This window comes from Callorhinchus milii, unplaced genomic scaffold, assembly GCF_018977255.1.
Source record: "Callorhinchus milii isolate IMCB2004 unplaced genomic scaffold, IMCB_Cmil_1.0 Scaffold2, whole genome shotgun sequence".
NCBI classification, from domain to species: Eukaryota; Metazoa; Chordata; class Chondrichthyes; order Chimaeriformes; family Callorhinchidae; genus Callorhinchus; species Callorhinchus milii.
The window spans coordinates 105,592,960-105,665,048 of record NW_024704743.1 but is presented as its reverse complement, the minus strand read 5'-3'; the positions used below and the strand labels follow the sequence as shown (position 1 = coordinate 105,665,048).

Here is a 72,089-nt window from a genome sequence, read left to right as displayed (position 1 = left end):
CAGGAAATTCCCACAATAGGATGAATGATCCATTTTTTATCAAGGCTATTGTCAGCTAGGGCACCAAATAGGCATTTCAAATAGTGCCATGAGATCTTTAACATTCAACTCAAAAAACAGCAACCAACATGGGTCCTGGGTTTAATGTCTTATCTGAATAATGGCATCTCTAACAATGAACCTGGCCCCCATCCCCTCCCCCCGTATGGGAGTGTCAACCTAGACTGAAATTTAAATTAAAATTAAGTTGAAAGTAAAAGTTTACCATTGCCACTAGTGACAATTATAATCAGTAATAATTGTCATTGTCGCAATTTTCTCCCTGTGTTTAGAAATGATCATTGCACAACAAACTGAAAAATAATTTAGCAGCATTCAGAGGAAATGGGGAGGGCAAGTTTGCAGGGCTATGGGGAAAGAGCGGGTGAATGGGATTGATTTGCAAGCTCTTTTCAAAGAGTCGGCACAGACACAATGGGCCAAATGGGCTTCTTCTGTGCTGTATAATTCTATGATTTTATGAAATGTTTACCTCCTGACTTTGCTGCTCAATGTAGATCTAAAAATAAATGCAAAGCTGGAATAATCAAGCTCTCAAGTAGTTGACTTTCACTGGATTCTTATCATCAAATGAAAACTTGCAATTGCCAGTCAATCAGGGTGAAAGTGGGGTTCATAACAGAGATAGATTTTTTAAAATAATTGTCAGAATGAATCTGCAGTAACCACAGAAGTCCTGTAGCTCAGTGGTTAGAGCACTCGCCTTGCAAGCGAGACACCTGAGTTCAATTCCAGGCAGGGCGAAACCTTGGGCAAGTTTCCTTACTCCACACGCCTAATAATAATCCCTCTNAAAAAAACAATAATAAATTGGTCATTTTCAATCCACGACTGTTAGTGGGACACTGCTGTGCACAATTGGCTGTCGCGTTTCGCCCACAAATATACAATCAATTCACTTTACAATCTATTCTGTGAAATGCTTTGAGACGTCTAGAAGACGTGAAAAGCGCTATATCAACCACAACAACAACAACTTGGATTTATATAGCGCTTTCCACACCAGACGGTGTCTCAGAGCGCTTTACAGTAACGGATCCCGGGACCGAGCCAGGGGGAGGGGGAGGAAGGTAACCAAAGACGCGGTCGAAAAGAAAGGTCTTCAGCAGAGACCTGAAAATGGGAAGGGAGGGAGCGAGACGAAGGGAGTGAGGAAGGCAGTTCCAGAGCCTCTGGGCATAGTGGCTGAAGGCACAGCCATCGAGGGTGGAGTGGAGGACTCGGGGGACAAGGAGGAGGCCAGACCTGGAGGAATGAAGGCAACGGGTACTGTTTTGAGGAGAGAGGAGATCAGAGAGGTAGGGGGGTGCTAAGGAGTGCAGGGACTTGAATACGAGGGTGAGGATCTTGAAAACGATCCTTTCTGGGATAGGGAGCCAGTGCAGTCTAGCAAGGACTGGGGTAATCGGGGAGCGGAGTTTCATGTGGGTGAGAATGCGGGCAGCAGAGTTCTGAATGAGTTGGATTTTATGGATGGTAGTGGATGGGAGACCGACGAGGAGGGCGTTTGAATAGTCCAGCCGAGATGTCACAAAAGCATGGACCAGAGTTTCAGCTGCTTTTGGAGAGAGGTATTGGCGGAGACGGGTGATGCGTCGGAGATGGATTAAAGCGATGCTGGTGAGGGACCGGATGTGGGGGAGGAAGGATAATTGAGGGTTGTACCTGACGCCTAGGTTGTGTATGGCTTTGGAGACTTTTAGGGGGAGGTTGGGTAGGTGGAGGAGGTGAGAACCATGAGATTGTAGACGTTGACCAGAGCTGAAGAGTATGAAATCAAATGCAGAGTATCAAATGCAAGGATTATTATTATATTATTATTATAGAAGAATGAGAAACATGCGGGAAGAAATTCTATCTAGGTTTATTTTACTCTATTTTATGTAGCATAAGAATTCTGAGATGTTACCCTACATTAATAAAAAATCCTTAAATAATAAATAATCCTTATACTTGAGTCCTGTAGCTCAGTAGTTAGAGCACTCGCTTTGCAAGCGAGAGATCTGAGTTCAATTCCAGGCAGGGCGAAACCTTGGGCAAGTTTCCTTACTCCACACGCCTAATAATAATCCCTCCAAAATCAAAAACAATAGTAAATTGGTCATTTTCAATCTACGACTGTTTGTGGGACATTGCTGTGCACAATTGGCTGCCGCATTCGCCCACAAATATACAGTCAATTCACTTTACAGTGTGTTCTGTGCAGCGCTTTGGGACGTCCTCCTGATGTGAAAAGCGCTATATCAAATGCAAGGATTATTATTATTATATATTGCTTTCATGTGGGGAGGATGTCTCAAAGTGTTTCAGAGGATATACAGTACTGCAAAATGGACTGTGTGTTTTGTGAATGAATGTGTACAGCCTATTCGCTCACAGCATTGTCCCACAAATAGCTGTGAAGTGAATGACTAATTTTATTTGGGGGATTGCTGGCCAGGACACCGGAGGAAGAAACTCCCTTCTCTTTTTGTATAGTGCCATAGCATCTTTAATGTCCACTTGAACTTGGTTTGACATCTATTCTGAGGAATAGCACAGCCAACAGTGCAGCACACCCCAGCACTGCAATGTCAGTTTAGCCTTTATGAGTTCCAAGACCCCACGTGAGTCTTCCCCCTCCTCGCTCCCTCCCTTCCCTCCCCTCACCCTGACCATTTCCTCCCTCCTTGCTCCCTCCCTTCCCTCCCCTCACCCCGACCATTTCCCCCCTCCTCGCTCCCTCCCTTCCCTCACCCTGACCATTTCCCCCCTGCTCGGGTCATGACCCAACTGTGCAGCGCCTTGGGACGTCCTCCTGACGTGAAAGGCGCTTTATAAATGGAATCTTGTTGTTGTTGTTGTGGAAGGGTGCTATACAAATGCAAGTTTGTATTGTAGCGCTTTAGACCATTACATTCAATACATTTGAGACATTGGGAGAGAGCTTCTCAAAGCACTTCACAGGATAAAATATGAGTAATTTCTATTTGTAACCAAACTCAGCAGCCATTTTCCGCACAGCAATATCCCACATACAGCCATGAAGTGAATGATCCATTTTATTTGGAGGATTGTTGGCCAGGTCACTGGTAGAAATTCTCTTTTCTTTTCAAAGAAAACATAGGATGGTAGGTTAGGTATTCTAGAAAGATGAGATTAAATGGGTCGAAGGGTCTTCTTCATCCAAACCAATCTTGTGATCTTGCGGTGTGAAGAAATTGCTTGATCCCATTTGTTCTCATCCTTATGGACAACCACCTTAAATTCTTTCCATTCAGCCTTAAACAGTTTCTTAAATGAATCCAGCCTCATCCTGGCCTCAAACCATTCCATTGGATTTCATTTACACCATCAAACAATGTGAAAGTTTTGTTGATTGGTTTATCTTTTCCTTTCTTTCAGTGTCAGTTTGACTCATTTGGTAGCACTGTCACATCTGGGTTCAAGCCCCATGTCAGAACTTGAGTTTATAGCTTGGCTGAAATTGCAGTGCAGTACAGCCAGAGTACTGCATTGTGAGAGGTGCTGAGCCTCATATGAGATATTAAACCAAATTTCTGTCCACCTGCTCTTCGGGCTGATGTTAAAAATCACATCATATTCTTCAAATAGAAAAGAGAATTTCTTCCGGTGTCCAGACCAACAATTCTCCAGATCAATTACTCAATCACCTCATGATTGTTTGTGGGACTCACTTAGCCCAAATTGATTATCCGCAAACCAATTAGATTTGTTTTTTTGGGGGGAGTTTGCCATTTATTTGTAACACCAATTCCCTGTCAAGTGCTTTAAAACCTGCTAAGGTGCTATAGAAATCCCAAATCTAAAATGTTATCTGACATTCCATATCTGTGTGCAGAGGAGCCTGGTTTCCACACAGAACATTTGTGTAGCAATGCAGCACATCTCTGATAATCAGAGGAGCCTACATCCTCTCACTACACAGCATAGAAAATTGACTTTGCAAAAACACTGACTGTTCATAAAATCTCCTCACTTGAAAATGTGTGCAATTCCCTTTAACCTAAATTTGAGTGCTTCATTGCACTTTTGATATTATCTCTACCATCGGTTGGAGCTGTTACCTATTTTTCTTGGCTTTCCTTCACTAACTTTGGCACTCTGCAGGAGCAGGAACAGTCAACTCATTTATTCTGTTTGTATTTCCTGCTTCTTCTCTCACATTTCTATTCATTGATTGCACTGCCAAAAGTGAGAACTTTGTTGCCATCTATAAGCTCTGTTCCCCACAAAACCTTGCCTCCACGCAATGAATCATTTTAAGCAACATTGTGCTAAGAGATTAACCTTTTGTGAACAACAATTGCACTGTGTATTTTTGGATTGAAGACGATTACATAATATGTGAGATGTTGAAGTACTTCGTGAATAATTTGTATATTACCAGAATAACCTTGCAAAAAATAAATATCCAAGGGCAATTATTTTCATGATCATTAACACGGAACGGTTATTGCGTTTACTACCAGCTGCTGCAAGATGGCAAATGGAAAAGAAATTGATTTTTTACAAAAAGTTATGTGAACTCACAGTGAATAAATGTACCACTCTTAATATTGTGCCATGCAGGCCTGAAGGCCCAAAACACTAGTTTCAACAACTCCAGGCTAGGGAGGGGAAAGCAATCAGTCAGGGATTTGGCATTTGAGACCTTTGCTGATATCAAGTGCTTCTGCATTCAGATACTAGTTGTCTTTCACTTTCTGAAATGGCTACTGTTTGTTACATTTATTTTTATTGTACAATAATATGCTGTTTGCGAGGTTAGTGACAATAGTAGCTATTGGCGACAGTAACAGTGGTAATTCTTTTCTGCTGAAGAGTATACCACACCCAAATAATAGCTGATCAAATGACTTTAATAACTTTTGTATTTGTTACAATAAAACTCTATTGCATTGCATCAATCCTTGTCCACTTTCTTATCTGCGGTAATATCCTGCACATGTTACCAGCATCAGATACATAGCTACTGCTAGGCATGCATTAAACAATGAAGGAAACAGCAGAAGTTAGTGAATAAGCTATCTTCTCCTTACTGGATTCAAACTGAATCAAAGTCAATATTGCTGATGAAGGCCAGCAAGCACAGTGAGGTGGGGATGCACTAAGATAACAGGCCGGCAGGAGTTAAAATGCGTACGGACATGTGGAAATTTAGTAAAATGTCTCTGTTTCGGACCCGATCCAGCTAAGTATGAATTCTGGATACCCAAAGTCTGGTAAACCAAGGGTTTACTTCACAGGGTTAGCTGATCTCATCTAGGCATTGCCACTAGGCAAGCATAGCTCAATATCGACTTATTGAAGCTCAATTTAGAGACACTTAAATTATCCATGGTCACATGTGGCTTTCCGTAGGGTTCTATCCTTGGTCGTTTCTTTTTCCTCATCTGCATGCTCTAACCTAGCTGACTAGTGGCGATGGTAACAGTAGCAATTCTTTTCTATTGATAACGATCTCGGTCTGTTTCATAAACCTTGTAGAAATTATACTGCGCAGAGACAAGTTAACATTTAATTTGTGAAATGTTTATTGGTTTATTCATTAACAAACAAGTGCAATGTGATTGATTCCCACACTGCCACAACCATTAAGATACAAAATAAGTGAACTTTGCAATCAATAGTAATCAAATTACACGTTTGGGGCATGCAGTCAGGGATCTATATTTATAAATATAGATTTGTAAAGCTTTCACCTGATTTTCCTTCACATCTTAAAGCGATTGAATATATGGTGGGATTCCTTAATAAGGAATTCTAGCGGGAACTCCTTTCAATAACTGGAAGTACATTATGCATGACATTCTGACCTGAAGGAATTTTGTTTTGAAAGCATATCCATCGGAGCAGCATTTCTATGAATTGTCTTCCTTAAGGAATCCTGTTAAAAATCCCTGCTAATATCCATTCCTATTATTTCAGCAATGCAATTGTTTCAACATTGAAAAAGTTAATTAATTTATAATACTGTATATTGATTGATAGATATCAAAAGATTAGCATTGTGGAGTCTTGTAGCTCAGTGGTTAGAGCACTTGCTTTGCAAGTGAGAGACCTGAGTTCAATTCCAGGCAGGACGAAACCTTGGGCAAGTTTCCTTACTCCACACGCCTAATAATAATCCCTCCAAAACCAAAAACAATAATAAATTGGTCATTTTCAATCTACGACTGTTTGTGGGACATTGCTGTGCGCAATTGGCTGCCGCGTTCGCCCACAAATATACAGTCAATTCACTTTACAGTGTGTTCTGTGAAGCGCTTTGGGATGTTCTCCCGACGTGAAAAGCGCTATATCAAATGCATGGATTATTATTATTATTCCTCAATATATTTTATGGGTTGCAGAATTGCCAACAGCATGCTTCCGCTGTTAACCTGCCAAATAAAAAATATGTTGTTTATAATGAAAATACGCTCTGAGAGCAATAAAGACTACTTCAAAGTAGCATTTAAGAGCTACTGAACCTCAATAGTATGATAAATTCAAAAACTTACTTCACACAAAGATTTACAAAACAGTTTGGTAAGCAGGGTCTTTTTAGAGCTGTACTGGCTTCAAGGTAACAGAATGTCGGAATCGATCTAGCCCTGTGGCAGTTTCAGTAGTCCAGATCCTGAGTCAGGTGGGTCCATGCTATTCCAGTGCACTGCTGATAACAGCCAAGCCAGCCTGGCTCATTAGCAGGACCTGGAGGGCAGACCAGTCACTGGAGGCAGGGAGTCATCCCGCTCAGCTCCTGTTAACCCTGTAAGCCCAAACCCTTATGGATAGGGTGGTCCTAGCTGGACAAGCAGCGGGAAAACTTGCGAGACAGCAATATCAATGGCAAACTATGTGGTTTTAGCTGGTTAGGCTTCAGCAGTACCCCAATGCACAATCTGTGGTCCCCAGGCTTGGCTCTTTCCAACTTGCGCCTAATACTTTCTGGAAATAGGTAAGTAAAATGCGTCCCTCCTGGGAGAGAGTGAGCATTCCATTCCAACCATCTAACTCTGGAATTTCCATGTGTGGGTGGGATGCATGGAATTCTCAGTTTGATTTGGGTGATCTTAATCATGGCGATTGGTTTCCGCATAGGTGTCAGTCAACCGATCATTCACTTCATGGCTGTTTGCTGTGTGCAAATTGGCTGTTGCATTCACCTTCAAACTACAGTCACTACAGTAAATGGTGTGAAGCACTTTGAGAAATTTTAATGACATAAAATGGGATATGAAATGCAAGAATTATTATTGCATATTGTAGTTATCACCACATCTGGGGCAATATGCTGACTGTAAACAATAAGACATGAACCTCCCAGATTGCAGTCAGAAAGACTGTGAGCAGGTTTTTGACTGGCTTCAGGAGCAAACAAATCTATCTACTTGAGCAAAGCACTAAAATGTTGGTGGCAGACAAAGGATCTGTTTTTCTACTGGTGGAAATAATCCCAACTCACCTGCAGCAATAAGTGGATTTGACAGGCTTAACTACCTAATTCAAGTCACTTGACCTGTTCAAACAGTTTTTTCCTCACTGTACAGGCAGCAAGCAATGAACACATTCAGATGCATCGTGAAACTTTTTCGATTAATTATTGGAAATATCAACCTGTCGGTTTTTAGTGTGAGCCACCCAAATCATTTGGACATTAGCAATGTTCAGTCAAGCATTTAATCTGAGTCCTGAGCTCCACAAGTCACACTGACAGCAGAAACGATTCAGAAATGACCTTCCTCTGAAAATTGCACGAAAGCCAGTGATTAAAGAGGATACGTTGAACTCCCTGCTGAATAAAGTGATGGTGCCATACCATTGAACGAGTGTCTGACTGGCTGCCATACCAACAGGCATATACTGCACTAATATGGAGTATCATTCATTAACACACAGGGCTGGGACGCACAGCTGCATGTAAAAAACAGGTACAACATTATCTGGCAGGAATTTAAAAAAAGTTCAATGAAATAGAAAAATGTTGCTAGTATGGTATTACATTCAAGTGCAACCATATTACCGATTATTCTGCCTTCAGAACCCTCTTATAAATGTCTCTTTTTGGCAGTGCCTTTATTCAACACCCTTAAATTCGCCTTCTTTACTCCCTACTCTGAATCCCCATTGTCTTTTTGATGTGCTTTGACACGTTCAACCTGCATGTATAAGTGCAAACTAATGTTCGCAAAATTCAAATCTTTCTGGATATTTTACGTGCTGAGCTGGGAAACTAATAAAACACAAATCTAAACAAATCTTTTATCTGTCTCCTTGGAAGTAGTAAAACACACATGTCTATTGCTCCTTCGACATTGATGGGATCATTTTTAGAGTTTATTTTGATTTATTTATGTGGATGGGGAAGGAGGTGAAAGATAATTGTCTAAACCAAACAGCAATTTATCAGATAAAATTCAGCCCCATTTCCTGCTTTTCTTGACATTACAGAACGGATAGTTTGCTAAATTTTGGTAACAAACTGAGAATCAATGAGTCAGAAGATATGACTCTTAAGAATCTGCAGGATATGTGAAATCTGATCGGATATTAAATTGATCTACAGTTGTGAAAAGAGGAGCATTATCAATAGCACTTTCTCAAGTGCCCTCTGGTTATCTGTATTTACAAAGTAAAATTTCTCTTTTCTGGAACACTTTCAGTTCTGTTCAGATCGAAAAGGAATTAAGTGCATCTTTTAGGGTTTTTTTCTTTTGGGTCTTGATTATAATACAGAATAGGTTTTGAGTTATAAATTATACAGAACTTGCAAAGCATTACCACAGTTAAGCACTTCTAAATATTCATACAGTGTGAAAGGCACAGATTAGTGGAGCACACATTTAATTCCCTATTCTGTTGAGCTGCTCTCATCTGTATCAGTGCAGAGAGGTGTTGAGCAGAGGCCAAGCATTGTCTGTAAGGAGAAAGGGACCGTCATTCAATGTGCAAAAGCACCGTAGCAGAGAGCTGAGAGCTGGTCACCCTGCTTCCTTGGTTGCAGGAGATACTTGATCTGCGTAAACCAAAGGGGAGAAACAAATAGAGCATAACCTGCCTTCAAAAACAACTGAGAAGCTGATGACTGTGAAATCTTATTTCTCTGCCGCTGACCTAGGATGCTTAGGATTTTCTCATTACATTTTGCTTTAGAAATCTCTGAAATTCTCTTTCAAAATTCCTTCACCTTGTGCCTTCTCTACTTGACCATTCAGATACTCTTAGAAAGACAAAGAGACTGTTGTGCTGCACACTATCAAGCTATCAAACACCTGCATGTCAATCACAATCAATTAAAAAATGGAGTGATGAAATGATTAAGTCACTTGGATTTAATGTGGACATTTTTTATAGATATGTGGCAAGTAGGGATTTTAAGGGATATGAACTAAAGTTGCCATAGACGTTATGAGAGAAGCTTGATGGGCCAAATGACCTGCTCCTTCTCCTATGTTTGTACAAACATTAACAGCACTTAATAGAACTCTGCCTTGTTTCATCACTTCCAATGTATTGTGCTTGTTTCTTATTTTTGTTACTTCTCCTTAAAATGCTTCTTGAGGCGAAGGAAACCACAAAAGATTTTCTACCCGAATTCAACTCATGTTCAAAGCACAAAAATTATAGAAATTGTAACTACAAGGTGCTCTGAGGTGCACATGCAAATGTTGTTTATTTAGAATAAAAATTATGATGCATGTGGGTAGAACCAAAGGAAGCATCGAAGGTGAATGTAGCCAGCCGTAAAAAAGCATAACAACATGGGGAGCGTGAAATAAGCAGAATAGCAGGCATTGTTTTGTTATTTATTCTGTTCTTCATGTTTCTCTGTCCCACAAGGCAATTGCAGGTCAAGAGATTAGGTAGGCAAGTTGCTCAAGGCATCTATCAAACCCGTAGCATCAATGAACTGAATGACATTATGGAGGACCTGCATGACTTGCTCACTAATCTTCTGTCTTTAAAATACCTATTGTTCTTTTCATATCTCTTCCAATGTCATGACTGAGGCAGGAGTACAGGCGTAGTGGAATCACGAACATAGATCAATGCCTTACCATCAGGCACCGCCACTGATAATAATCTGAGACATTGCCCTGTGTGAAGGGCACTTTATAAATGCAAGTTGATGTAGGATGTAGCTGCTGTGTGCACAGGATTTAAATTGTAAATTGTTGTGACTGTATTTTGTACGCGAATGTGGCAGTTAATTTGCATAAAGCAACATCCTACAAATTGCCACAAGGTACAAACTAATTTTCTAAGAAGGGTTGTCGGCAAGGCCACCAAGACAAATTCCATTCTCATCTTGAATCGTAGAATCTTTAGCATCCACCTGAACAGGAAGACAGAAGCTCAGCTTGACATCTGAAGAACTTACAACTTCCAGTTATATAGGACCCTTCATGAGGGGTAGCATTTCAGTGCTTTACGAATGAGATTTATCGTGGCTACACAGTTTTGTCAACTTTCTCTATTTCTCCACGGCAGATTGTAACAGAGGAATCTTTGGTAAGATATTAGTGAAAATCAGTCAGATTGGGTGATAGAAGCACACAATTATTCATGCCTACAAATGAATCCAGACAGCAGGCCCCCAAGGTGGAGAAGAAAATGAAGGAATAAGAGAAGGCTAATGGCTAGGAGGCATGAATCAGCAGAATACAAAGAAGTGTGGTGTGCAAGACAGATTGGCTACGCAGTTACGGAACTACATCCCTCTTCAATTGTGAAATTAGACTGGGAGTTTCATGTATTTCAACATATCTGAAATATATCACTCTTATAACCTAGGAAGGCCAGCTCTGGCATAAACATTCATGTATGCTTTATATCACTGGTTCTTTGTGCATGGAAAACACATATTAAAGCTCTCAAGCAAACCTAGTTTTCTCAAGAAAGGCAATTCAGAAAGCTTCCACTTCATCACATCAAAGCATACACTGTAAATACATATTTATTCAAATAAATATTTATAAGGTACACTGTAAAATGATGTGACTATGCAATTTGTGGGCAAATGCTGCAGCCAATTTGCACACAGCTTGTCACTGAGAGTACTAGAATTCTTATACTATCATTATCAGGCAGGACGAATCCTTGGGCAAATTTCATCACTCCACACGCCTAATATTAATCCCTCCAACACAAAGCAATAACAAATTGGTCATTTTCAATCCACGAATGTTTGTGGGACACTGCTGTGCGAAATTGGCTGCCGTGTTTCGCCCACAAATATACGGTCAATTCACTTTACAGTATATTCTGTGAAGCACTTTGAAACGTCTAGAAGACATGAAAAGCTCTATATCAAATGCAAGGATTATTGTCATTATTATCAATGCGCAATTGTCTGCCGCTGTTCGCACACAAAGCACACAGTCACTACACTTCACAGTATATCCTGTGAAGCACTTTTCGATGTCTCGATGGTATGATAAGGTCCTATATCAAATGCAAGCATTATTATTATTTATTATTGCTGCCGGGTTGAGCTGGGACCAGCCTACCCATAGCCTTAGCCTGTGGGTGGGTTTGAAAATTTACTGGCCAGCTTGAAGCAGATGAGCAACAGACTGCAAAAAATGTTTCCATGAAAGGTGGCGGAGATCAGGGACGCTGGGACATTTCAAAAGCTGCTTGATGCAGTAGTGACTGTGTACAATTTGTGGGCAAATGTTGCAGCCAAACCTCCTAACGCCCTACCATCGTGCTTGCTCCTTCCGCTCAGCGTGCTCCAGTCTGCTTAATGTCCCCCGCCTCGCTCACCCCACTATTGGGGCAGACCTTTTGTCACTCTGCCCCCGCCCTCTGGAACTCCATCCCACAGTCCCTGAGCCTCAGCCCCTCCCTCGCCTCCTTCAAGACTCATCTCAAGACCCTGCTCTTAGACCGTGCTTTTGATCACCCTCCTTCACCCCCTGCCTTCCACCCTCCCGACCCGACCCCCAGCTCGGGTCCGAAACTCTGTCTGTCCAGCGCCTTGGGATGTCCTCCTGACTTAAAAGGCGCTATACAAATGTAATTTTGTTGTTGTCATTGTTCAAACCATGACCCGCTCTGCCTTCCCTCACCTTCATAACATCGCCCGACTCCGCCACTACCTCACCCCTCACGCCGCTGAAACTCTTGTTCATGCCTTCATCACCTCCAGGCTCGACTATGCAAATGCCCTGCTTGTCGGCCTTCCCAACTCCTCCCTCCACAGGCTGCAGATAATCCAGAACTCTGCAGCCCGTGTCTTCTCCTGCACCAAACTCCGTGACTCCATCTCCCCCACTCTCGCCCGACTGCACTGACTCCCTATCCTACAGAGGATCTAGTTCAAGATCCCGGTCCTCACATACAAAGCTCTCCATGGCCTCGCCCCACCCTACCTCTGCGACCTCCTAACCTCCTACCAACCCGCCCGTTCCCTCCGCTCAGCCGGCTCTGGCCTGCTCCACGTCCCCCGACCCACCCACCCCACCATTGGCGGGAGAGCCTTCAGCCACTCTGCCCCCAACCTCTGGAATTCCATCACCCAGTCACTCCGCCTCACCCCCTCCTTATCCTCCTTCAAACCCCACCTCAAGACCCTCCTCTTCGACCATGGCATCGGCCAACCCCCTTCCCCTCCCTTCTCCCCCATGACCCCAGCTCAGGTCTGAAATGCTGTACTCTGCCCAGCGCCTTGGGACGTCCTCCCGACGTGAAAGGCGCTATACAAGTGTAATCTTGTTGTTGTTGTTGTCGTGATGGGGGGAGGTGTTGTAGAGGGGATGAGATCAGATGGATCTTCACCCTCCTTCACCCGGACCTATCGTGTGAGCTTCTGAATGAACCAGACCTGCGGTGTTTGCTGCTGGAGGTCAAGTCAATCAGAGAGAGCCCCCACTGTGGCCAGACATTAAAGCCCGTTTGTAGCCCAAAGTCCACCAAGTACAAGCGCGAAAGTAGCCCAACATCACACGTTGCCTCCTATGGGTAGCAGAGTGAATGCTTATGAAACTGCGTCGGAAAAGTTCTTCAAATGGGAGAAAACACGTTTTGCAGGTGTAAGTTAAAGCTGTTTTTTTCCCCCCAAAAAAACAGGCGGTCGCCGTGCAACAAAAACCCGCCCAATTGGGCGTGAAACCCGCCCAATCCGACCGCATTGCTCGGCTGGCGAGCGGTCACGTGGCGCCGAAAAGGGAGGGGGGGGAGAAGAGCAGATCACGTGATCTGTCACATGACTACCCCTCGCTCGGTCGCAGCTGACGGTGACGTTGTGGCTCGGCTCAGGGTGCGGGTGAGTCTCGCGCCCGGGTGACCGTTTGTTTGCTTTTTAAAAAGAATCACCGGGGAGCGAGCGCCTCACAGTAACGGGTAATAACGGTCACTCTCCACCCCCCCCCCCCCCACACCCCCCACCCCACCACCATCAGTCGCGAGGGGCAGCTCCAGTGTTTGCGCAGCGGCCTCCTCCTCGGGCGCTGAGCTGAGGAGGAGGTTATGGTCTCTTGAATCACACCTAAATCATCATCATCATCAGCCCATAACAATACTACTAACCATAACAACAACGTCGCCGCGAACAACACGGCGACGGGTCAGATAAACAGGTGCTTATTTCTCCGCCGCTGTCCCCCGGGGCCGCGGCTCCTCGTTGCCACCTTTGCCCCGGGCCGGACGGGCCCGGAGCCCCCGGTGTGAGCCGCTCGAGCGGCGTTTCCTCTTTATTTACACAGCGCGGTTTCTCTTCCCTTTCTCTCTCTCTCACACGCACACACACGCGCGCGCGCGCGCGCGCACACGAGACCCCTTTTTATTTTTTATTTTTTTTTAAATAAAATCGTGTTCGCCCTTTTGTTTTTCTTCGCACTGTTATTGTAGGCCCGTGAGCTGAGTATTGTATTGTATGGCTGTCATTCGCCTCCAGTCACCCACCGCGCCGCGGTTTACCAGATCAATCCCGTTGAAACCTTTTGAGCCCTTGAAAGATCCTTTCGAGGTCGTGACAATAAGGATAATAATAATAATAATAATAATCCTTGCATTTGATATAGCGCTGTTTATCAAATGTAGGGATTATTATTGCGCGCGTGTGTGTGTGTATAAACATAGAGATGTTCAGCACAGAAAGGTCATTTGTACCAGACACACCTCTCAACCTGTTCAACTGAATCACCTTTGGCCTCCCCTGTTAGCCCTCAAATACATCAAACCCCAGTGGCTCAGTGGGCAGGGACCGGTGTCCGCGCGTTGGGCAGGAGGATGACGGCCAGGCTCTGGCTCATTTCGGGCTGGGCTGTGCCTCGCAGGGATTTCCTGCCATCCATCCACCTGCTGAGGGCTGAAACCTACGGGGTGTCAAAATGACCAACCCGTGACTGTCCTCCTTGTTGGCAAGGAATTGGAGGGGACGACGAGGGGCCGGGATTCTACCCCCGCCCCTACCCCCGACTTTTGTTAATTCTGCACACCAAAGCCCTAACAACAACACCTTGCACTTATACAGCGCTGTTCGCGCAGGGTAGCGTCTCGGATTTCAACAATATCCCATCGCATACTCTGGGGTCTCCCAAGCGCAGATTGTCACCAACGCCCACCTAATACTTTCCAGAATTAGGTAAGCAGCGAACGTGCACTATCTCCAGGGACGTAGTGCGCATCCCATTACAGACACAGAAGTCGGCTTGGGTGGGTGACACACGTATGAGGAACTTGGGGAGATGGATTTCTGCATGTGTCAGGCAACTGATTAACCAAGAAAAAACAATCTTAACCTTCATCTAACCATCACAGATATTAATTGATTCATATACATTTCTCTCTTATCATTTTCAGCCCTGGCTTTTTATTATCTAGAATTTTGTTTTGAAAAAAAGTGTTATCCACTTATCCTTTGTTGAGCTGATGGCTGTTGGGTTCTTGAGTTCAAGCTCCTCTTTAAACCTGTTCCCTCCAGCTCATATTGATGTGAAATGATTCACTGTTTTGGCAATAATGTGCTAGGTATTTTTAATTACAATGAGGTTGGAAGCCAGAGGCTTCTGTGAGAGCTGTGAAATGCCTTTAAGATTTTTACATAGCTGATTTTGTCCAGCAATGAAAATTATTCCAGTGTTTTTTTTACACAAGAACTACTCTAGGAGTTACTCTAATCCTCCAGGAAAGTAAATATTGTATTTTCAAGTCGATACTTACGGCCACCTCCCCCCTCTTCCTGGCTCGGAGTCGGGCTCTGAGGTGCTACCCTGCATAGAGGGTGCTATATAAGTGCAAGTTGTTGTTGGATAAAATGAAGTCTGTTACAGTATATATTTTGGCCATTCAATAGTGCTTGAACTAAACATTCGAATGCTGCAACTATATTGGTGCTAATGTCTTCAGAGTGAAGTATCAAGAAGAAAACAATCAATTTAACTACTCTATAAGATAAATTAACTGTCTTGTGCAGAAATCGTATAACACATTGTATCTAAATAAAGGTATACATTTATATCAACTATATTGATTATAATACTGCACTTTGAAGGGCAACATGTTTTGCTCTTAAATGTGTAATAACAATAATTGATTTGAATGTAACAAACTATTTTGTAATACATGAAGTGGTGTTTAGATAAAGCCTGTATTGTTATGCAGATATGAGACTGGAATTTAAATAAAGAATTCTTGGAGTCTTTGCAAGTAAGTATCCTCGACTAGGAATTCAGATGATGCAATAAAAAGTATAAACTTTCTTTATACTGGGATTCATTGCTGTCTTCTAAATCACCAACTGATAACATTGCTTTTATTTGTGGTATATGTACTTTTAATAATTTATTGGTATAAAGTATTGTTTCTAATAGAGGTGGCAGGTAGTTGCTGAGGATACATGGGTATAAAGATAATGATGCAGGGATTTGCCCAAGTATGATAAACTATGTACCTAACAGTGTTATGAAGGCAGAGTTTCTTGGATTTTACACTATAATACTATGTAAAGAAAACAAGGTTACTTAAGATCACAAACTATTAATTGCAGTACTTCGCAGGAAATAATGTGGAGAGAGAAGGCGGCGTTAAATTATCACAACTTGAAGAATGTCTGTAGAATTGTTTTTATCGATGTGCAGTCACTTAGAACTTTGTCGAGGTTGCTATGGAAGTTATGCAAAGGGTTATGTACTTCAACTGGACCAGTCTAGATGGGTTGATGTATGATGACAGGTTGCTGAGTTAAATGACAGGAATACAATTGACTAATCAGGATTAGAGGCTGAGAGAAAAAGGGGGAAGACAGAAGTTTTGTTTTCCTAGGACAGGGAGAGGGTTAGGCACAGAGCAGCATATTGGGTAAGAAAGTATAATAATACCGTGAGGGTCAAGAGAGAAATAATTTAGACTTTTAGACTTACTGTTCATTCCTTCAAATAATTTATGCTTTGTTTCTTACTCTTTACAAATTGCAGAATTGTATACATTTTTGGTCACCGTGATATAGGGCCCAGATCCTAAAGGCAGTGCAGAGGAGAGCAACGAGGATGATCCCCAGTGTTAGAAGCATGAGCTATGAGCAAAGCCAATAGAAAATTGCAAAAATATTTGCTGAAAATTTGACACCAGTGCGACTGTCAAGCTCCAGTAGGTCACCACCTCCTGCTTCTGGGGGCCACCACCACACACAGACAGAGCGAGAGACATACACTCACAGATAGAGAGACGCACACACACTCAGGGACAGAGAGAGAAACACTCACAGACACAGAGACACACACTCACACAGAACGCCCTCACAGATACAGAGACACACACTCAAAGATACAGAGACACATACTTATAGACACAGACACACAGGGAGACATACACAGAGAATCACACTCACAGACACAGAGAGATACAGATACATACACTCACAGACACGAGAGACGCACACTCAGACACAGAGAGACACACACAGACACACAGAAGAGAGAGAGATATGCACTTACAGACACAGACCCAGACACAGCGGAGGAGGGAGATTGTAGCAGATTCCGCCGAAATAATTGCAGCCCCACTTTTCTATTGGCCCAGGCTATGAGCAACGATTAGTCAATCTAGGGCTCTTCAGTCTTGAGATTGATGTCTCGGGGGATTTTATGTGTGTAACATTTTAAATGGGGCTGAAAAAGTATACCCAGAACAATATTTTAGGATATACCAGACAGTAAAAGAAGAGGACATAGGTTTAGAGTTGCAAAGGGCAATTTTAGGACTGAGAGCTGGACATTTTAAGCACTTTGAGATGCTACTCTACGTGGAGGGTGCTATATAAGTGCAAGTTGTTGTTGTTTTTCTTTACCCAGAGGTAATTTATGATTTACTGTGGAGATTAGCTAAAGTTTGCCACTTGTAAATGAAGTCTGCATAATGGCCTGATATTAGGGGAAACGAGAAAAGAATTGGCAATGTTGGGACCAATATTAATACGCAGTCAATTCACTTTACAGTATATTCTGTGAAGCGCTTTGAGACGTCTAGAAGACGTGAAAAGAGCTATATCAAATGCAAGGATTATTATTATTAATATGTAGATAAGTTGATGCCTGCCATTCGATGCTAACATAAAACCCTTCAACTGGCCAGTACTCTTAGAAACTGAAGCATCTTTGTTAAATACTTGCCTTTTTTTGTCCTTTTAGGTACTAAATTATTGGGTGAATGACCCTCGACAAGATGGACACAAGAGGTGCTGTGGATGCTGCAGTTCCTACCAATATTATTGCTGCAAAGGCAGCAGAAGTTCGAGCGAATAAGGTCAACTGGCAGTCTTACCTTCAGTGAGTATGAATATGTGCTGCACGTTTCTCAGCAATTTCTTTGCTTCATGGAGTAAACAGTCCAGCATTAGTTTTATTAACAGATGAAATAATATGAGTGATAGTTTGAAGGATGTTTTCTTAAGTGTTTTTTCTCTCTTGAGGGCCAAAAAAATTTTTGTTCCTAATTTAGCAAAAACATCTAGCACAATACAACAACAGCTTGCATTTACATAGTGCCCTTCATGCAGGATAACACCTAGGAGTGCTGCACAGTGAAGGGATTGCAGAAAGGAGAGAAGAGAGGGTGACCATAGACCCGGTTGAAGAGGTAGGTCTCAAGTTGGGATTTCAAGATAGGGAAGAAGGGGCTGAGACAGAGGCATTGAAGCGGGGAGTTTCAGAGGTCAGGGACTTAATGACCGAAGGCAAAGCTGTACCAGCTAAGGGAAGAGGAGCGGGTAGATGAGTAGGGTGTGGGCAAGTCGTAGAGGTAACTGGTGGAATGTTGGAAGTTGCAAATTGCCTGTGTTTATTATTATTTTATACTTTCAACAACAACTTACATTTATATAGTGCCCCTCACGCATCCGAGAACGATTTCCTTAGAAACAAGTTTAAAAATAACTGCCGAGAAGGAGGAAAAAAAACAATTTTGTTTAAGAACTTTTTATAGATTATTAAGAAGTTGTGTAGCATTGTGCAGCTGCATAGCCACATTAACAGGCCTAGTAATGAGAACAAAGGCATTTGTTGTGAGTAGTAAATGAGTGTTGAAAGAAGGGAAGTATAGTGTTTTTGTGGAAATTTGGGTGTAGAAATCATTGCTGGCCATATCCAGGGGAAGGAGAGGAAGATTTGAGAGTGAAAAAGGCAGCAGAAATTTATAATCCATAGCAGATACTGACAGCAAATCTGCTAGAAGGAGTTACTTTTCATGACAGAAGAGCAGTGTAGGTAGTTCAGGCACATTACGGGAAGCTGTGATTGAATTTTGGTTCATTCTGAGTTCTATCACATCCTTCAACTTTTGCCACTGGAACCTTCCAGGAATCCACTTAAGTCAGCTGATTTGTTGTGTCAAGCGCAATTAGATAAACTGAAACAGGTTATAATAGACCCTACTCAGTATGACCCAGCAGTTGAAGAGGGAGCAATAGTTCTTCCAATATATAAATGCAAGTAGTTGTTGTTCCAAATGCTAGCTTCCCACAGGTGCAAAACGCAATTGATCTTGTCCTTGCAGTCATGTGTGTACCAACCACACATTGTAAGACATAACTAGACAGCAAGGGCTACCATATGTGGCAAACAATATGTGACCACTCCAGGAAAATAATATATATTGATACAGTTTCCACAAGGTGTGTATAATTCTATTTTGTGAATCAACTGATCCACAGCTGAGATGTGGTAGGCTTCTTCAGAGAAAATATTGTACCCTTTTGGGGTCTATATAGAATACTCTATATAATTTGTTAATATTGACCAGTCTTTGTACTCAGATAGTGAGGAAATTTTAGTGGGTTCTTTTGAAGCAGTAGTGAACCATTCTTATGGATCTCTATGAAATATTTTGCTTCCTAACAATCCACAGTCAGTTAGATCACATGCCAAGGGTTTGTGCCACATAGTACGTTTGCCGATCTGAATGAAGCATTAATTTGGGTAGATGTATTTGTGAGCAAGAGGTTCACTTTTCGATAAATTGTCTGTTGAAGTGTTCAAGAACACGTTGAAGAGTTTTCGGGCGTTATTTCTACGCAACTATGTTAAATGCAAACATTATTATTAGTTGTACAACATATTTTCTGACACCTGGGATCTATTTCAGAGGACAAATGATTTCACATGAAGATTGTGAATTCATTAAAAAGTTTGAAGCTGCCCGTTCAGATGATAAGCAGACGATACTGGATGAAGAAGGTCACCAGGTAAACTTGTGTGCATACTTTGTTGTCTTTCTTATTGAATTAAAATTCATTTTTATTTTAATAGTTAGAGAGGATTTATTTTACTTAGTTTAGTTTATTTATTTTAAATGTTGTGGGTTACGATTAGCACAGCCAGAAAACCTGGTTTGCCCGAGCGGATCACCTCCTCAATAGTCTGGTTACCCATGGGATTTGCTTTATGTTTTATAAATTAATCCCACAAAATATTGGATTATTATTTAGTGTATTTTATTTTTTAAATATTAGTTTTATATTGATTAAATACTTTAAAGTATTGGTATGCATTTAACAAATATCTAAGGTTGGAGAAATAGAAAAGTTCGCAGATTCAGATTTTATTTCCAATATTCCTTTTATTCACTTGAAGTTATTTCATATTGTTCCATGGAATCGCTCACAAGTCATAAAAGGATCATTGCAGAGTAGAAGGTAGATGGTAACTAGCGATAGTCAAATGTAGTGCGTAGCAAACTTTAACATTTTATAAGTCTTTTGTACACACAAACTGTCATTACTTTAAAATGCTACCAAACAAATCTGTTCCTAAAAGAATTCATTTTCAAATGATTTGACATGGATTGTGTAGATGTTTGGAAGAGGAAAACATTTAAAAGTCTTAACACTTTTTTTTCAGTGTGCCAAAACATTTTTGAATTTGATGGCTCATATTTCCAAGGAACAAACTGTACAGTACATACTGACAATGATAGATGATATGCTGCAGGTATGTTTATGTTTAGCCATGAAGGATTTTGCTTGTATAGAGTATGATTTATAATTGATTTTAATATTGCAATATATATGATGAACACTTTTTATTTTCTAATTGCTCATTTGAAAGTTATCTGAATAGTGCTAATGAATTTGTGCATTTGCTTAATTGTTTAAAAAAATCTGTTCTATATTTTTTTCAAATGCAATATAAAACATAAAAACAACACCCAAAATATGGTAAATGCTAAAGATGAATATCCTATGAGATGAGCAGCTGAAAGCCATTTATTGTTTATATAAACAATTCAGCACAAAAGAGTACATTAGCATACCAAAAAAATATAAATATAGCTTTATATCATCATAGTCACTCCACATCTCATTCATGTATTTATAAATAATTGAATAACGAAGAATGTTTGTGCCTTGGCTCCAAAGCTCGTCTCAAGACTTTTGTCTTCGACTGTGCCTTTGGTCATCTTCCCACCTCCACCCCCTTCCATTCCACCCCTCTTGACTCCAGCCCCCAAACCATTCACTGTCCAGCACCTTGGAACGTCTTTATGATATGAATGGCGCTATATAAAAGCAATTTGTTGTTGTTTAGAAAAAGAAAGAACTTGCAGTTTTATAGTGTGTTTTTATTTTGAAGTGTCTTAAGGCATTTTACAGTAATTATGAAATGTACTGACATTTTTTAGGCAAATGTAGCAGTGATATGTGCGCAGTAAGGTCCCACAAACCGCCACAACTAACAAATTAGTCTGGAAAGTTAACATCCAGAACAATAATAATATATAATAATAATAATCCTTGCATTTGATATAGTATTTTTCACGTCTTCTAGATGTCTCAAAGCGCTTCACAGGATATACTGTAAAGTGAATTGACTGTATTTTTGTGGGCGAAATGGCAATTGCGCACAGCAGTGTCCCACAAACAGTCATCAATTGAAGGGAGAAGCACACTTCTCTTTTTGAATAGTGGTGTTATTTAATGTCCATCTTAGCACACAACCTTGGTTTAGCATCTTATTTGAAGGACAGGTTTTGCTTTTCATGAAACCAGGAAGGTCTTAGAACCATGAAGGCTGGATAGCTCTATTATGTCCTTCTTCTTCAAAAATATGTCTTTCCTCTTGAAAAAAATATTTATGCAGCTACATCCTGGCTCTCTGGTTAACTTATAGTTTGGATAAAATATGACCAGTTGCAGTTCAGGAAAGGGCTATACATTCTCTTAAGATTAGGCTGAAGGTTTTATTGACAGATGAGAATGAGAGTGGCCAAAATTTTGTTGAGCTAGAGTTTGTGACAAGGAGGGCATTAAAGAAGTCAAGGCGACTCAGCAAAGGGACAGCGGCAGACAATATAGCAAAGAAAAGCAGTCTTGTTTGGGGCCTTGATGTAAGGAAAAAATGAGAGCGGAGGGTCAAAAAAAAGTCAAGGTTGCACACTGGTTCAGAAATTGATCAACATTTTGAAATATCAAGGTCGCTTCAGGCGTTCAATCATAACGTAAATTTTCAATTCATTCTGGTTTAACTCTTCCACAGAACTCTGTACGAGATTATCTTTCACAGAACTATGAGCCATATAATAATAATAATCATCCTTGCATTTGATATAGCCCTTTTCACGTCTTCTAGATGTCCCAAAGTGCTTCACAGAATATACTGTAAAGTGAATTGACTGTATATTTCTGGGCGAACGCGGCAGCCAATTGCGCACAGCAGTGTCCCACAAATAGTCATGGATTGAAAATGACCAATTTATTATTGGTTTTGGTCTTGGAGGGATTATTATTAGACGTGTGGAGTAAGGAAACTTGCCCAAGGTTTCGCCCTGCCTGGAATTGAACTTAGGTCTCTCACTTGCAAAGCGAGTGCTCTAACCACTGAGCTACAGGACTCCACATATAATATAATATGATATCATATATAAAAACATTTGCAGTTAAATATTGGGCGTTGAGATACAGGAAAGCTTAGAAAATTCCATCTATTAAGTCAATAAGTGCGGCAGATTCACCTCCAGCCACTGTGTCCCTATTCTCTGGAACTCCCTCCCTAATCTCCTCTGTTTTGACCCCCCCACCCCACCATCTATGCTTACAAGTCTCCTGAAAGTCTACCTCTTCATCCGTACTTATGTTCACCTCTCTCTTCTTCATCCTCCATCCTTCCTGCTTGGAGTTCAGGCATATCTCTGAAGAGATTTGAAATGTTGCTCTGTTGAATGGTATATATAAATGCAAGTATTTAAATGCACTATTTTAGGATATGCACTGTAGTCACTAAAGTAACAATATCAGTGAATAGATGATTCCATATAAATTAGTACATTTTCAAAATGGTTGTTTTTGTGATATGGAGGGAATCCATAATTAATTATCATTTCAGCCTAGATTAGTTGGCAGCATTCTCGCTTCTCAATAAGAACAAGAAATTACACTTGTATAACGCCTTTCACTTCGGAAAGATGTCCCAGGATGCTGGACAGGCAGGGGTTTTTGGACAAAGAGCAAAATAACAACAACTTGTTTATATAGAGCTCTTTATACAAGGTAGCGTCTCAGAACCCTTAACAGTGGCGGTGTTTGACACCGAGAAAGGGAGGTGATCGTAGGGATGGTTGAAGAGAAAGGTCTTCAGGTGTTATTTGATAGAGGGAGTAAAGTGGAGGGATTGAGACAAAGAGTTCCAGAGTTTTGGGGCATCATGGTTGAAAGCACAGCCCCTGAGCACAGCCCCTGGCCAGCTGAGCGAAACGGTACATAGAGGAGTGAAGTGTCAGCAGGTCGAAGAGGAAGTCAAGTCTCACATTCCTTAATTAATTCCTAATTCAGATAACAACACCTTGCATTTATATAGCACCCCTCACGTAGAGTAGCGTCCCAGAGTGCTTGGAATATGGGTTGCATTAGCATAAAACATGAAATATGGGTCGCATTAGCATAAATGTTCCTATGGTACTTATACAGGGTTACCCCATCATTGCGTCCTGCAGCAGAGCACTGACTCACCAAGAGCACAAGTCTAGTGTAGATCTGAGCTAATCAGAAAAGTTGATAGTTGGCTTCTGGCGCTGGCTAACTGACTAAACTTATTTGATGGTTAAGTCATCTTCTCAGATTTGTAGATCATTCCATTGTACACTTAGGTATGATTTATGTGCAGGTATTATAGCACAAAGTTGTAGATTTGTTTTTCCTTTTAAATCTCCACAAAAACTGCACCATTTATCTTAAATAATTGGCATTAAATGTTTAATGAAACAGAATTATGTGGTAAGAACTCAATTTTTTTTTGCTTATCACAGGAGAATCACCAACGAGTCAACATTTTCTTTGATTATGCCAAGAAAACAAAGAGCACTGCCTGGTCCTACTTTTTACCAATGTTGAATCGCCAGGACTTGTTTACTGTTCATATGGTGAGTGTCAGTTTGACTTATTTTGCTATAATAGTATTGGTCCCAATTAAAATAGAACAGGATACAGAAAGGTTAAGAACTTACAGAACTTCTGATATGATGAGCTGATTTCAGCCTCCACAAATGAATGTTACATTTTGATGTGAAGCGTGAGGATCAAAGCAAACCTTTCTCCACAACACTTTCACAAGCTTATTGTACATATAAGTTATCATTAATTTCTTAAAATTCAGTTTCATTTATGTGCATTTATGTAAGGTTGTGCTTTGGTTAATAATTCTCTTCTCATGTTGGAATTGACAAATATAATTTGGATCTTGATAATCTAGATGCAAATCACCAATTTTTAGTTAAATTTAAGTTAAATCGTCTAAAATATTGAACCCTAATATTGGAGTCTGCTAGAAATAGAAACCATTTTGATGCCCACTGAGATTTTATGAGAATGAGTTTTATGAGTGTTTTGAACACTGAGCAATAACGGTGTGTAGTCATTGATTACACTAAAACTAAGTAAGCAGTCATAATTATCAACAAAGCTAACAGGACTTAAAGGAAGTAGTCTGTTAATGTAGATATTCATGGGTATTTTTGCTGGATTCTGATAACAACTTGCTTGTTTTCACATCAATGGCAGTAAGGGAAGCCATACTATTTTGGACATGTTAAATGAGATGACCAAAATGGCATGGGATCACAAATTATAAAACTGTATAAACGTGCAGATCATGTACAATGCAATAGTCAAGCCAGTAAATACTTTGCAATGCCTAGTAATTTTAGTTTTAAAATAATCCAAAGTTGAAGTACTATTTCAATTAAACAAATTAATTTAGGAATGTGTGTAGTTGGTGGCATTTCCCACTGAAAATACAAGTATATTTACAATAATATAATTATTAGAAGCAGTGTTTGGTAAAATCCTTCATTACAAAATAGATCTGAAAAGTCTCACTGATTCAAACTCCCTCTGAGTTTGTCTCTCGCTTCTCTTTGCTGGATTGGTGATCTCTCCAGCTTCATTGGGTTGCAACCTGCTAAAAATATTAATCTTAACTAAATTTGTTTCATAGAAGTGTTGTTAAATATATATATTCAATTCATGCATCATTGGGAACATTGTCAGATTTAGCTGAAGTAGCACATTTTCCAAAAATGTAAATCATAAGACATGTATATTCAGGTGGATGAAAAGCAAATTATTGAAGTCTACTGGGTATGAGAAATGTTATGATTGTACCGCTGTTCTGGTATGGTATACATTATATCTATTATGAGTGTGGTTGCAGTAAGGTATAAACACCAATGTAATGGTATAATTTTATACTTTAAAAAAATTGCTTTTGAGAAGTTATAAATTGATGTTCAGTTCATGCATTGATTGCTTTATTGAAATTCTGCATTTTATTCTGCAGGCTGCAAGAATTATAGCAAAACTTGCTGCTTGGGGTCGTGAACTGATGGAGGGCAGTGATCTGAATTACTATTTCAACTGGATTAAAACTCAGCTGAGTTCCCAGGTTCGATGATATTTAACATTAGCTGAGAGAGTTCAGTATTTTCAATATACTGAATGATTGTTTCGAGATAGTAGCGTATTATCACTAAAGAAGTTCAGCAAATAATAGTTTTCAAAATGTAATATACTGTACATTATTTGGACTACCAAGTACCAGACCTATCTTTTAATCCAAACCAAATAAAGGCCTTGACAAGTTATGTGCAAAGTTATAAACACGGTTGCTTATTGAAATGAGCTTTCTAATATTCATCTGTTATAGAATTCTTACCTCTTTCCATTCTTAGTATCCTTTTCAATTTGACTTGAGTGAAAAACCTCTGCTGTACCGATACTGTAGGTTCATTGGCAATAATAACTTACACTTGGAAAGTGTGCTTCCTTTTAATTAACCTTTCAGAGGGCTTCACAACAACAAGCAGGGATGGAGTGGGAACTTAAGGATGTTGACTAAAGGCACCATGGAACAGAGAGATATTTAAAAGGATTTTGAAGGCAGGCACGGGTAAAAGGGGATTTTGGAAGAAAATTCCAGTAAACTTCCATTGGCCTGCAATTGAGACTAATAATGCTTAGGCTATATCTGCAATACAAAGAACAAAAACAAATTGCTCTTGCATAGAATCTTTCATGTAGGAAGAAGTCTCAAAGTGCTTTACAGAGCTTGGGTGGAACATGGTGGAGAGGGGTAAAGGAGAGGTGGCTGATGTTGCAATCATAGACATGTTTTCAGATGGATTTTGAAAGGGAAGAGGGTGTGAGCAAGGTAGAAAGGTAGCCTTGGATTCTATCTGAACACGTTTTCTTAATTAATTGTTTCATTCCTGGTATCTTCTCTACATACAATCAGCAACTGTGTACAACTGAGTTAGGTGTTGCTTAATTGTTCTGTTTTGCTTTCCAATAGAAATTGCGTGCTGCAGGTGCTGAAGCAGGAACAGTTTCTCCAAGTGAGGTAAATGAGAGAGAACAATTTGAATGTAGTTTGAATTTAGATTCTATACCTTTGCTATTTTAGTGAAAATTGAAAATACCCGCTAAAATGAGAATATGTTTTCTAATATTGTATTTGTGAAGCCGCATTAGGAATTTTGTGTGCAATTTTGGGCAAAACAGTATTAGAAGGATTTTTCCCCTAGATTTATGGATGGACCAGTTAATGCTGTGTTGATTATAATATTTGATTAGGAACCAGGGTTGAAGATTACCTAGGAAAATACAGATAATTGAATAATGTGTGGAATATGATAGTTACTGAGTTCCTATGATCATAGAAATGCCGTGTGATTGAAAACAACTGGTCTGAAAGGTATATTGGATCAGTAAATGGACCTTCTGAATTTTATGTTCATTTATTTTGTGAGGTAAAGAGAAATTGATCAAAGAAAGTACATGGAATCTAATTTAAATCCCTTTGAGCAAAGAAATGTAAGGTGTGATTTGAATATAGGTGAAATTATTTGATTTATTCTGTTGCATTTTCATTTGAATATGTTGAAGTTTACTTTATAAAAATGTACAGTACTATAGTTTAAGAGAAAGTCTAAACAACATATTTATGATCCACTGAGTTAGTATTATAAGTGTGAACAATGATTATTTTCTTCATTATTTTGTTTTCTTATTACAGAGTTCCCAGTATGTGCAGTGTGTGGCAGGTTGTTTGCAACTGATGCTGAGAGTGAATGAATACCGTTTTGCTTGGGTAGAAGCTGATGGAGTGAACTGGTAAGAATATTTAATCCTGAAAAATAATTTTCAATTAAATTGACTTCTTTGGAAAAATATAGGACTCACTCCTTGCACAAAAAAAGGACTGACTTCTGGATTGTCGGTTGCCACTAACTTCACTTCCCGCTTTGAGCAAGAAGCACCACTGGTGTTGTTTTCCTCACTAAGTGATATCCACGGCCATTCCTGCTCATAATAGTGTTACATTTGGTATAACACCTAACACTTTGGGTGGACATCCCAAACCGCTTGACAGGATATATTGTAAAGTGGAGTGTCTGTGTTTTGTGGGAGAAAGCAGCAGACAGTTTGCACACAGCAATCTCCCACAAATAGCCATGAGGTGAATGACCAATATTATTTGGGGGATTATTGGCCAGGTCACTGGGAGAAACGCTTTAATGTTTAGTTTAATGTCTCATCGGAAGGACAGCACCTCCAACAATGCAGCACAATGGAATATCATCTTAGACAATATGAGTTTCAAGTCCCCACATGTGCCTTCATCCTTCTGACTCAGAGGTGGTAACCAATCATCTGAGCCAGGCTGATACACCCACCCATAAAGTACACATACAGTGTGCAGAAAATTGTTAGCTTTGCTTTCTATGTATAACACTCAGAAAGTGCCAGCAGCAACCGACGATGGAATTTCATCATTTTTTAGTGCAGGATGCTGGATAGTCATCACCAGGAGCCAGGTTTACATGTCTGGTTAGTATATGTCTACAGGACATCAGCACTATAAATTCTACTGAGTTTTATTGAGGAGTATTTTTAGCTTTTTTAAATTAGAAATGGTTTGTCATTTTGCTTCTCAACTCTAGTGGCCTTCTGGCCATCATTTTGCCATTCATCCTATCTGGAAATTCATTTAGTTGCCTTTTGGAAAATTCTTCAATTCAGTCATAATTTGGAAACTGTTTTCCACAGTTCTTTTAACTTGTTTCCAAATTAAATGTAAGAATGTAAGAATTTTTCAAAATTCTACACAGTCTTAAATTTTAAAACAGTGATCTTAAGGCCATTTGGATTTGTAATTTTGTTGTTCTTGAATCTCATTACTTGTGATCTAAACATCTTCTGATTATGCCTAATTATATTTATATTCTCACCTAAAATCCAAGTTGTTTTGTTGTAAACACATTGGCTTCCACTGTCCTTTAACCCTTTTGGACTGACCTAGTTTGTCAGTCAAAATGATTGGTGATGCTGAAAATTCCTCAAGTGCAAAGAAATGTGAGATAAATGATTTGAACTTAGACAAAATTATTTATTAATTTATTTATTAATCCCCCTCCCGTCCAATGTCATCAACCTCTCCCTGTCCACTGGTTCAGTTCCCACCCCCCTAAAAACAGCCGTCATCACCCCCATACTAAAAAAATCTTCCCTGGATCCATCCCTCCTCTCCAGCTACTGCCCCATCTCTAACCTCCCTTTCCTCTCCAAGGTCCTGTAACGAGTCGTCGCATCCCAGCTCCGCTCTTTTCTCTCTTGCCATTCCTTCTTTGAACCCCTCCAATCCGGCTTCTGCGCTGCCCACAGCATGGAAACAGCCCTGGTCAAAGTCACTAATGACATTCTGAACATCTGTGATCAGGGCTCCCTCTGCCTCCTTGTCCTCCTCGACCTCTCTGCCGCCTTCAACACTGTCGACCACTCCATCCTCATACACTGCCTCTCTGCTTTACTCAATCTTCACGGACCTGCCTTTGCCTGGTTCGATTCCTATCTCTCTCACTGTCTTCACTTTGTTGCCTCTAACGGTTTCTCCTCCAGCCCCCGCACTGTCAGATCTGGCGTCCCCCAGGGCTCTGTCCTTGGCCCTCTCTTTAATATCTATATGCTCCCCCTTGGTGACATCATCTGCAGACATGGGGTCAACTTCCACATGTATGCGGATGACACCCAACTCTTATCTTTCTCCCTCCACCTTCAACTCCAGGACCACTGCTGCCCTGAAAGACTACCTGTCGGACATCAAGTCCTGGATGAGGGCAAATTTCTTGCAGTTGAATGTGAACAAGACTGAGGCCCTCCTGATTGGCTCGCGCCAGCGCCTCACCACCTCAGGCTCTGGCAGCATCAACCTCCATGGTTGCACACTACAACTCACCAAGCCAGTCAGAAACCTAGGTGTCTTGTTCGACCCTCAGTTGCCTTTTCTCCCCCACATTCAAGCCATGACCCGCTCTGCCTTCCCTCACCTCCGTAACGTCGCCCGACTCCGCCACTACCTCACCCCTCAGGCCGCTGAAACTCTTGTTCATGCCTTCATCACCTCCAGGCTGGACTATGCAAACGCCCTGCTTGTCAGCCTTCCCAACTCCTCCCTCCACAGGCTGCAGATAATCCAGAACTCTGCAGCCCGTGTCCTCTCCCGCACCAAACTCCGTGACCCCATCTCCCCTATTCTCGTCCGACTCCACTGGCTCCCTATCCTACAGAGGATCTAGTTCAAGCTCCTGGTCCTCACATACAAAGCCCTCAATGGCCTAGCCCCACCCTACCTCTGCGACCTCCTAACCGCCTACCAACCCACCCGTTCCCTCCGCTCAGCCGGCTCTGGCCTGCTCCACGCTCCCAGACCCACCCACCCCACCATTGGCAGGAGAGCCTTCAGCCACGCTGCCCCCAACCTCTGGAATTCCATCCCCCAGTCACTCCACCTTGCCCCCTCGTTAGCCTCCTTCAAGTCCCGCCTCAAGACCCTCCTCTTCGACCATGCCATCGGCCTTCCCCTCCCCTGCCTTACCCCCCCAACCCCAGCTCAGGTCTGAAATGCTGTCCTCTGTCCAGCGACTCGGGACATCCTCCTGATGTGAAAGGCGCTATACAAATGTAATCTTGTTGTTGTAATCTTTTGATTTAAAACTTAAACGTAGTAGTAAAAATATAATGCATCTTTTATTTTCACAATAATATCCCATTATTTTCAGTGAGAGCTAATATTAGAACATCATTGCTTTGAGTGGTTTTATATAATACGGAGCTCAACAAAACCCAATGGTGAATTTCTTTTACCTTTTTTCCTGCAGCATCATGGCTGTTTTGAATAATAAATGTGGATTTCAGCTTCAGTACCAAATGATCTTCTCTTTCTGGCTGTTGGCCTTCAGTTCACAATTGTGTGAATATTTACGAAGATTGAACATAGTTCCAGCTTTATCTGATATTCTTCAGGAATCAGTAAAAGAAAAAGTAACCAGAATCATCCTAGCAACATTTAGGGTATGTATGCAAGTGTGATCTAAACTAGTCTAATGATGTTTAGTACTAAATAACCTGAAAGATGTACATGTCATATTTTTGTTTTTGCACTATCCTCGTTCTCTGCTTTCTCCATTGGCAGCTACAAATACTCCTACCCTATCTTTGGTCTTCTCTTCCAAAATCTCTTTGTCCTACTTCCTCTTTTCCTGTCTTCGAAATACAGAGGAGTTCCATTATAATGTAATTCTTTATAGCATAAATGTTGTTATAACATGGCTGCAATATGGATCCCAGTCACTGTACATTTGTGCAGCCTTTCAGAATGAGGTGAAGAATTTATTTGAAAAGAACACAAGAAAAATCCCAACAAGACCGCAGAACATGCTTGTATTGTGGCCCTTGCTTCTCTTTGATATTCTTGTTTAATTGGTCATTTTAAGCTGTTTTCAATCTATAACGTAAGAAACTGTTTTTCCACGAGAAATATTTGAATTGTGTGAATTAAATCGATTTTTCTTCATTATTCTTAGCAAGCTCTTTGCTGCAATTGAATATTTGAATGCTCAAGTCACTATTATTTCTAAGTAATATGTCCTAGAAAATCTTACTGCTGTGTGCTTGTTTCCTACTATATAACTAAGGTAATGGTTTATACAGTATGCCCAACATAGGTTGAAATAAAATTTGTTTTCACAATACTGGTAAAATTTAGTTTACTGCAAAATTCCGTAAAAACAAATTGGGGAATAATCAGTTACAAATCCTTTAAAATACAGCATTAATAAGGTTGAACTGTATGATGTAAGAAATACTGTATGTAAAAAAATCACATCTGGTTATTACATTTTGGGATCTCTAAATCTATAATCAGAACCTTCAATTAAGACATTACAAAATTAGAGATTTCCATTGATATTTTTGTTTTAAATTAATTTGTAATGCTGATAGACCTGTGTCTATCCTTCTTCAGGTGGGGTGGGGGAATGCTTGGCAATGGAAAGTCGGAACTGAACCAACCTTCTGTGGCGGTCTCGGTATTCCGATTCCTGAACCAAGCGGGTTCACAGTATTCCAGACCCTGCAGATAACAGCACAGCCTGGCTCATTGACAGGACTTGGAATGGCAGACCAGACACTGGGGGCAGGGAATCAACCTATTCAGCTCCTGTTAATCCTGCAAGCCAAAGACCTAACAGGTCGGGAGGTCCTAGCTGGATAAGCAGCAGAAAAGCTTGTCAAGACAGCGATATCAATGGCAAACTATGTGGTTTTAGCTGGTTAGACTCCAGCAGACTTAGATTGTAAATTAAATCCATTTACCTTGCTGGCAAGAATCATTCAACATCTGACAAGGGGAAGGAAATTACCACTTGGTGGGGTATTATCAATAATACTGGCACCTACCAATAACAACAACAAAATTACATTTGTGTAGCACCTTTCACGTCGGGATACCAATGATAGTATACCAATTATAGTAAAGAGCAGAGTCACACTGTTGATGACAAGAAATCAGCAGAAACAATATGATTACAGGAAAATGGATTCCACTGTTTTAAACTTAACTTTTTTGAGGCTTTAAGGTTTTAAAGTTAGGTAGACTGACCTAATGCCAATACTGCGGCATAAATTGACCGCAAGAGTTTAGATAATACTGCGCTTTTGCATTTCACGTTGAGAGGATGTTCGCAGGATATACTGTAAAATGTAGTGACTGCAATTTGCAGGAATAACCAATTGCTGGTTCTTGTACTGCTGGAAACAGGGATAGGGATCAGAGATTTAAGTAGAACTTTCCTTCAGGTGATTAATGTGGTTTTAGCTGGCTGAACACCACAGAATCCCAATGCACACTCTGGAGTTCCCAGGGTTGGCTCTTGGAAATCTGACTCAAATACGCAAGAATTTGGTAAGCAGGATGTATCCCTCAATGGAGAGTGTGCATTCCATTCCAGACACAGAAATTTCCTGCTGTATCCAACATATATATGTGAACTCTATCTGATTTGGATATTCTTAACGTGACGTGCTTGGAATGTCAGAATTCAGTCAACCCTCTGTAGGGGTTTCTTTGGTTCAGTTTCTGTGTCAGGCAGAGTCAGCCTGACGCATTGGTAGAACTTGGAGATGCAGCTGAACATTCCTACTCTCTGCAACATTTGTCAAGATGCATTCAAGGGGGCAGAGAATAGGCTTACCATACTGTTATGGAGAGCAATACAGGACCAACTTGATTAAATATGCTGCAGGATGCTTAATTGAATATGTTCATAAAAAGGATAGTTACAAATACAGTTGAAATTATAAAATAACTAAAATAATTTGCCGACTGACTTCATCAATTGAAGTAACCTTTTTTTTAAGCAGAATCTCCTGGAAAAATCTGCAGAAAGAGAAACTCTTCAGGAATACGCACTTGCGATGATTCAGTGCAAAGTCCTTAAACAACTGGAGAACCTTGAACAACAGAAATATGATGATGAAGACATTGCTGATGACATTAAATACCTCTTAGAGAAACTTGGCGAGAGTGTTCAAGATCTCAGGTGGGTCATTAAGAAGATATTTACCAATTCTTCTCTAACAGTAGATCAAATGAATTAAATTACACAGCTCTGCAATATTGTTTGTATGAAATTAAGATGGTAACTAACTGATTTGTATTCCCTTTGCACTTTTAGCTAGACTCATGAGCATTTTTTTAATACTTGTAACATGTTAGCTCAAAGATTTGGTCACATCTTTCGCCAAGCTTCATTGTTGATCTTGTGTCAACTTCTTGAGTTCATTCAGAAAACAGATATGGAACTGTGTGCATTGTTGTAAGATAATTGACTTCCCTTCATTTCTTAAAAAACACTTAAAATCTTTCCAAGCTCATAACATACATTTTTCTTCAAAAAAAGTGGTAAAATGAAGGTGAGGAATAGAACTCTCCTTTTTGACTTCTTCAATCCAGTGCTTTAAACTGTGCCAAATAAGGTGTTGTATTCTTTAGACACAGGATTACATGAGTAAATAGTGGGATTTGTCCCCAACATTACAATACTGCACTATAATGTGGCTTTTCCATTCTCCAGTTATCCCTGAGGCCTCTTTGAGCCTTGATTTGAGATTGCCCAAACGACATTTGACACAAAACCCTAGCTGCCCTCAGAGAAATTCATTTTCTATGTGACAAGGCACTCTGTCAAATAGAAATAGTAATTCTGTATATAGATCTTGACTGGACTAACCAGAAATGAGAGGACATTTATGATATACAATATCAGCCAGTTCTTTACAAGTCTTGACCTTCAGCATCTTTTGGTTCTGTACCCAGCCGAAGCTCCATTAGTTAATATAAAAAAAAGAACAATTCAATAAGATAGACCTCCAATAATTACTTTGACAGCTTCATAAAATTTTAAACATGCAGTACATGTATCTTAACCATTCTGATGTCTGTGTACTGTAATGGATTTTCCACAGCCGGTAATGTCAATGTTTATAATGAATATTAACCAAGTTACAATAGAAATGAATGTTGTTTCACAAGCAAGATTTGAATAGAAAAGCTGTTTGACTCATTTGATCTTATTTTCAAGAATGCTCACCCTAGAATATTCCCATTATAGGATTAGGTTGTTTCTTTTTTGTGTTCTGCTCTTAACTATCCTTTCTGGTAACTGTTCTAGATATTGATTTTTTCTGTGGAATACTTAATGATGACTACTAATAGGGCATGACACTAATTCTGAACCTGTATCCCCTGTCCCTTTGGTTCTGGTGCATCAGTAAACCTATTCTTCTGGGTATGCACCCTCTTTTATATTCAGTGGTTTATATGTCTCTGTACGGACCCCTCATCTTTTTTTTTGCAGCTGAAGAGCCGTAGTTTATCTGACGCTGGAGATTCAGCCGAGTTGCATTCCTCTACACTGTGCACGGCAGAATAACAAACATTGTGTTCAGTTTCCCATAACACTAGAGATTCAGCCTAGTTACAATCCTCTATACTGTGCACATAAAAATAACAAGAATTGTGTGCAGTGCTCCAGCTGCAGTCTGACAAAAGAGCAGCTATCTGCACAGTCTTAAATTTTAAAATAAAATAATCATATATGACAACACAAGATGGAGTTTTGCATCTCTAAGCTCTACTGGCTTAGTATTGTAGCAAGCATTCTTTTTGCCTTGTTTATTGCTGCCTTACCATATTTGGACATAACTAATAAGTCAGTTAGCACCTTCTATTCCATTTGTAGAGTGGATGTGCCTTCTGTTTTTACTTCTTGTATGCGCAACCTTGAACTTATTAGTACTTGCCAATCTGCAGCCAAGGTACATTGCCATATGTTGAAAATGTCTTTCTTCAATCTATGATAGGACAGTCCCAATGCAGGATAAGTTTGTGGTTGATAAGACATGCGTCCAAATATTTCTCCTTCATGGTTTGGAACTGTTGGGCATCCAACATAGGGGTTTCCTTTGGCTCATTTGCAAGGTTCGTGAACAAACTATGAGGCTGTTTATAGTATAAGTGGCTAAAGGAAGGGTGTCCTTTGCTCAACGACCTGGATGTGGAATTAGCTACATGACAGGCAAGTTTCTTTGCTATGGCCATTCAACAGCACCTGGGTTAAACAATTGATGACAATATGGTTCTGGTCTTGGTCCACTAGAATAGGAAGCTCAATAGCACATCCCAGAATGTCCTGTATAGGTGTTCCCATCACACTGAAGGCAGATGTCCATTACATAGCTGACAAGGAAACTGGGAAGCGAATCATGCATGCAAGTAGTATCTGGTACCAGCTATCCACAAAGTGAGGGCTCAAACATGTGCATGTCTAAATATCAACCACTGACTATCCTCCTTGGGGAAGAGGTTAGTAGGATCTCTTCAGGGTTTAGTTGGCTCCAAGGTCACACACCTGGAAATGGAAGATTAAATCAAGTTGATGCTTTGAAAGTCTTGTTAGTCTGAAACCTGAGCCAATACTACAGAATGCCTGTTGTATTCCATAAACCGTGTATACAGTAGCATATCAAACTGGGGCAATCAGAATTTGAATCTTGATTAAATATTTTTCTCATAGATTTAAGGTACATTCCCATGCTCTATAAATCATCTTTATGTTTTCTACATTTCCTCACCACTCCTCTGTTGCATGGTTGGGACACTAAAGCTGTCCTGCTTCAAATGTGTTGATAAAGATGCAATGAAAATTAAGTACACAAAATCATCAACCAATTCACTTACGCACAAGAATTTTTAAGTATTATGCTTTTCCCAATTCATTTTAGATATATTTGCTAGTTTCAGTGTTTTTTCTGCCTTTTCCAGCTCTTTTGATGAATATAGTTCAGAACTGAAGTCGGGACGCCTGGAGTGGAGTCCTGTCCATAAATCAGAGAAATTCTGGCGGGAGAATGCTTCAAGGCTGAATGAGAAAAACTATGAATTATTGAAGTAAGTTTAGGCTCAAAATGTTACAGCACAGAAATTAGTTATTTAGCCCATGAATCTCCACTGAATCATTTAATCAAATCTCACTTTCCTGCTTGTTGTGAGTGCCCTTTAATAGGGTCAAGACAAATCAAGTGGAGTACCCTGGAGGTGTAAATAAGGAGGTGTTTCAATAATTCAATAAGTTCAGACCATAACAGCTCACCTTCCCCCTCCCCCTCTTCTGTGACCAATACCACGTCATCCAGGTCCTAGACATACCTTTTCTCTCTCTGGTCTGCCTGTTTTGTTGAAATTCCCCCCCTTTGTTTTGCATCATTAACACCTCTTTACCCCATCATCCCCTGTCCTCTACCCCATTTTCTCCATTATCTTGCCCTGCATTCCCCCCCTCTCTGTTAGTCCTTAAAAGCCTCTCCCTCCCAACATGCCCCAGTTCTGACAAAGGATCGTGGACCCGAAACTTTGACTCACTTTCTCCATAGATGCTGCCTGACCTGTTGAGTGTTCCCAGCAACTTATGTTTTAGTTTGGTGTAAATAAGGGCTTTGGAAATCTGTAGGCTGCGAAGAGCATGAGAGGCTGGTTTCGGTTTGTGGACCAGGGAGCAGCTCTGGGGAAATCTTAGAAAGTTGTGAAGGCTGGAGGTCATTCTGACAACTAGCTTCGCCCTCCAGATGTGAAAATCCAAGCTCCCCTCTGTGTAAAGAAAAACTTGCTAGTGTCTATCCTGAATTGCCCTTTACAACGCTAAACCTATATCCTCTTGTTCTACTGTTTTCATTCATCCTAAATTATTGATCTTGGTTTACAAACTGTACACAGTATTCCAATTGTGAAATAAGGTCTTCTAATAAATTTATTGTTACAGTTTTGTTTTTGTAGACAATATCTCAAAATATAAAATTTTTGAGTGCCTTGTTATGGCATTATTTCCCTGTGCTGATAAAACCTGTTTTTCTTAGGTTCAACAGTCTTCACAAGACCCAAGTGGCTTAATGTAAAGGTGTCCTCTTGAGTAATGGTTTGTAGTCCGAGCCTGAAAATTAAAACAAATTCTGCAGACCAAAGATTTTTTTGGCTCCTGTGTAATAATAATAATAATCCTTGCATTTGATATAGCGCTTTTCACGTCGGGAGGACGTTCCAAAGCGCTTCACAGAACACACTGTAAAGTGAATTGACTGCATATTTGTGGGCGAACGCGGCAGCCAATTGCGCACAGCAATGTCCCACAAGCAGTCGTAGATTGAAAATGACCAATTTTTTATTGTAAATTGTAAGTCTAGTGTAGATCCCACTAGACTCCTAGCAACACTGCCTGACCAGTTAGGAGTCTAGCTCAGTGGTTAGAGCACTCGACTCGCAAGCGATAGACCTGGGTTTGATTCTGGCGGGGCGAAACCTTGGGCAAGTTTCCTTACTCCACACGCCTGATAATAAATCCTCAAGAAAAACAAGCAACAATATTAATTTGGTCACTCAATCCACGATTGTTTGTGTGACACTACTGTGTGCAATTGGCTGCTGTGTTTCGTCCACAAAATTTATAGTAGATTCACTTTACAATGTATTCTGTGAAGCGCTCTGAGACGTCTAGAAGACGTGAAAAGCACTATATCAAATGCAAGGATTATTATAAAGCAGGAAGTTGTGGCCTGCTCAACGGTGCTGGTAAATGCACCAGGAGTCTAGTGGGACTCTATATGGGAGCCTGCAGAAATTGATAATGTATTACTGATAAGTCCACTTAAATTCACTTAGAACTGGCTGCTGAAAAGAGTGTTTGTAAAGGAGAGTAGCCACTGGTTGTATTGGACAGGTTGTTACTGAATAGAAGTAGTTTATTATGGAAAATCCATCTGAAGTCTTCCAGGCTGGTTGCTCAATAGACGCGGTTGCTTTAACAGGTTTGACTGACTGTACATTACCCAATCAAGATTGCTTAGAATCCTTTTAGAAGAACCTAGTACAGTAATTACTTTTTATATTGTATTGAATACAGATTGTACTGTATTATGAAATTAATACAGACTAATTCCATTATTGTATTTTTCTGTCTTTCGTGAAGAATTTTGACAAGGCTTTTGGAAGTCTCAGATGACCCACAAGTGTTGGCTGTGGCTGCACATGATGTTGGTGAATATGTGCGCCACTACCCTCGAGGAAAACGGTAAAATAATACAAATCCCCTTTTTCTTCTCGGTAATTAGTTTGCAAGTGAAACAATTCATATTCATAATAGCTTTGCATACTTATCATCATAAACACCATAGAAATGTTCTATTGGTAATTTAGAAATTCTTAGCATTTCCATTTGTGTTCTCAAATGGATTAAAGCAAGTATCTTACAATATTGAAAGTGTGAAATTGAATATGTGTTGAAGAATTAGAATTAAACATTAGTATGCAATGTACCTACATTTTTTAAGTCACACATTTATATTGCACCTTTCACATAAAGGAAGCTTCATTTATTCAGTACTTTTTATTTAAAAGAAGCATTTAAAAGCCTTTTACAAAAAGAGATTGATTAATGAATTTGTTACACCAACAACCTGTAAACAACAATAAGATGAGTAGCCAAATCGTTTGAATTTTTGGGTTGAATTTCGTTGAAGGGCAAATATAAACCAATAGAATCGAGAGCAAAACTCCAGTTTTTGAAAAATCGGAAGGGGAAGGATCCTGCTTGTTCACCTGAATCGTCTCAAGACCTTTCTCTTTGACCGTGTCTTCAGCTCCCCTCTCGACTCTCTACCCCCTCCTCGCTCCCTCCCTTCCCTCCCCTCACCCTGACCATTTCCCCCTGCTCGGGTCCTGACCCAACTGTCCAGCGCCTTGGGATGTCCTCCCGACGTGAAAGGCGCTCTATAAATGGAATCTTCTTCTTGTTGTTGTTGAATCGCAAGGCAGACAGGACCTACATGAGTGACTGGCTAAATGAAAAAAGACCCAATGAACTGGAAATAAATAATTATTTTTTAAAGTACACAAACATGACAGCCAATTTCCACCAGCTTAATCACACTTATATTTTCCTCACTATTAGAATTCCTATTAGTGTTTCCAGATTCCATCATCCATTTCAGAAGGTCGGAGCAACTCTTTAAAAGTAATTTTCATTACCACATTCCCACCACTGTCTGTGTGCAAAAAATATACTCCTACGCTCTCTTTCAGATCCTTACCTTTAGTGGGCCTTGCCTGAATAATGCCAATTTGCAATTTTGTTGGTTGTTAATATCTCATCAACTAAATTTTCTAGCACAAGGGTGCCTTTATAATCCCCCAACCAACCCGCCCGTTCCCTCCACTCAGCCGGCTCTGGCCTGCTCCACGTCCCCTGACCCACCTGCCCCACCATTGGCGGGAGAGCCTTCAGCCACTCTGCCCCCAACCTCTGGAATTCCATGCCCCAGTCACTCCACCTCACCCTCTCCTTAGCCTCCTTTAAGTCCGCCTCAAGACCCTCCTCTTTGACCATGCCATTGGGCACCCCCTTCCCCTCGCTTCCCTCTGGTCTGAAATGCTGTACTCTGTCCAGCGCCTTGGGACGTCCTCCCAACGTGAAAGGTGCTATACAAATGTAATCTTGTTGTTGTTGTTATTAATACTGATCCTTCCGATTCTTGTTATTGGCCATTCCAAGAATTTTGTGAATACTTTAAATGTGTTTTCTAAAATATTAGAAAACAAATATAATTTGTGAATTATTGATATTATGATTGGTTTATATGTTGCTATTTTCAGTGTAATTGAGCAACTTGGAGGCAAGCAGCTGGTAATGAACCATATGCACCATGAAGACCAACAGGTTCGCTACAATGCTCTCTTGGCAGTTCAAAAACTAATGGTACATAACTGGTGAGTAGTTATAATTATATAGTAAATCATTTACATGTTGATTTTTTTTAAAACAAACAAACTTCATAAGTATCTGTGTATCTACTTTTAAAACATTTCTATTGCTGCTGCAACTATAGCCGTTTGTAGCAGTACATTTCACATTTTCATAGTTTATGCATGACAAAATGTTCACAGGACATTTTCCTATGTTGAACTTTCCTATGGAGTCCTGTAGCTTAGTGGTGAGAGCGCTCGGCTCACAAGCGAGAAGACCTGGGTTCAATTCCCAGGCACGGTGAAACATTGGGCAAGTTTCATTACTTCATACGCTTCTATTTATCCAGCAGTAAGTAGGAACCCGATTGTTAGTCGAATGGCAGATCGCTTTTCTGGGGGTAATTGGCTGTCCGGTTTTGTCCACAAAATATACGGTCAATTCACTTTGAAGCTCTTTGAAACATCTAGAAGATGTGATAAGGCGCTGTATCAAATCCAAGCATTATTATTATTATTTAAAGGTATACGTACAGCTCCTTGGGATGTCCTCCTGACAGGAAAGGTGCTATACAAATTTAATTTGTAATTGTTGGAGAACAACTTGCATTTATATTGCGCCCTTCATCCGGGATAGTGCCCCCCAAGCGCTTAACAAGTGATGGAGTCTGACACCGAGCCAGTGGCAGAGGAAGGGAGGAGTTTACCATAAGCATGATCAAAAAGGAAGATTTTTAGGCAGGATTTGAAAGTGGGGAGGAAGAGGGCAAGATGGAGGGATTGAGGCAGAAAGTCTCAGAGTTTCCTGGCGTAGTGCCTGAAGACACGGCCACAGATGATGGAGAGGAGGGGACAAGGGCCAAACAGGAGGCTGGAGCCAGTCGAGTGGAGTCAGCAGGTGGTGGAGGGTAAGCAGATCGGATAGGTAGGGAGGTGTGAGGGCATGAAGGGATTTGAAAGTGAGTAAGAGAATCTTGAAATCGTTTTCGGTAATTGGAGCAAGTGGAGCCTGGCAAGGACTGGTGTGATGGGGGTACAGAGTTTTATGTGGGTGAGTATCCGGATGGTGGAGTTTTGAATTAATTGAATTTTGTGTATGGTGGAGCTGGCGAGACTAGCGAGGAGGGTATTAGAATAGTCCAGCCAGGAAGTGACGACGGTGTGGATGAGGCTTTCGGCTGTTTTTGTTGTGAAGTATGCATGGAGGTGGGCAATGTAATGTTGGAAAAAAGCAATCCTGGTCAGAGAATGGATGTGTGGTAGAAAGGAAAGCTACGGATTGAACCTGACGCCTAAATTGCACACGGGTTCGGTGAGTCTGAGTAAGTCCCCGGGGAGGTGGAGTTCAGACCCACAGGAGAAAGATAAATAGTATGGCTTCCGTCTTGCTGATATTCAGCTGCAGGAATTATGTAAAAGTTTTTTGGAAAAATAGGAATTGAAACAGTATTTGTAATTATTTATATTTAATAGTGTGAAATAGAATAGTTAACAACAACAACAACAACAAGATTCCATTTATAAAGCGCCTTTCACGTCAGGAGGACGTCCCAAGGCGCTGCACAGTTGGGTCATGACCCGAGCAGGGGGGAAATGGTCAGGGTGATGGAAGGGAGGGAGCAAGGAGGGGGGAAATGGTCAGGGTGAGGGGAGGGAAGGGAGGGAGCGAGGAGGGGGAAGAGAGTCAAGAGGGGAGCTGAAGGCACGGTCAAAGAGAAGATTTGTTAAGAGCCACAGTTCATAATCTGTGTAAATAGTAATCTTATAATATACATTTGCATCTGGATGGCAAACTGACTTATTGTACCAGGGACTCTGAAGTTAGCAGATAGAACAGTAAAATTGCAGAAATGAAATTAAAATTCTAATAAATACTGCATTATTGCGTTGACTGTGAGCCCAAATAATCATATTAGAAATTGCGATGCAGCAATCTTGTAACACTGAGTCTTGTGCTCTATTTTGAAAATGTTAGTGCACTTTATACTTTTATCACAAAAATTAGAATGGTGCCATCACACCTTGTAAGACAGGAAATGTCTTGGTGTCTGGTGTATTACGATTTTTGTTTTGATAATTGGTTATTGATTGACTTTGTAATGTATTGTTACTTTCTCGTTATTTTATAAATTGAATGCACAGTACAAATACGGATCAATTGCACACCTGGAGAAAAGATATGGCACAGAAAACATTTTAGAAGTGGAGGTTATTAAAAATGTTTTGATGCAAAGCAGTACTGATTTCCTGTGTTAAGATCTGGTTCCAAGACAGAATTCTTATTGTAGTTGATGTTTTGGGGTGTAGTGTTGGATAATCCTTAAAGTGTTGAATAAATGAAAACTGCATCGATGCTAGGACTAGTCCTGTAGAATTAATGATAATCCATCTTCTGCTGATATGCTAGGCTGCAAGTCTGTCATTATTATTTGCCTTGGAACACTGCAGACCTGTCTGGGCTCAGTAACAAAACTGCTAAGACCACTGACAGATTGGTTTGATTCCGATATGCCATTGCCAAGCACGTCACCTAGGGGCCAGTTCAGCCAAAAGAAACAATTAAAAACAAATTGCATTTATATAGAGCACTTCATGAATGTCTTAGAATATACCTCATGCTCCCAAGGAGGACAATCAGAAGATAATCAAGCAAAATTGAAGTGGGTGGTTACTTTCCTCTCTGACCTACTATCCCCCTACCTACCTGCCCGTACCCTCCGTTCCTCTGGCTCCGGTCCTCTCCACATCCCCCGCCCCAACCGCCCTACCATCGGTGGTCGGGCCTTCAGCCTCTCAGCCCCTAGGCTCTGGAACTCTATCCTCCAGTGCCTTCGCCGCCTCCTCCCTTTCCTCCTTCAAGGCCGGTCTCAAGACCTTTCTCTTTGACCGAGCCTTCGGCTCCCCTCTCGACTCTCTACCCCCTCCTCGCTCCTTCCCTCACCCTGACCATTTCCCCCCTGCTCGGGTCCTGACCCAACTGTACAGCGCCTTGGGACATCCTCCCGACGTGAAAGGCGCTCAATAAATGGAATCTTGTTGTTGTTTCCACAGATGAGATTTCAGTAGCACAGGAGCAAACATGTTCCAAGAAGTACTTAATTTGTTCCGTCTACATTGATTTTAAAATCTTAATTTATATTTTCAACCAGGTGCTTTTACAGTTCTATTTTAAAGGCATTTATTTAGACAACATTAACTGTATTTGCAGTCTATTCAGTATATCCATTCTTCTCAGGGCCAAAATTCTCCTATCCCATTTTGCTAAAAGGTTGATAATTATGTCCTGTGGTATAACAGCAAAAACAAAAAAAAGTTATATTTAATTTATTAAGCCTTTCAAGAGGGTCTCTTGAAACTGGCAATTTGAATCTCAGCTCTTCTAAACCTGCCATTGTTGAGAGCCATGTTTTTAGTCAGAAGTATGTGTGTGTGTGTGTGTGTGTGTCAAAGCCAGTTTTTATACTTCAGAAATTCAGACTGAAATTGCTCATAATTGCTTCATTTAGGATCCTTGCAGCCATCAAAGAAAGGCAATTTTCATTAAGAAACAATACTGTTCCTCTTGTTTATTTTTGTGATTTTAAATTAAAGATCTCTAGGTTGCAAAATATCACTGTTGGGCCACAAAGCCTATCCGATGTACAATCTTTATAATATTCATTCCACAGCAATACGTGACAGCACACACAATATTTTGAAAGGGTCTATTCAAGCTTAGTGTCGGTTTATAAGGAGCTTTTCTTTGGAAGAGTGTAAGTCTTATGTGTTATCTGTTGATAGTTGTGTAATATGTGTTATGAAATCAAATCCTTTTCTAAATCATGAGCTTTCAATATTATTAATATGCTGATAAAATAACTTTTTTCAAAGTTACTTTCTTTATCTTATGTTGATTTCTTTGTATGTTGTGACAGTGAAACACTTGATTTTATCCATGTTTAATGCACATATGGATAAAACCAAATTGTCTTAAAAATTAAAATCAACTTGTACAGCTATATATTTTAAGAAGAGGAGCTTTTCTACAAACTAGCAAATTGGTTTCTTCAGAGTAATCAACCAAATTAGCTTTTTCTATTCTGATATTGTGATAATTATTTTTAATGTAATATGAATATGCAAACGTATTTTAAAATGATAGTTGAAATGGTCCCTATAATGTATGCTAACCACTGTATAATAATTTTCTTTAGAGAGAATTGGCCTGTTGTTATAAAAACAGATTACACAACATACTGTTCTTTGATTTGTTTTTGTAGTTCGGCAGATTTCCAGGTTTCAGATCAGTTGCTCCCCCTACTGTTTCGAACACTTAGAGCACATTTTTGTTCAAATACAGTAAACTCCGGATAACTCGACCCTGTCTTGCTTGTCACTACCACTTAAATCATTCTACTTCCAATATTCCAGCTATAATTATTTATAATAATAATTCTTGCATTTGATATAGCTTCTTATCACATCTTCGAGATGTCTCAAAACGCTTCACAGAATATATCTTAAAGTGAATTGACTGTATATTTTGTGGGCAAAACGTGGCAGCCAATTGCGCACAGCAGTGTCTCACAAACAGTCATGGATTGAGTGACCAAATTTTAATGTCTAAGGTTGCTTGATATGGATAACATTAAGGTTTGGGTTGGATTCATTCCCATTTACAATCTCCGAGGGAAGTTTGACAGTTTATGATTAAGTGTGTGGATACAAAAAATACAAAGAAGTAAAATTTAACTTAGCCAAAAAAAGGAGGCTTCAAAGTTAAGACTGATTTCAAACATTTTCGAAAATTCTAGAATCTCTGAAATGCCACCTTAATAAAATAAATAGCTGAAATTTCAGCCCCCCTTTTATTCTTATTTTTCAATTCTTATTTTAAATTGTCATGACTCCCATATTTGTATCTAAAATATTGTCAATTTTATAAAATTTGCCCAAACCACACTAATATTTTGTAATCAACCTTTCTGCTCCCTCCACTCAGCAGGCTCCGGCCTGCCCCACCATCAGCAGTTGGGCCTTTAGCTTCCCTGCCCTACCCCTTGGAACTCAATTCCCTAATCCCTTTTGTCTTGTTCCCTCCCTTGCTTTCTTCAAAGCATGTCTCAAGACCCTCTTTGGCTGCGCATTCGGCCACGCTTCTACCTCTACTCTCCCTGCCCTCCAAACCTCCTGATCACAACCCCCTGCTTGGGTCAAATTCTCTGACTGTCCAGTGCCTTGGGATAACCTCCTGACATGGAGCAGGCCGGAGCCCGATGGACGGAGGGAGCGGGCAGTTGGTAGGGAGTCAGCAGGTCAGAGAGTTAGGAGGGGGCAAGGCCATGGATGGCCTTAAAGATGAGGATGAGGATCTTGAACTCAAAGGCAGCACAATTCACACAATGTCCCACAAACAGCCATGAAATGAGGGACCAATTTTATTTGGGGGCTATAAAAAAATAAACAAAAACAGAAGTCGCTGGGAACACTCAGCAGGTCAGGCAGCATCCATGGAGAAAAGAACGTGAGTCAATGTTTCGGATCCATGACCCTTCGTCAGAACTGGGACATTGTGATATACAAGCATATATCAAAGGAGCAAGATTATTTTCTTGATACCAAGCTAGCAGTGATTCAGGTGAAAACAAGCTGTTGTTTTTTTCATCAGTTCCAACATCTAAAATGCTGCTCCCCACTCTATGAAGAGAGGAAAATGAGTTAACGTTTCAGTCGATAACCTTTTGTCAGAACGAACCGTTGACAGGGAAAAGTTAGATTCCTTTGTGTTTGATACATTTTATTAATTGCAGCGACACAGTATTGCTGTACTACTAGCTTGCTGAGCCTTTTATTGTATCCAAAATTTAATGCATATCAACCGAGCTTTTGTGCCTTATGGCCCACATTAAATTATAGGTCTATTAGATGTTCTTATCACTATATTGAAATAGCGCTGACATAAATCAAATGGAATTCTGTTGAATGAACTAAGATCTGGTATTGAGATTTAAAGCTTATCTATGCTTGTTTATTGTTATGATTACAGTATCCATTTTAGAATGGAATATATAATGAGATTTTTGTAGAAACTGTTTCTCAGACTTTTCTAAAATGTTATGATAAACTTTTTCCATTTTCTTGTCAGGGAGTATCTTGGAAAACAGCTTCAGTCAGAACAACCACCAGCTGTCACCACCAGAAGCTGAGTTTGTCTTACCAATCTTGCATCTATGGTTACTTCCATTGGCTTATTATACCTGGAATACAGAGAAGTGTGTTGCTGAATATTTTGAAGTACAGTTTGTCAGTGGATAATGNTTTTTTCTGAAGTGTTTGTGTGCTGTAATTCTTTAAGATGTATCATATTAAGCAAAGTAGAAAACAGTTCAAGATGATCAGCTTGGTATGAAAGTATATTGTGATTACGCATAACTTGAAAACTCTAAGTGTAATATTGGCATCAGCTACATATTTTGATTTTTTTTGTGTTTCAGATGCAAATATATTTCAGAGTAAGCATTCTAATAAAACGATTATTTAAAAGTGCTATAAAATACAATCATTGCTGTAACATTTTCTATTGTCTTCTCTAAATAGTAATTTATGTCTGTATCTGCATTTGTGTTAATAAAACAATTCCATTTGTAGTTCACTAGATTTACAGTTATCTTTATAATTTTGCATCACAATCATATTTTTGAAGAACTGTAACATATTGTAGACTTGTTGTTTGTTGATCAGCTGGCTGGCTGACCCATAAACTCATTTTGAATAGGAACATGAACTCTGCACCTCAGTGTTCCATAACAAAAGTCAGTATCTAATGTTAGGGACAGAACTTCCTGTACATTTATGTTGATGAGATTGATGAGACTCTTGCACACACAGTCCCTTAAGATCCAGAATAATGGTTGTATAAACATTCTTGTGCCACTTTGAATTCATGTATGTGTTTCAATTAATTTTGGATGCTGTGTAATGGTTGGACAAACACATTTTGAATGAAATAGATGTGTTTTACTTGATTTTTCAAGCAAACAGTCCACAACTTTCAATTACTTTTTAAAGAATAAAATGGTACTTTATATCATTAAAATGCAACAGTCTACCATCTGCAATAGCTACCAATTACAAACTATAGTTTCAGAGATGTCCAGAACTGAATGAATGATAAGGGTACACAGGGCCAACAGAAAAAACTTTGCATTGTACTATCCACAACTAAAATCTGTGAGTGATTTTTTTGGTATTTACTGCATTAGAGTAATACCACAGCTATTTTCACCATCTATAATCTGCGATAAGACCATTTATTTCAAATATATTCAACAGATATTCAGAAGGATTCAATTTCAAGGATCCTGCTGGGTTTTCTCCAATTCACCACAGTGATTCTTAGATGGAGTCCTGAGAGTAGTTCCCTCTCACCTTCACAGATGGTAATTGGTTTGATTAAGATTAAATGATTTGTGGGACTTTTATCCCAGTCCAAATGAATGTATTTTAGTTATTTTGTTACAAAATTGCACAATAAACCCCATGTCAGCATGTTGAACATTAGGCTGACACTCCAGTGCAATGCTGGGAAACATTGGATTGTCGGAGGTGCTGTCCGTCAGATGAGATGTTAAACCAAAGTCCTGTCTGCCTTTTCAGGTGGACATTAAAGATGATCCCGTGGCACTATCCAAAAAAAGATGGTGTTTGGCCAACTAGCCCCCAAATGAAACCCAAAATACTGCAGATGCTGAAAATTGAAAACAAAAACAGAAGTCGCTGGGAACACTCAGCAGGTCAGGCCGCATCTATGGAAAGGAAAGTGAATCAACATTTCGGGTCCACGACGCTTCTTCAGAACTGGGGCTGTTGGGAGGGAGACGCTTTTAAGGGCTAACGGAGAGGGGAGGCAGGTCAAGGAAGACAGGAGAAAATGGAGTTGAGGATAGGATGATGAGTTAAAGAGGTGAAAATGATGCAGAACAAGGGGGGGGGGATTGCAACAAAGCAGGGGAATAGAGGTGTTAATCTCCCCCCTCCCCCCATCTCTGTTAGCCCTTAAAAGCCTCTCCCTCCTAAAATGCCCCAGTTCTGACGAAGGGTCATGGATCCGAAACATTGACTCACGTTCTTTTCTCCATGGATGCTGCCTGACCTGCTGAGTGTTCCCAGCGACTTCTGTTTTTGTTTATAGCCCCCAAATAAAATTGGTCCCTCATTTCATGGCTGTTTGTGGGACATTGTGTGAATTGTGCTGCCTTTGAGCTCAAGATCCTCATCCTCATCTTTAAGGCCATCCATGGCCTTGCCCCCTCCTAACTCTCTGACCTGCTGACTCCCTACCAACTGCCCGCTCCCTCCGTCCATCGGGCTCCGGCCTGCTCCATGTCTCCCACCCGACCCACCCTACCATCGGTGGCCGGGCTTTCAGCTTCTCTGCCCCCACACTGGAACTCCATCCCACGATCCCTTTGCCTCGCTCTCTCCCTTGCCTCCTTCAAGGCCTGTCTCAAGACCCTTCTCTTCGACTGTGCCTTTGGTCTCCCTCCCACTTCTCTGCCTTCCCTCACCCCTACACCACCCTCCCCCATGCTCAGGTCCCAACACCTGACTGTTCAGCGCTTTGAGACATCCGACATGAAAGGCGTTCTATAAGTGTAATTTTGTTGTTGTTGCCTTGTTTGCCTACAAATACATAGTCGCTCCATTTCACAGTAAATCCTGTGAAGCTCTTTGAGACATCCTTCCAATGTGATAAGGCGATATATCAAATGCAAGCATTTTTGTCAAAAGGCAATAATTTGAAAATTGCAGAATTCTCAATTTATATTTTTTGATTACTGCATGGATATAAATAAGTAAAAAGAAACCTGTTGTAACAGAAAGGATCCAGCCTTAGAGACTTTAGAAATGAATTATTCAACAAGTACCTGCAGCCTTCAGAAGGTAATCAATTGGAATTTGATCAATTATGACTCAAAACCAAAGCATTTTAAAATCTTTTAAGTTTTTTGTAAGCCTTTATAAAACCAGAAATAACACTGATCAGCTAACTCATTTAGCTCCAGGCAGTATAGTGTTGCCTTAGCAAATGCAGAAATCTGTTAACGGTTCTTTTGAAAATTTATATTTACACAGTTTGTGTATGCTGCCATTAACCTATGTATAATTATTTTCATCTCAATCGGAATGAGTATGCTTCCTTGTTCATTCACGTTAGAAAATGATCTGTTGAATGTCACCGTCAAAAGTAATTAAATGTTGTAACCTTAATTTAAAAATATATTAAAATGAAAATAATTATGGACCAATGCAATATTTTGTTTATTTTTACACCATAGATGTAACTTTATACACTACTAGTCTTCCCCATCAATATCAAGATAAAATACTGGGAAAGGAAACGCATTTGTTTTTCAGTATGTAACATGTTCCCTCCAGCATTCCCAGGGGTACGTTATTTCCCTATTTGATAAATATACTGACTGTTTTGGATGAACATTAAAGTTTCCTTGACACTTTTTGAAAAAGCCCAGTGACTAGCCAAACCCCCAGATAAAACTGGTTATTCACTTCATTGCTGTTTTTCAGACATGGCTGTGTGCAGATAGTCACTACACTTTATAGAAATTCTCTGAATTGTTTTGAAATGTTTGACATAGTGCTATGTCAAATGCAAAGATTATTATTTACTATTACCTCTGGCAATGGATCAATTTCATTTTTTACTTCTCAATAAATTTGGCTAAACATTAACATTGTGCACTTAGGAATTCCCATTCAAGGTACTTATTTACTGTCAGTGAATGGACGATACAACACCACTGACAAAGGCTGGTAATTTACCAAGAATACCCCCCTGCATGTCCAATAGCGAGTGTCCTGGATAACTCAAGTCAGATATGGACAGAACACGGAACTAGTTTACGGTTCTGCGTTTGAATCTGTGGGTCCCCACAGAGCTCCTCTTTGTCGATGTCTGTATACGTCTTAAAAAGTATCTTCCCAGATGGAACGAAACCAAGAGATCCACCTGACAGAAACAGATTTGGAGCTGGGAAGATGCTTTCAATCCTACAAGCTAAGCTCTGCCAAGTAAAGTGGTCCCAGATGCTCAATACCAAGTGCTGCACGGTACTAGCGTCAATCAAGAAAGATGTGATTTGTGTGCAGCACCATTTGGAATTCCTGCTTATAAAACAAATGATATTTGTTTCACTTCAACCACATTTGCTTTGCTATTCTTATTTCAGATACCTACATCATTAATACACTAACAGCTCATTATGAACACTTAAGCCATTGACATCTTTCTGTCAGTCTCATTCTCCTACTATTTTCAACCGTTTACCTCAGCCCAATGCACACAGAATAGATGGTGTGTGTACAACCTCCTTTTTTTGTGTTGAGGTTGACTGATTCCATTGTCACCATGGCAATGGAAGTGTCTTAACACAGCATAAATGCACGACTTTTGACGTGACAAGCGATCAAGTGCCACATTTTGTTGGATTTTTGTGGCAAAACATCAAAAAGCTACATAAAACAAAGAAGACAAGGAGTAGAACAAATGTGAAAATGTGACATTGCACAAAAGGTGCAGAAAGCAAAAGGCAAGATAATTGAAAGATAGAATGAAAGGAGACAGAAAAATCATGTATAAACAAGAAAAAATTTAAAACAATGATTTAAAAGGATAATGAAATTGTACACTAGTAGAAGGCACCTGGACATTAAACTAAAGAAGTGTTTTGTTGTAAAATGTTATTATTTTACAATCTGTTTCTCTGGTTTTCAAGAACTCTCTATTTCTACTTCTCACATCAATCGTTCTTGTAACATTCCTGTGTGGAACCAGACAGTTTATCATCAATTATAGTTTTATGATGAGGATTGTGACCGGACAAATTATTTCCATTTGAACTTTTGGTTATTCCTGGAGAACAGCACAGAAGGAAACACAAATATTTACCAAATTAATGCATGATTCCACATCACCTCTTTTAAACGGGTAGTGTATGAACCATATATAAACACGTTGATAGACCACTCCAGATATGTCGTATTTAACATTAGGGCTGCAGAACCCACCCCATGAGTTGTTTCTTAAAATAGATACTCTATTGCATAACTGGGTTTGGAATAGTAATGTGATACAGAGCACATATCAGCCCACACAAGTCTGGCATAGTTCCTACCAGCAAGTGCAGCATACATGGATTAGGTGCCCATGTATGAATTTGATCCAAATAAAGTCTAAATCGATTCAAATCCTTATCCATTTTCACCATATGGCCTTTAACATAGCTTGGTCTGTTACCCAGAAACAAATGCATCAGAAGTGATAGCTTGTCTATTTAAGATGGTCCATTTTATAGAATGGTTTGAATGGTTTTTATGTGGTAAGACCCTGAGGTAAGATAGTAGACAGAGGCAATGGATATATCAATGGGTTAATTTATTAGTCAGCAAGACAGTTATTAAACAGTTGCAAGTTTCATGCTTACAACTGCAGAAGATGATTCAGGTTATCAAGGTTTTTAATCTCAGGAATTTGGGAGCTCCTCTGATACAAAGTTCAATTTGACAATTAATTGACCTTCGTTGACACTTTCACGTCATAAAATCCTTTCAAGATCTCGTCCAAGCAGACTGCAAGGCACTAAGAGTTCCATTAATCAGGACAATGTCAGGTGTTAACTCGAAGCCACACATTTCTGATCTTGGGAATGTTGACTTTTGGGTCTTCTTAATTGGTTGTAGAGTCTCTTGTATCAACACAATGTCCATTTCATTTATTTGAGATAGATTGTAAAGACACCATCCTTCCAAATAAGGAAAAGGATAACACCTATCCATCAAGTCTTCATCAAACGTATCACAGAACCCAAAAACAAAAACCTCATTCCATTTGGTTCAAATTCTCTCTCACATTCCTTAAGATTAATCAAGATTATCCCAGTTCTTTACATTCACTTTGGGGTATCAAACAATAACTTTAATAATGACTTTAAACATCTTCTTACAATGAGTGTGTTTTTCTTTTTTAATCACCACCTTTCACTCATCCTCTCCCTCTGTCTTCTCCCATCTTCTCATTGAAAAAAGATGCAAAAAAGAGAAAACAAACAACATTCATTCAAAGAGCTAAACAAATATTGCAGTCCTTCACTGTAACGCTTATAAAATAATAATCCTTGCATTTGGTATTGAGCTTTTCACATCAGTAGGATGTAATGACCCACAAGTAGCCATGAAGTTAATGATTAATTTTAACTGGGGGATTGTTAGCTGCGAGAAACTCCCTTCTCTTTTCTAAAAGTGTTGTGGCATCTTTAATGTCAATTTGAACAGGCACACACAACCTCAGTTTAAAGTCTCATCTGAATGACAACACCTCTATCAATGCAATGCTCCCCAGTACTGTATTGTAGTATCAGCCTAAACTGGGCCTAAAATCTCAATGTGCAGCTTAATTGTGTGGAGTCCTTCAGCTCAGTGATTGAAGCACTCGCCTCGCAAGCAAGAGACCTGGGTTCAGTTCCTGGCAGGGCAAAACCTTGGGCAAGTTTCCTTACTCCACACGAATGATAATAATCCCTCAAGAAAATAACAATAATAATTTGGTCACTCAATCCACACTGTTTGTGGGCAATTGGCTGCCACGTTTCGCCCACAAATATACAGTCAATTCACTTTGCAGTATATTCTGTGAAGCGCTTTGGAATGTCTCGAAGACGTGAAAAGGGCTATGTCAAATGCAAAGATTATTATTATTTATTATTAACAGATTTATTGTAAACATTGCCTACCCTGATCCTGAGCCTATCTGTTTAACTGTAACAGGACTCCTCCAGGAGTCTGAACATCTTCAAACAATTACTCCACAATTCCAGCATTTCACTACAATTGCATTTGCTACTCATTCCTTTTCCTTTAGAAACCTTCATTGTCAATTTTCAGGGCTGTTTAAAAATGAATAAGGGTAATGCATCTGAAACCTATGAACTTCCCCTTATGGAAAACGTACAGGATGAAAAGTAGAGTAAATTAAAGTTATAGCCATATTGATGTTATTGCTGCAATGTGTGGTCCGACTGCATTTCTTCATGATCATTCTAGTAATAAAGTACTGAACTTTTAACCCTCACTGAACACAAAGGGGTGAAATTAATAGCATTTCATAACATATTCCATGGAAACCATAGCAATTTACAACACAGAAGAAGGCTATTTGGCCCTTCTTGGTCAGAGGTGTTTCGAAACAGTGACCATTTCACTCCGATTTCATTCTTGTTGTGTGGAACTTAGTTGTATCAAAAAATTGTGTTGGACCTTAGCTGGATCATAACCGTATTACTAAAATGTGTTAAAGCATAGAATCAGGTAGTGGAGAATAACTATCCTGTGAGAGAAGCTGCAGAAACATTTCATTCCATTCTTGAAGCAAGGTTTAAATGGCTAATCTATGCAAATGTAAATGGGAAATATTCAACAGAGATAGAATGGCAATAACTTCATGAGCATAAATTATGTTGACTGTTTGCTGCATAGAGGTCAAGAACCCCAGAAGTCATATGTGTCATAATTATATAAGCTATAATTATCCTTGCATTTGGCGGGCGGGCCTTCCGCCACTCTGCCCCCACTCTTTGGAACTCCATCCAACAGACCTCACCCCCTCCCTCGTCACCTTCAAGACCCATCTCAAGACCCGTCGTTCGACCGTGCTTTCGATCTCCCTGTTTCCCTTGTATCCAGAATCTAAGGTCATTTATTGAACAGAATATACATGACTGAAAGTATCGAACATATTTTTATGTCATTCAGTAAAACTCGCATAAGTCTTACCTTTATAAATCGTATAAGTCATACATGCACCAAAGTCCCATTCAGTTTCCTATCGAAACCACTTAGTTTTCTTTGCACGAGTCATATATCGTAAGCAAATCATCGTCTAACTCTTAATGCCGCTCCCTTATCCTCCATTATTCCTTACACACTTACGAGTATTGAATTGCAGGAAATGATGTCCTGACCCATTGACCCAAGTGCACTTCATGGCCGGCTGCATTAAATTGCGGGAAACGTAATCTTGACCAGTCATCGCATGTGCACTTACTGGCTGCAGTGATGATGTATTGCATGCACACTTACTGGCTATAGTGATGAAATATCGCCTGCGCACTTACTGGCTCCATTGAATTATGCATGCGCAGTTAGATTATTGATGAAATGGGATTTTATATCGCTTACACAATTTGGCTGCAACTGGGACTCAACGCAAGTCAAATTAAATGTTAGGGTCCCAACAGATATAACTTATATGGATATAGATATATGTGAGTTTTACTGTATTTGCTGTGGAACCCTATTTATTCGTAAAACTTTTGTGCAAAAGAGTAAACAGTGAATAAAATAATGACCTCAACATTCCTCACGAGAAGACCTGAGATTTATCTGATGAAGAACCCAGGAGCAACATAAGGAACATTTGTGGGATTTTGAACCCGTGTAATTAATTAGATAGGCCATCTGCTCAACCAACTGTGCCCAGCCTGACTGCATAATGTTATGCAGATGAACCATGTTAGTGTGCATCTGTGTATTGATGGATTGCACACTGTTGTGGACATTATTGATGACCAGTTTCATAGCACATACCCTCACAGCTTCATAGCACATACCCTCTGCAATGCTCTGAGGTGTTCAAAGTATAATGAGGCTGGTATCTTGTTAACTTTCGTAAATGTTTTTCTTGTACCTTATCGACCTAATCAAATCTTCTATCATTAATTTTTTCTATACTGTTTAAACTTCTTTAAAAAAAGACGGTCTGTACAAATATTTGGTTACAAACCAGCCTGAGAGTTTTAAAGGTATATTTAGACAAGTTTGATCAAATACTGTATGAAATACAAATGTTCCTGTTTTGGCCTGTGGAATAGACCTGTTCAAAGATGAATGACAGTAATAAAATTTGTATTTATGGAGAGCTTTTTGCATAATAATTAAATACATAACAGTACTTTACAAAATATAATTGATGAGACATGGAGTGAATATTCTTATATGGGCAAACAGCCAACCTACGCCAGCAACATCCCATCAGCAATAATGAGATGAGCAGTTAATTCATTTGAATTTGGGATAAATTTGGGTGAAGAGAGAAATGTAAGCTATTTCTTAAATGTACGTTGAATTATTAGATATACATCCTAGAATTTCCTTATCACTAGGTTTTTATTGCTAGATATTGTACGTTCTTATGACCCATGTCTTCAGACAACTATGATGCGAAGAAGATCTGGATTAATTTGGGTGACTTCATTAACAAGAATGTAACAAAGGTTGACTAGAAGAAAATGTGCATTTATTTATGGCTATTTAATAATTCACATCGGATACAGTCTAGCTATTAAGATAGTACTTGTTCTTATAATTTTTAAAGGCCATAAAATACTTTTGTATGGGGTGTTGGCAGCTTCTGATTTCTATCTGCATCCAATGTCCTACTCCAAGAACATGGAGGAATCCAGCAATGCCACGAAAATGTTGCTGGAAGCCCATCAAATCTAGTGTTGAATTTGGGAAGTGCACCAATCACACACTCAACATAATTCAGCATAGTGCTGCACAAATCCTTCCCTGACAACTGAAAAGAACCTGTTGTTCGTAATTTGATCGAAACATTTCTTTTACTGCTATTGTGGGGGCTGTAGCAATCAGACATGCAGGTACACGCTACATCTTGACTTTGTACTAGATGTTCCTGATGGCCACCACCTGGTGACACACATACTGCAGCCTCATCAATGATAAGTAATTGTTTAAGCAAAAGTATAATTACACTTTTTTTTACAAAGAGCCTATCTTTTCTTCTTAGTAAATCTATTGCTCAAAGGAAACATTGGCTAGGTGGCAGCTTTTTTCTCTAGATTTGAGAGAGGGGACACGATAGACGTGTTTAAGATTATGAAAAGATTCAATAAGGTGGATGTTGAGTTGGGAGGGAGGGTGCAGATCAGAAGGCAGAATGGCTGAACACTCACTTGCAGATGGTGGGGTAGATAGGTCAGAGCATTAGGAGCAGGAATGTTCACTGAGCAAAGGGAGCAAGCAGGTTGGAAAGGTTGCAGGAGGTCACAGAGGTAGAGTGTAGCAAAGCCGTGGAGGGATTTGAAATTATATTTACAAATATTGCAATGAAATTGAATAGAAAAGTAAGGAATCAATTTGAAAGTCATGGTTTGGTTAGACTAGATGGAGTATCAGGTGGTTCTCAGCACCCCATTTTGGAAAGGGCCATGGAACGAGTGTACTATAAGTTCACAAGGATGATACCAGGAATGAGAAGTTATGAAGATAGGCTTGAAAAATTGGGGCTGCTTTTATCCCCCCAAATATCCTTACATTTGGTATAGCGCCTTTCATGTTTAGAGAACATCTCAAAGTGCTTCATAAGAACATATAAGAGCATAAGAAATGTTAGACGAAAAAAAGTTGGACTTTGTTGTGTCCAATTTGGCTGCTGTATTTGCCCACAGTAACTGTGGGCCAAATTGGACACAACAAAGTCCCACAAACAGCAATTTGCGCTCAGCAATGTGCCACACATAGCTATGAAGTGAATGATCAATTTCATTTGAAGGACTGTTGACCAGGACACTGGGAGAAACTCTCTTTTCTTTTTGAACAGTACCATGGGACCAGAGAGGGAAGACTAAAAATAGATCAAACAAATGTGTTCAAACTTCTGAAAATTGATGAGAGGGCAAATCATGAAAGATTTCACCTGCTGGTTGATAAATGAATCAATAGGTTACAAAAGGCTGCACATTTCTTCCTATTTGTAAAATAACTGTCACAGATGTTCAACTTTTTCATCTGCATTCTGCTTGCTCCTCTTTTGAATGCAGATATTCTATGAATGTTACCAGCCTAATCTCATCAACTCTGCAGTGGTTTTAAGACTAATACTATGTAAAACTTCAAATTTCTTTAATGTGCGCAGCAACAACAACTTGCTTTTATATAGAACCCTTCATGTAGAATACTGTTTTGGAGCATTTTACAGTGGTAGTGGTGGTTGCTGAGTAGGGAGTTTGTGGGAGGACGGGAAGAGCGAGATGTCTGTAGGCATCGTCAAAGAGGTAGCTTTTGAAGACAGAGAAAGGACGCGATGGAAGAGTTGAGGGAGGGAGTTGAGGAGGCTGGGGCTTACTGGTTGGAAACTCATCCACTGATGGTGGGGTGATGGGATGAGGAACACACAACAAATCTGAGTTTGTTAAGCTATGTATGAAAGTTAGAGGCTTTGAAGGGATATGGAAATGGGGCTGGGCAATGGGTCTGAAAGAACAGTCCAGACTAGATAGGCCAAATGGTCTTCTGTACATGTAAATTTCTACAGTTCTAGTGTGGGTGGGTAGGAGAGTATGGCTGGAGAAGATCAACAATCCAGCATTGTATGAAGGCATTAAGGGATTTTTAGATGAGGATGAGGATGTCAAATTTGATCCACTGGGAGACAGGAAGCTACTGGAGCTTAGCAACGACTGGGGATGATAATAATTATAATAATAATCCTTGCATTTGATATAGCACCTTATCACATATTCAAAACATCTTAAAGCGCTTCACAGAATATACTGTAAAGTGAATTGACTGTATATTTTATGGGTGAAACACAGCAGCGTGTCCCACAAACAGTCGTTGATTGAAGTGACCAATTTATTATTAATATTTTATTTTTTTGAAAGAATTATTACCCCCGAAAAAACGATCCACCAATCAACTAACAACCAGGTTCCTACTTACTGGTAAGTAAACAGATGCGTGTGGAGTAAGGAAACTTACCCAACGTTTTGCCCTGCCGGGAATTGAATCCAGTGAACTCATTTGCTGGTAAATGCTTAGAACTATAATCCCATACAAGATAAATCCAGGCACAAATTACTTGATTGATTCACTACTGGAAGGAACAATTTGTATAACAGGTTCAAAATGTAGCAAATGACATTACAATTGGAGTATGTAGACAGTTAAATGGAAAATTACAAATGATCATTCCTTTGGTAGATAACAACAACAACAACAAGATTCCATTTATAAAGCGCCTTTCACGTCAGGAGGACGTCCCAAGGCGCTGCACAGTTGGGTCATGACCCGAGCAGGGGGGAAATGGTCAGGGTGAGGGAAGGGAGGGAGCAAGGAGGGGGAAATGGTCAGGGTGAGGGGAGGGAAGGGAGGGAGCGAGGAGGGGAAGAGAGTCGAGAGGGGAGCTGAAGGCACGGTCAAAGAGAAAGGTTTTGAGACCGGCCTTGAAGGAGGAAAGGGAGGAAGCAAGGCGAAGGCACTGGGGGATGGAGTGCCAGAGCCTGGGGGCTGAGAGGCTGAAGGCCCGACCACCGATGGTAGGGCGGTTGGGGCGGGGGACGTGGAGCAGACCAGAGCCAGAGGAACGGAGGGTACGGCAGGTAGGTAGGGGGATAGTAGGTTGGAGAGGTAGGAGGGAGCAAGGCCGTGAATGGCCTTGTAGGTGGATAAAAGGATAAAAGGATAAAAGGAAAAAGAGGCCACTTTCTGTGAAAATAACATAATAATAGTCCTTGTATTTGATATTGTGCCTTCCACATCAGTAGGACATTTCAAAGTGCTTGGCGGCTTTAAATATGAAATGTAGTGACTGTGTATTTTGTGGCTGAATTCAGCATCTAATTTGCACAGAGCAATATCCTACAAGCATCCATGAAGTGAATGACTAATCTTTTTTGGGAATTGTTGGCCAAAACACAGGGAGAAATGCTCTTTACTTTTTAATAGTGCCATGGGATCTTTAACGTCCACCTGAACAGGCAGATGGGACCTCAATTTAACACTCATACAAAGGATGGCACCTCCGACAATGCAATGTTTCCCTAGCACTGCACTGGAGTGTCAGCCTAGACTGTGAATTCAGCAGGCCACCATGGGGTTTATTGTGCAATTTTGTAACCCTACAACTAAAATGGTCTCATTTTGACTCGGATAAGAACTCTCCGTAAATCATTTGATCTTAATTACCATCTGTGAGGGTGAGAGGGGAATCAGGTGAACTACTCTCAGGACTTTTTCTCTATTGTCTTTATGTATCATGATCATTCAGTTCCGGCCATCTCTGAAACTATAGTTTGTAATTGGTAGCTATTGCTGATGGTAGACAATTGTACTTTACTAACAGAGAGTACCATTTTATGTTTCAGAAACTAATTGATAGCTGTGGGCTATCTGATTATAAAATCAAATAAAACACATCAAATTCATTCAAAATGTGTTTGGGAAACCATTACACTGCACCAAATAATTAAATTGCATCTAAAATTAACTGAAACAAATAAAAGGTAATTCAAAGTGGTACAAAAGTGTTTATACAACTATTATTCTGGAGGTTAAAGGAACTGAATGATCCAGAAGGAATGAATTGCATTGAACTAAACTGATCTCATTCTTCCAAATCATCTACACTGCCGTCCTATCACAGCATCAATCCAGTGTCCTGGCCTCATCCAGATCACTTCCCGATAATCTGTTCCAGTCATTAATCACTCTCTGAGGAAATAAACATTTTCCTGGTGTCTGTCTGCTCTACAGAACTCATAATCAATGTCATCTTGTCCTACTGACTGGTTGAGGTGGATACATTATTTTATCTGGATGTTTGTTGGTCAGGACATCAAAAGAAACTAGCCTTTCCTGGCCAACAAGCCTCCAAATAAAATTGTTCAGTTACTTGATAGCTGTTTGTGGGGCAGTATTATCCACAAATTGGCAGCCGCTTTCATCTACATATACACAATAACTACAATTCACAGTAGAAACACTTTGAAGCACTTTGGCAATGTCTCAATGGCATGATAAAACACAATATGAAATTCAACAATTGTTAAACTCCCATCTCTATTTTAATGATGTCTTGGAATTTAATGTCCCCCTAATTAACAGGCAAGCAGCATCTTTGTTCGACATTTCTTCCAAAGGACCAGACCACAGCCTTATCAGATTCCCTTCAGGAAATGGCTGCTGTGATTCCAGCAGCCTCCACTGCTCAAATAGAAACACAGAAAGAGAGAGAGAGAGCCATAAGATAGGATTTGATTTTGTCTCCAAAAAACTAACAGAGCACATGTGCGAGGCATTTGAAAATATCACCTTAACATTTGCGTGAATTCCTGGTAGAAAACTAGCAATAATGATGAAATGCCCTCCACTAGTGTCAGCCCAGGAATGGTTCTGTTGTCTTCAGTGCTTACGAACTCCAGTGTTCATGGTGAATGTCATAGAATTGTTTCACATTGTTTTGCAACCACTGATTCTTTGCTACGTTCTGCAGCATGTCCAAATCAAAGGCAGATGATTGAGGAAATTAACAGAGAGGAGAATTAGACGAAGACATCCTCTGCAGAAAAAGAGGCAATTTGTTCTAAGTCACTGCTATCTGTCATAGGTAGGGTTGGACTTGGACCTTCAGACCACCAAGGGGTGGTCGCAAGCTGTCCTGTAATGGTCTTTCCACAACACTGAAAGCAGATGTCTGTCAAATAACTGATGAGGAAACTCTGAGGCTTGGGACAACAGTTATCTGGAATAAGGGTTTGTGAACTCATACTCATAAATCCAAGGCTTGGAATATATATGTTTTGTATGCAGAGAGGTAAGCAGATTTTGCTAAAACTGTGTACTTCCAGCTGGTACACTGATCAGTGAGACGGGAGGGCTGTGTGTCTAGGCTGTGGGCAGGAGGATAATAATAAATAATAATAATAATCCTTGCATTTGATATAGTGCTTTCCACGTCTTCTTGTTGATAAAGCTCTCATGCATTTCATGCTGAGCTGTGTTGCTCACCCATCCAGAGTATTGAGGGAACATTAGGCCAATATGACTGATGTGTCAAGCAACGTGATGTTTTTTATCCTGTGACTTTTTTGTTGGCCCAACTCTCCCTGGTGACTAAAAGAAACTGCTGTTGCACATCAATAGCCATATGGATGCCTCTGATCTTGACACCACAGATATTGTGAAATGTGCAGCAGATAATAAAGCATTTGGAAACTTTAATGGGCTGACACTGCAATGTCCCGCCAGAGCTATCCAAATAATGGATTATTTGAGTTGTTGTTTGAGTTGACTGGAGAATGCTGCTTGAGTTGACTGGAGAATATCCCCTCATATTACTTCTGGAAAGAATCTGTGTATAATTGTAAACTATTTCTGCATCTGTCTGAAGATTTAATACTGGGTTTCACCAATCATAGGCTGAAGCAATTCCCCGATTAGTCACTATTGTATCTACCTAGGGTGAATGAATTTGACACGGACAATACAATGCAAGAGTTATTTCTGGAACCTTGATAGTCAATTGACCATTTTTCCATTTCTATATCTTATCAAATAAGTATTGAAGAGCCTGTTTAGATATGTTACTTGATTTTGAGTGGCACGAGCGTTGCTACATGTGGGAAGCCACGTGAAAGATATTCTGCTGCTTCCCCAACTAATGCAAGAGTTACTGACAGGTTCTGGCTCAGTGGATGCATTCTTGCATCTGAGTCAGAAGGTTGTGGGTTCAAGCCCCATGTTGGGATTTGGATTCACATAGTCTAAGATGACGCCCCAAAGCAGAGCTGGGGTTGTGTTGCATTGTCGGAGGTGCTGTCCTTCAGATGAGATGTAAACCAAGGTCCCATCTGCCTGTTCAAGTGGATGTTAAAAATCCCATGGCACTATTCGAAAAGAGAAGGGAGTTTCACCAGTGTCCTGGCCAACAATCTCCCAAAATAAAAAATTGGTTACTCACTCCATGGCTGTTTGTGGGACATTGCTATGCTTTACTGGCTGCCCAAACCGTATCCTACTCATGAAAGTCACCAGCCACCAGCTCCCTTAAAGCATAGGTGCATGCCGCTGAATGTAACTGGCTTAAATCCAACTTAACAGTGCATCGGCAGATCTGGCTGGACCTTAACAAATCTTACCGCTCCGCCCTCACCTCCACTAAATCGCCGTTCTACTCCAAAACAATCTTAGAGACCAAGGACAACCCCAGGCTCCTCTTCTCCATTGCCAACCAGCTCCTCTGCCCATCCTTTCACTCCTCGCCCATCCTCACCTCCAATACCAACTGTGAGGTGATGTTGGATTTCCTTGTATCCAAAGCCAAGGGGATCCACTCAGCTGCCTCTGCCCTTCCGTCTACTACCCCCTCCCCATCTCCCCCTCACACCCCAGCCCCTACCCATCACTCCCTCTATACCTTCATACCTGACTCCCACTCCTCTCTCACCACCACTATAAACTACATGAAAGTGACCACCTGCTCCCTCGACCCCATCTCTACCCCTCTCCTTACCTCCCAGCTCCATCTCTTTGCCCCTCTATTCACAGACATCATAAATCGCTCTCTGTCCACTGGTGCCATTCCCACCCCTTTAAAAATGGCCATCATCACTCCTATCCTTAAGAAAATCCTCCCTGGATCCATTCCTGCTCTCAAGCTACTGCTCCATCTCCAACCTCCCTTTCCTCTCCAAGGTCCTGGAATGAGTCATTGCTTCCCAGCTTTGCTCCTTCCTCTCCTGCCACTCTCTTCACAAACTCCTCCAATCAGGTTTCCGTTCCGCCCACAGCACAGAAACAGCTCTGGTCAAAGTGACAAATTACATTCTGTCCATCTGCGACCTGGGCTCCCTCTGCCTCCTCATCCTCCTTGACCTCTCTGCTGCCTTCCACACCGTTGACCCTCTATCCTCATCCACCGCCTCTCCTCTCACCTCAACCTTCATGGTTCTGTCTTGAATGGTTCAGATCGTATCTCTTACACCACCTCCACTTCACCTCCACAAACAGTTTCTACTTTAGTCCTCGATGAGAGCTAACTTTCTTCAGTTGAACATCAACAAGACCGAGGCTCTCCTGATTAATTCCTGTCAGTGCCTCCACACCTCAAGCGTTGACAGTATCGCCTTCCATGGTTGCACACTCCACCTTACTAAGCTAGTCCAGAACCTTGGCATCTTATTTGACCCTCAACTATCCTTTGTACCCCGCATCTGTGCCATGACCTCTCTACCTTCCCCCAAGTCCGCAACATCACCCAGCTCCGCCACTGTCTCACACTGCAGGCCACCGAAACCCTCATACACGCATTCATAACACCCAGAAATCTCTGGGAACACTCAGGTCAGGCAGCATTTATTTAGAAAGGAAAGTGAGTCAGTGTTTTGGGTCCACGGCCCTTCCTCAGAACTGGGGCATGTTGGGAGGCATAGGCTTTTATGGGCTAACAGAGAGGGGGGAGGCAGGGCAAGGAAGGCAAAGGAGAAAATGGGGTAGAGGTCAGGGGATGCTGGGTTTAAATAGGTGTTAATGATGCAAACAAAGGGGGGTTGCAACAAAACAAGGGAACAGAGAACATAAGAACATAAGAATTAGGAGGAGTAGGCCATTCGGCCCCTCAAGCCTGCCCCACCATTCGATAAGATCATGGCTGATCTTCAGACCTAACTCTAATTACCTGCCCTATCCCCATATCCCCTAATCCCTCTATTTTTAAAAAATCTATTAGTCTCAGCCTTGAAGATAAGCCTTCTGGGCTTATGAATTCCATAAATTCACTACCCTCTGAGTGAAGAAATGTTTCCTCAACTCTGTTCTAAAAGGCTGACCCTTAATTTTAAGACTGTGACCCCTGGTTATAGATTCTCCTACCAGGGGAAACAGACCCTCAGGTCTACTTTATCCAGCCCTTTAAGAATCTTATATGTTTCAATAAGATCTCCCCTAATTCTTCTGTACTCTAGAGAATACAGCCCTAGTTTATTCAGCCTATCCTTATAGGTCAGTCCCCTCATCCCAGGAACTAACCGAGTGAATCTACGCTGAACCCCCTCTAGGGCAAGTATGTCCTTTTTATAATAATAATAATAATCCTTGCATTTGTTATAGCGCTTTTCACGTCAGGAGGACGTCCCAAAGCGCTTCACAGAACATACTGTAAAGTGAATTGACTGTATATTTGTGGGCGAACGCGGCAGCCAATTGCGCACAGCAATGTCCCACAAACAGTCGTAGATTGAAAATGATTTATTTATTATTGTTTTTGGTTTTGGAGGGATTATTATTAGGCGTGTGGAGTAAGGAAACTTGCCCAAGGTTTCGCCCTGCCTGGAATTGAACTCAGGTCTCTCGCTTGCAAAGTGAGTGCTCTAACCACTGAGCTACAGGACTCCACATTTATTATTTTTATTTTTAAATAAGGAGACCAAAACTGCACATAATACTCTAGGTGCGGTCTCACCAAGGCCCTATACATTTGCAGCAAGACTTCCCTACTCTTGTACTCTAAACCTTTTGCAATGAACGCCAACATGCCGTTCGCCTTCTTAGTTGCTTGCTGCACCTGCAAACTAACTTTTTGAGACTGGTGTACAAGGACACCCAAATCCCTCTGAACACTAACACTATCTAATGTTAACAATGGGAAACAAAGGGCGGGAATTGCAACAAGACAGGCTGACCAGAGAAAGAAACGGTGTGTCTGGCACCCAGATGACATCAATTTGTTGCAATGTTTTCATCTGGGTCCCAGACACACCTTTTCTCTCTCTGGTCTGCCTGTTTTGTTGCAATTCTCCCCCCTTTATTTTGGGGACTCAGATGATGTGGGCATTTTAACTGCAAGCTTGATGATCAGAATCATCGCCCATTGAAGTGCATTGCGATCATATCTGGTTAATTGAATCTATTTAAAGCAGCAGTTAATTTTAGAATTTGAACAAAACAAAATAAAAATGACATTGCCTGCCGATGATCAGCAGCTAATTTCTTTGGTTGTTTCTAGCTGAGACCTTCAGTTATAAAATCAAATCTCATTACGACAAGCTCTAATTACTCAATTATTGTGGTTGTGTCTTTCACCTTTACTATCTCACTGCAGGCTGTTGAAATAAAATGTTACTGTTCAGTTTTTTTTAGTTTGGTTAATATGCAGAGATCACATCTATGATATTTTCCAGCATGACACGTATCTTATGAGAAGCAAACAACTTCATACAGCATCATAAATGGTGCTAACACTTATTAAATCACATGCTGGAAGAATTGCCAATCTGTTTATTTTATGGCTCATTAGTATAAATTAAAGGGAAGGAATGAGCTGTGAGAAATCTGATTTACTCTGAATTGCTATCACAGAGGGCTACCAGTAACCAACATTGAACAGCAGTTATTAGTTTTTCAGTACTGTATTAAACAACTGAGAGTGTGATTCACTCACTATTAACATTACATTCTTTGGCATCCACCCAATGGATCTTTCAACAAATTTTACCCTATTCCAAACAATTTACTCCTTTCAAAAGTGCCAAAGTCAGTATTCAAAGTCTGAAATCTAATGATTTCATTTTGAATGTTGCTTTCCACTGCACCATTGTACAATATTCCCAGTTCATTAAATCTACGATACTATCTTCCCCTATTACAGTATATTGCTACCAAATATAAAGAGATATTCAGCAGTTTCAAATTAAACTACTAACAATGGCTCCAGCAGTGATTTAAAAAGGTTGACATTACTTTAATATTGATGTATATAATAAAAATAATAATCCTCGTCTTTGAAATGTCTCAAAGTGCTTCACAGAATATACAGTGAATATACAGAGTAAAATGAATTGACTGTACATTTTGTGGGAGAAATGCGGCAGCCAATTGCATACAGCAGTGTCCCACAAACAGTCATGGATTGAGTGACCAAATTATTTTTTTTTTTTGGAGGGATTATTACCCCCGGAAAAGTGATCCGTCAATTGACTAATAACCAGGTTCCTACTTACTGCTAGGTGAACAGAGGCGTATGCAGTAAGGGAACTTGCCCAACGTTTCCTCCTGCCGGGAATCACCGAAATGTCTCAAAGCTCTTCACAGGCTATAGTGTAAAGTGTATTGACTGTATTTTGTGGGTGAAATGTGGCAGTCATTTGCATACAGTACTTAACAAAGCCATTCCCACACGCACACTGAATACTAAGCTTCCCTCTTTGGCCTTTGAACTCCAGGAAATAATCCTTTCCACCCACTTTCGTGCCTGTATACTTTTTCTGGTTACCTCATCTTTTCTTAATTATATTTTTCAAACATTTGACTACACTTTATCAATAATGGTTGTGCAGCGCTCCTCTGATGGCTCGGCTGGTGGAGCCACTGTCAGCTGTCAAATTGGACTAAACATACCCAGAAATAAAACTGGTCATTCACTTCATGGCGGTTTGTGGGACATTTTGGCATGCAAATAGACAGCCACGTTTGCCTATAATTAAACAGTCGCTACATTTTACATTATACACTAGCTGTACCCATTGCTACGTTTGCAACCAATGTAGAATGGAATGTAGATATCAGTATTATTATACTTCATATTATATTATTATATTTTATATTAGATTATTATATTTTATATTCTTTCACCTCCACCACTTTGCCCACCTCTGACTGAACCTTATCCCAAATGGAGCCAAAACCCTTCTGCATGCATTTGTCACCTCCTGCCTGGATTACTCAAATGCACGTCTCGTCGGACTCCCCAGCTCCACTATTCAAGAAACCCAGAACTCTGTTACCCGCATACTGACCCGGACCAAACTCCGTACCCACATCTCACCAGTTCTGGCCAGGCTCCACTGGCTCCCCATCACCGAACGGATCGACTTCAAGATCCTCACACTCGTTCTCAAATCCCTTCACTCTCTGGCACCTCCCTACCTCTCCGACCTCCTCCCTCCGCAATCCACCTCCTGGACCCTTGGCTCGATTGACACCGGCCTACTGCTTGTCTCTCACACCCTCCGCCCCACCATCGGAGGTCACAATTTCAGGCACTACACCCCGAAACTTTGGAACACTCTCACTCAGTCCCTCCGCCTTGCCCCCTCTATTCCCTTTTTCAAGTCCTGCTTGAGAACCTTCCTCTTCGAGCGTACTTACGACCACCTCCCCCAAACTACAAGTGCAACTTGTCGTTGTTGTATATTTTATATTATCTTATTATACTACCAATTATATTATTACGCTTTATTATACTTTCTATTGTATCATTATACTTTATAATATTATATTTTATATTATATTATTATACTAATGAAACGACAATGTCTGTGTATTTGGGTGTATCAACCAAGATTTCAATAACCGATTGAAGTAGAGACATGATTTATACCACACCCGAAAAAAAATATGCCCATGACACTCGCGAATGCAAGACCTATACGATGAAGTATAAACAGTGTCTCTACGCCAACCGGTTATTTGGATTTTGGCTGATACACACACGCACACGCACTGGTGTCTTTCTGAAACCAGACCTTCAGAAAGAGAGGGAAGAAAACTGGGGAAAAAGTAAACTTAAAGTTACACTCAATAGAAGACAAATTAATTGTGGAGAAAAATCACAAACAGCAAAACTTTTGTCTTCAAAATACATAGTAATTACACATTTTAGTAAATCCTGTAAAGACTTTTGAGATGTCCTGACATGAAAGGTTGCATCAAATGCAAGGATTACTTCTATTAATTTATGAAATGTTTGTACTTGTTTTAAAAGGAAATAATCACCTGAAATGAGAAATAGCAGCGGAGTATCTTCAACATCACACTTCACTACACTAACAAAATTAATAATAGTGGATTAAGAAAAAAGCTCACAATATTTTTAATTTAATAATCTTGAATCTGCTATTAGACTGCTCTAAGCCCTTGCTGAAATTCGTTGACATCAGTCTGATGAGAGAGGACTTGTTTCTATCCTTTAGATAATATGTGCTGAGATACTTTTGTTTCTTAATATTTACATAATTCATTATTTTTTACATTTTATTCATAAAAATTGACCACAATCATGCATGAAACCGACAAAGTTATGGATGCATTCATGTTACCATATTAGGTGCATAATCTCTAAACAATAGAAAAAAAGCAGATTTTGTGGTCATAGGATATTATTAACTTAAATTAATAATCATTATTAACTTAAGTTAATAACAAGTTACTAATAATTGGAACGGTACAACTTGCCTAAGTTTTGGAATTGAATTGCTCGCCAAGATGCAGGGAAGGTCACAACAATCACCAGGAACCTTGTTTCTTTCTTTTCTTTTGGAAAAAGAGACAGGATGGAACAAACCAAAGCAAAGAAAAAAATCAATAGTCTTTGGCAACTGAAACACACAGAACACACCAGTTGCGTCAAATAAAACATTTCCTTTAATGGTAAGATTTTTAAATAACTTTCCAGCTATTAATCTCCAATTAATAATATCATAGTCTTTTTTTTTTGCAAATTCATAGATACTGAATATAACTCACAGAAGGCGAAGTGTCATTCTGGACCTATTGTCCAACGTTAAATGGACCTATTGTCAGTGTCATTGAAAAGAGCTCTAAATGATGCAAATGCACAATTCTAGACGAATACATCCCTTCCAGGACATGGAATAAAGTGATCCCAGTTTATGACACCCAACAAAACTTCCTCTTGCAGGATTTAACTCGGGATTTGGACTGCATCTGACTGACTACAAGTTGCTATGGTTCCATGTCCATATACAGCTCAGCAAACAGATGGTCACCGTTGGGTTGTTCAGCGAGTTCCCCCAAAAAAAACTAAGGTAGATTTCGCCCATCGCCAATGAACACCTCCAACCATTTGCGTCCAAGCCATTCACCGGCGTCATCACAGCCGTGTCACGTTAGATGTGAGTGGGTCTCTCCATACTGGAGGCAAAGTCCCACACACCATCCCGACAGCCAGGCAAAGGGGACCAGTTTGCAGATCCCAGTCTCCAACATCATCCACACCTTTATCTCTCTCTCTCTCTCTCACACACACACACACACACGGTTGCACCATTGAGCAGCAGCCCAACTTACACAGCCCATACCAGCATCGAGAGCAACTATAATTCTCATTTCCCCCCCCCTCCCCCCCAAAAAATCCTAAACCCAGCAGGTGAGAGAGACTGCATCATCCATCATTCCTGCTCCCACCCCATTCATTCGTTGCTGTAACTGGAGCTTTTCCGAGTGTGACATTTTGCGTCTGCGATTAATCTTGCAATTGTAGGTAATATATTATGATTGCATACAGCTTTTAATATAAGTGTACGTGATGCAGACGTGATTTAATGTAATATAAATGTAGCGTTGCGTGATATAAAGTAATTTATGTAATTGAATGTGATATAACTGTAATTTTTATGTCATTTAATGTAAGATAACCGTAATTGTCTGCGATATAAATGTCATTTTATGCAATATATGTCAATGCAATCCTCTTTGCTCGTGTTTCACAATCTTTTTGTCTGGTATTTTCGATGTGCTCGCCAGGTGTGTTACAATGCAATACCTCGAGATCGCTGTGTGTGTGTGTGTGTGTGTGTGTGTTTCTCCCTTTACTTTAGTTTCATCGCAAACGCACTCACCTGCACGGATTTTGTTGGGGTTTGATCCGCGGGTTTCATTTTTTTCCCCCTCCCTCCCTCCCTCCCACTTTTTGCATCCCCTTCTGCCCGTCCTTGCTTTGCAGAATCTGTGGTTGTGAAGCATTTTATTTAAATGCAACCATGGACGCCCCGGCAGTGATTTCAAGGGAAGACTTGAGCCCCGAGTGTACGCTGCTTCCCTCTGACAAATGCAGCCCCGGCGTTACTCTCAACAGCAGCGTCGCTTCCAACACGAACGACTGGGAAAACAGCACAGAGTTCCCGGACCTGCAGAGGAACTGCACCGCAGTGCCCCTCATCCCCATCATCATCACCGCTGTGTACTCCGTGGTCTTCGTGGTGGGTTCGGTGGGTAACTGTCTGGTTATGTACGTGATCGTCAGGTAAGAGCTCACAACGGTGTGTGTGTGTGTGTGTGTGTGTGTGTCTGCGCTGCTCCGGGTCCTCACTGATGCCCCCCCCCACCCTCCCACCCCTCCACCGACACGGATGCATTGCAAGATCGGCTGCTTTATCGATTAGATCGGACCCAAATCGATCAGTTGAGTCCCACTCTGGATGTCATTCACACAGCGAAGTCTGACCCGCGAACGCTGCATCGCACAGACCCCCAGTGATCCCCCCCCTCCCACCCCCCCCCCCCCCCCCCCCCCCCCCCGGATTGAGATGCAATCCGGATCAGACTTCCCACATCGGTGCAATCAACCGAACCTGCAAATCCGAGATACAACACGAGGTTCTCCCTGAAAAAAAATAACTGTGTAAAAGTTCAGAGAGAGCAGGAGGTGGTGGGGGGGAGTCTCAGAGGCACAGCGCCACCGCAATGGGAACACTTCATAAACCATCGACTGGGAGAAGGGGGACAGGAATGCGCATCTCTCTCCCTCTCTCTCTCTCTCTCTCTGTGTACATTGTATTACCGCAAAGTTCATCTGTTTGAAGTGCTATTGCAAACGCAATTCGCAGTCTCCGTTGTGTCTATCGAAGAGGCAGGAGTTTAAGCTGCTCGTCAGCACCGTAGGCGTGGGAGGAGATTTGAGATGGAGATGACTTACTCACACTGTCGGCTGAGATGTAATGCAATTGCGACTGAGATGTGCTGTCCAGCCTCACGCATTGGGCACTGCATTAGATGCAAAACATAACCCTTGGTTGTGGGGAAAGTGGTCCGCTGGTGCCCAAACCCACCAAAGTAGAAGCTACTACCAGCTTTTGCTCCATCCCAGAGACAGTCATGTGCACTTTTCTGATGCTTCTTAACGTTTCCACCCCTCTCCTTCACTATCGCAGTGGTTTGCTCACCAATTCAGTCCCAGTGCTCCGGCTGCTGCATGGCTGAGCTGCAATGGGTCAGCAGTTAGTTGCATGCTCTTTTTTTGTTAAAAAAAACAATTAATATTTATATATGTACTGATCCCTAGTGACATTCGCCATTGTGTTATTCAGTCCTGATGCTTTCATGTGATCTCAACCATGTCAGCAGAAGGAGGAGAGTTGCCTCAAATGTGTGGCTTTAATAGAAGAACTTGGTAGGTTCATTTTGCCAGTTGTTCATATCTCTGCCTTATATCAGGTAAGCAAGCTATAATGTCTCCCCTCTTCTCATTATGCACTAGGCACAGTCAGTTGTGGGCTTCAGCAAAGGGGGATTGGATGGTGTGACAATAAAATCACAGACAATTTGATAGACAGCAGATTGGAGTGGATGACCTACTCCAGAAAAGGGCTGACCTCAAAATAAAATCATGAATATTCAATGAATAAACACAGAAATCAGATCCAATGTGACTTCAAATTGTCAGTGCAGCTTTTGACTCGGAATTGATTCGGGGAGAGAAAAAAAGTCTCAAGAATTATGTTTGATAATTGAAAGGCGCGATACAAATGTAATCTTGTTATTGATGACAGATGTGGATTCACGATTGTGACTACCAAAGAAGGTCTGAAGGTCTTCTTCTCACAGAAGGTTGTCAGGATATGGAATAATTTGCCAGGAGTGGCTGTGAGAGCAGAATCCATTAGGGGGCATTTAAAATAGAACTAGATAAGTACAGGCAGCTAAAGGGGTTCAGAGGGTATGGGGAAAGAGCCGGGAATTTGGAGTTGGGCAGATGGCTTCTTGAAGGAAGCATACACTGACACTAAATAATCAGTTGAATGGCCCCTCCTGTATTGCACATTTCTATAGTTTTATGGTTTGATTCTAAGCTCTGCTTGTAACGTGAAATGAATAATATTTCCGAAGCAGCCTCAATTAATTTCCGAGAAACAGTTTACCTGCCCCGACAATAAGTTTTTTAAGTAGATTATGAAACATCTGAAATAATGATAGAAAATAATAATGGTTTCATGGTGAGATATAAAGCAGGTGGAGCTTGAGAACATTCATTTTTAAAATGCAGTGTTGCTAAATATAATTTCAATAGAAGCTTGTTCTTTTAATTTATGGACGTCTATTTAATTTGCTTTGTTATTGTTAACCGTTTATTCCTGTTTTCACAATCCAAATGAAGCACAATACAAATGTTCCTCTTTACAATTTTTAGATGGATGTCATTATTATTAAAATTATTTTAAAAAAGCACCCTTGTTTAAGGCTATGCAGTTTAGATCATATTCTGGTTATCAGGTTTCCATGTAAAGAACTGGAGATTATTTTCCACAAGTCCTGGAGTTACAACATCACAATTAATTCACAATTGAACATAATAATTGACAATTGAAACAAATGCATTCACAGCCTATGTCTGCATTTGGAGCAACCTTGTTTGCACACACATGTAATATTGAAACTGTACAAAGTAATAGCATATAACGAAGCAGCGATATCAAGGTTGAAGCTGAACCTAACTTCTAGTTTAAATGCCAGTCATTAAGTGCTTCAGATTTATTCCGTGGTGACATATTTGAACTCCTC

The 72,089-nt window shown here is 40.4% G+C and overlaps 2 protein-coding genes across 7 annotated transcripts in view; both read left to right on the top strand.

Moving 5' to 3' along the window:
* The first annotated feature begins 13,254 nt into the window (after positions 1 to 13,254).
* On the top strand, positions 13,255 to 46,742 carry atp6v1h (ATPase H+ transporting V1 subunit H). Of its 5 annotated transcripts, none has more exons than XM_042345905.1 (14): positions 13,255 to 13,312; positions 17,682 to 17,819; positions 19,633 to 19,732; positions 20,388 to 20,477; positions 23,788 to 23,901; positions 25,317 to 25,421; positions 26,328 to 26,375; positions 27,051 to 27,148; positions 30,193 to 30,385; positions 32,735 to 32,913; positions 35,697 to 35,822; positions 37,891 to 37,992; positions 39,573 to 39,686; positions 45,787 to 46,742. In XM_042345905.1, the coding sequence occupies exons 2-14, from the start codon at positions 17,701 to 17,703 to the stop codon at positions 45,845 to 45,847; spliced, it is 1,449 nt and encodes a 482-aa protein (XP_042201839.1). In that variant the 5' UTR covers positions 13,255 to 13,312; positions 17,682 to 17,700; the 3' UTR covers positions 45,848 to 46,742.
* A 22,680-nt stretch (positions 46,743 to 69,422) lies between these two features.
* LOC103186724 (opioid receptor, kappa 1) overlaps positions 69,423 to 72,089 on the top strand; it is a 12,003-nt gene continuing 9,336 nt past the window's right edge. Inside the window, exon 1 of one of the 2 annotated variants that reach the window (XM_007905926.2) lies at positions 69,423 to 69,555. In XM_007905926.2, the coding sequence (XP_007904117.2) occupies positions 69,539 to 69,555 (17 nt within the window). In that variant the 5' untranslated portion in view covers positions 69,423 to 69,538. The remainder of the gene's footprint in view (positions 69,556 to 72,089) is intronic. The other variant, XM_042331941.1, reaches the window with a different exon arrangement.

Bases quoted from the DNA above. Each gene is read 5' to 3' on its own strand.
- atp6v1h (XM_042345905.1), top strand. From the start codon at position 17,701: ATGACCCTCGACAAGATGGACACAAGAGGTGCTGTGGATGCTGCAGTT. The intron at 25,422-26,327 runs GTTCGATGATAT...GCTTTCCAATAG, and splicing joins AAACTCAGCTGAGTTCCCAG to AAATTGCGTGCTGCAGGTGC. The intron at 27,149-30,192 runs GTAAGAATATTT...TTTTTCCTGCAG, and splicing joins GAAGCTGATGGAGTGAACTG to CATCATGGCTGTTTTGAATA.